The following is a 72,089-nucleotide window of genomic DNA, read 5'->3' on the forward strand; positions in this document are numbered from 1 at the left end:
AGAGTGCACTATTGTACATTAAAAAAAAATTATCAAATATTAGTATTAAAGGTGCAGGGTGGCATTTTAAAAATCTTTTTTCCTTAATCTATAATAACTATACGTTTTTAAGGGTACCTGGAAGAACTGCGATTATTGCAGTGCAGTAAAACTTCACAGCTTCTTTATTTCAGGCTTCTGTGTCGACGATTTCCGGCCCGTAAACGAGTTCCACGAAGGCGAAACTGTGCTGGGTTTTTTTTCCGAAAAATTCATGGGCAGCTAATGGGGCAAATGTGTTGTCAGAGGAAGGGGCGGAGTCTGTTGTGTGGAGGCTAAGACTTGACATTGTAATAATACCCAGTGGTAGTTCACCTTTCAGGCAGTAGAGGGCTCTAAAAATTACAAACCGCCCCTTTAAACCTCGCCACAGCGGTTTATAACGGTTTCTGGGCGAAGATGGATTTCTGGGCAGATATTTTACAGTAAAGACTGCACCAAAGCTCAGGAAATTAGCTGAATTTCGGGAACATTAACAGGATTAAAAACTAGACACAAAGTGTCAGGACAAACACCGAAAATAAAGATGCGATTTACGCAACAAGGCAGCAGAATTGAACGGTCACGTTTTGTCCGGAAAATACGGTACTCATCAGGACGTTCGATTTCCCTGCGTGCATGACTCGTGTGTTTGTAATTCTGAACACGAAAAAATTGCCGTTATTTTTTATTTTATTTGATACATTTTCGGCAAACCAGGAAACGGAAGAAATCACACGAGAGCAAGGATGCACTCATTGTTCTCTCCTGAGGAAATACCACATCTGTATCTTTCCTTCATCTCACAGCAGGAGGAAAAACGCTTGTACGATTTATTGGTCTTGTCTTCTCTCATCATCACTTTTTAAATCTAAATGCACAGGTGATGTTATTGTAATGATTCATGTAAATGACCCCCCCCCCCCCCCCCCCCCTTCTTGTTGGTGTTGCTGACTAATAAATTAAAGCTCTATATTTTATAGTAATCCAATGTTTACTTTATTTTTCACTGAGATTCTTAAGTACATGCAGCTACGAGACGGATGAGTAATTAACAGACTGGTAACTGTGACTCAGCATTTTTGCTATGCGATAGCGCACTGTAGCTCCACTGAAAGGGTTAACCATTTGTTTAGTGAAACTGTGTATGTATATATATATATATATATATATATATATATATATATATATATTTAAACAGACTTGTTAAAATGTCATTTTCTCATTCGTATCATGATGTATACCAGTATGGCACAAGATTAACAGTAATCCTGCCATACGGTTACAGTATACAGTCGCCCTTTAACCTGGAACCATCTGAAAGCATCTGATTTAAGGCTAGCATTAGCCTTATCTGAGCCCAGGAAATTTGAGATCAGATAATTAACCCAGGAACTGAGCCCGGAAACTTTAGCAGAGGACTTTTGAGTCGAGGAACTTTAGCCGAAATATCAGACGCTAAGCTAAGCAGAACTTCCCGTAATAGTTTACTTTATCCCGAGAACTTCAAATCAAGTGGATTCAAGTAGTTTTAATTTACATTTAGATATATATATTTTTTAAGTTAATGCCATAAAAACTCAGCACCTTTTGAGCTGGTACTTTGAGTCTAGGAACTTTAGCCCGAAGATCAGACTCACATTTTTTTAACTTTAGCCCGAGAACTTTGTGTCCAGAAACCTTGAGCTGGGAAATTTATCCCAAAACCCAGGAGCTTTGATTCCAAGAACTTTAACCCAAATATCAAACTCTAAGCACTGGAATGTTTACTCAGGAGCTTCAGACCATAAAAGCTCAGGAAGTTCAGCCTTGGAATTTTAGCTCAGGAACTTTAGCCATAGAATATTGAGTCCCGGAACTTTAGCTCAAAGACCAGGGACCTCATGTCCAGGAACCTTATCCCAGGAACATTAAATCCAGGGAGTAAAAGCCCCCAAAACTTTAGACCAAAAAAACCCAGGTACATTTAGAGCAGCAACTTACACCCAGTAATTTAAGACTAGGAACTAAAGGCCAGGAACTCTGAACTCAGAAACCTTGAGCCCACATACCTAAGCCCGCAATTTGAACAAAACATAGTTAAGACCAACCTGGAACTTTGAGCCCCGGGAACTCCAGCATTTTCAACACAGAAACTCAAAACATTACAAGTCGAGCTATTCAAACAGCAGTGTTTTCCCTGCTGACTGTTACTATGGAAACCGCAAAGCTACCAGGAACCCTGAAGCCAAGTTCAAGCATCAAAACTGGCCCACACTCGGGCTTTTCAGAATTTATTCTGAGTAGATGTTGAGCACTGTAGTGATCCAAACAGCTACTTTTCAGAGACGCGGTGATGCATCAGAGGAAACCCACGTCATGTCTCCTCGCTACAAAACACCTTTGTGCCTTTTAGAAGAGACTCCATTCTTTCATTATCTGATCTGATCTGACGCATGGGTCTCATTCTGGAGCCACACTCTGACCTAACCATTTTACCCAGAATGCCAGTCTGTCCATGAAGGAACGCTACCGGTTGTTAGCCCACTCAGGACGCTTATCTCTGCGAGCCATCGATTTCTCCGACAGGCCGCCATTCTCCAGTCACGCCTCCAGTCTTTATCTGGAAGAGACGCTCATTGTGAAGTCTTCTTCTGTTCTTGTGTCGTGGTGCCGTTTGCGTGTTCCTTCATTCAGACCATCCGGCTCTCCTGTTGGAGGAAAAGCTCCACGACATCGACCCAGGAAAGGTGAGAGTTCTCAGGTGCTAAATATGTTACCCAGGTTACTGTAAACGCTGCTGGTTTGTCTTTATCGTCATGTCAGATCTCACATAGTGACTCGCCTACAATGGAGCGATAAGCGGGGCGTGATCAGACCAAAATCAGACCAGAGGGGTTCAGAGAATGAGGTCGAGTTGGCGTCTGGTCAAGCCGCATCATGACCTGCGGAGGCACGGGACCTTCATGTGAAAGGTCATGATCGGACGATGACGTCTTCTGAGAGCTGGTGATTGGATATACAGACTTGAATGTAAAGTTTCATGGCGGTGAGTCATTTTCAAAACCACAGAGTGTAACGTGCTGTATAAACCACTAGAGGGCAGTCTTTACCAAACATTTAATCGCACTATTCACACGCTTGCTTCAATCTGAGACAGCAGTAAGTGTTTTTATTTCTGAAATTCATTTCTGTTCCTCTGATTATACAGCACTGTTTTATTATGGTGGGTTTACGCCACTGGTCACATGACCAAAGATGTTTACGTCATACACCTGAAAGAAAAATGTGCATTATAAGGTACTTTATTGATATTTTGATCAAACTCATGATTCACTGTACAGGCGACTGAACTCATTTCTAAATGGTTCATACTTTAAGAGTAAGAAAAATTCAAATTATACAAGGTTCAAATGTAAAAAATGTTAGTTTAAAAAAAAAAAAAAAAGATAATAAATTTGTCAACTAAGATCAACTGAATCAAATTGTTGGCAATTAAAAAAAAAGATTTTCAGTGACTTTTCAGTGATTTTAACAAAATTTCGTGTAATTTGATCATTTGATATATTCTCTATTTATAAATTTATATATATATATATATTTACAATTCTATTTGACATTAGTCAGGCTTCAGTGCTGCTGCTACTACTGCTAATGCTATTATTATTATTATTATTATTATTATTATTATTATTATTATTATCCCCATGACTTGTGCCCATTGTGCCCATGCATATTCTCATAAATAAATAACAACAGAAACAAACAAACAAACAAACAAATAAATAAACACACTGTTGCTTTATAAGTGTTTTTAATCTTTTATTCAAAAAGTATTTTGAGGATTATTATAAGATATATAAATATTATTATTTTATACTTGATATAATAAGTGTCTCAAGTTTTACCACCGTGTTTGGACGGTGCGAGTGTTAGAGGGAAACGACTCATCCTTCAGTCGCATCGTTCCTCCTGAATAATAAAACACCACATTCATTCAGTCAATACGTACGACTGATTATCGACACGTGGACCTCCCGGGATATAAAGTGTCAGTAAACAGTAAATAGTAGCCGTTTGTAATGTCGTCACTGACGTGTGTAAGACTGCAAGCGTCACCACCATCAACCCAGAAATAAACAGCTGCAGGGAACACACACACACACACACACACATTTACACAGTGAGCTGTGAAGGTGATGAAACTATGCTGAGTCTCTGCGTGAGAGCTTTTATTCATTTAAAACAGATTATCTTCTACATATGCACACACACACACACACACACACACACACACACACACACACACACACACATATTAGAGCAGTGTCAATTAAACAAGCAGAGCTTCAAATTCAATTCGATTTGATCTGTGTGGCGCTTTTAACAGTGGACGTTGTCTCAAAGCAGCTTTACAGAAACATATAAACTCAGGATGGAGATTTTAAGTGTGTGAAATTATCCCTGTTGAGGGAGCCGGTGGCGACGGTGGCGAGGGAAAAACTCCCTGAGATGATACGAGGAAGAAACCTTGAGAGGAAGCGGACTCAGAAGGGAACCCGTCCTCATCTGGGTCACATCGGATAGTGTGAGAGTAAAAGAAAGTTCATTGTGGTGTTTATATGAAGTCTGTGTGTTGAACTAGTCCACTGTTCACTAAAGGAGACCTGAGTGTAAAACCGCATGTGGTAATCGCAGTCCCAAGGCCATCGCAGCAACCGTAACCACAGCAACCACAGCGAGAACGTCCATGTGGAATTGAGGTCCGAAACCATTTCCATGGTACTTCAAGCGGCACCGTCCTCAGCGATCTCCAGGCTGAACCGCTTGGGGTCGTCCTCAGCGGCAGAACGTAGCCTCCAGTCGATGAGAGCCTCGTTTCCTCATGTAAGACGTGTAAGAAGAATCTTTTGGGAATCTTCACCGTAATTCTAACAATAATGATCATAATGATGATGATTCATACACAGTGAAGATGCTCAGGAGCAAAGCGGATCATCGTCTCGTCTGTTTATTTATTTTTTCGTTCTCTCTTGCTTGCAGATATTTCGAATCTGACCTTCTCTAATCTGATCTTCTCCGGCGTTTTGTTTTGGTGTTTCTCTTCCTGTTTCATTATCCTGATTTTATTACTGCTCCTGCATCCTGAGTCATCCATGCATCCATGAAATTAACACACCTGTGCAGGGATGAACGCAGGATGAAGAACAGCCAGATCACCAGTACACGGTTTAGACCTGACACTCTTCATGCAGATCTTTCTAAATCCCTTCGCGCGGTCAGATTTGTGTTTGCTACACTATATGTCTACGATGTCGTCTTCTGCACGTGTCTCAAATAGAAGGAAAGTACTAGCATTTTAATGTGAGAGAGGAGAACATCGCATCTGGGAGATTTCATGCCGGTTCCACTGAAAGACGTCGTACCTCCTTCCGAATCGACCAATGGGGGGCAAATATGAAAGAATCGTGTACTGCTTTATCTGCTTTTCCTCTTCGCTACACAAGCGCTATCCATCACGATTAGTTTTCCCAATATTGTATACGTCCCTCTCCTTCAGCCCCAACTTTTCATCTTTTATCCGTGTCCTCTGAACGGTCTGTTCTCCCACCAGCTCCTAATCCCACACGTCTCCCTGTGCTACTGCGCTAACTACCCGGCTAACGTTAAGCTAGCTAGATAAAACAGCAGCGGTGTGGTCAAAGGTCATTTCACGGAGGGATGAGGAAATATACACCAAATAAAAATCGACATGAATGTGAATGACGTCGGAAATAAGAACAGACTGATCAGTTCCGCGTACCCCTGAGCTCACAGTCTAGCTAGCTGCCTAGTTTAAATTTCGAAATGAGGAAAATGCACGATCCTGATTGGCTAATCCCGTTTCTCCAGTTAGTCGCCAATAAAACGTCGACGTGATAAGCGGCGAGTTTTGTTTGACGTCCGTTAAATACTGTGGAATCGCACTAATGACTCCGTCCAACATCCGTATATTATTTATTATATCATGACACAAAACAATGCCATTTTAAACATCTATAGTGATCCGTGTGGCGTTAAAACACCTACGGATAAGCATCCGGAGCCGCTGTCTATAACATCACAGCTCGTCTATAAGATTTCCGTCGGGTCACTAGCACTGAGACGAACCTACAGCGAGAGCTCTGACCGTCACAGGGTTGTCGGGGCAACTCACAGCAACATCATTTTATTATTATTATTATTTATTACATTTTTTTTTTTTAAATATTAGGCACTGCAGCTTTAAAATATTAAGTTTCTTTAAGGCTGCGTCCCTTTGTACTACAGGAGACTGTTTACTGTACTGTGGTCCATGTAGCACTCCAGACACCGCGGACTATCCTTAGTTTATTTTTGTTTTTTAAATGGATTTTTTTTAAAAATCGTGAAGGCTCGAATCGTGTCGTCTCAGTGAGGAAGTTAGGAAATAACAATAATACAAATCCACACAACCTTGACTCCTTTTATACTTTATTAATTTTTTATTTTTTTAGTATTATTGTGGTTATTTTTAATTTCTTACCATCAAATGGATAAAATTGAGAAGAATGCAGAGGATGAAGATGAGAGAGAGAGAGAGAGAGAGAGAGAGAGAATGAGCTCCAGGTGAGCAGAGCTCGCACACCCATGAACAACCACAGTATCGACTGCAACAAGAAAAAAAAAAAATCAACAACTCAACAACCCGACGCACGATGACGTGAATGTTCTGCGTTTAAAAAAAAAAATAAAATAAATCATTGCTTTGAATCGTATTAACACAGTATTTGATCGCGGTCTAAGTGTGTACATGTATTCTGTCAGAATGATTTAACCCAACACGTAACGTAGAAAGTTTTACTCGAACCCTCCTGGTTATCGCTTTCAAATCAAATCAAATCAAATAAAAACAGAAACAAGAAGAATTGATTAGTTTGATAGAATCTCATATAATGCACAACAACAGGAAAGATACATGAAGACAAATAAATGTAAAAAAAAAAAAACAATAAACAAACACAGCAGAGAGATATATATATAAATATGTATATGTGTATATACACACACACACACACACACACACACACACACACACACACACACATAGTTCCCTTTTTGTGTAGAAATGGATGTAAAATACATGAAAACCAGATTTCAGCACAAACACACACTTTCTGGATGAAATCCATGAATACAGCCTTCACAAAACACAACCTTTGAAGCCTCTTCCATCGATTTTGCTACGTTTCTGTTCAGCTGGCCGCTGTGCTAGCCCGAAAAGGACCTGGGTGCTTGTACTGTACGTGGCGAACTGATTTAGCCTGATTTAGCCTTCAGATCGGGGATAAAACAAATCTACCACGTAATTTCAAACCTGCCGAAGAAACACTTCGCTCGTGAACATGCTAGGTTAACCGTCTTTAGCCTCATTAGCACGGAACTACAGCGGTTAGAGCTTGGGACGTGTTTGAAGTTGCTTGAGAGGTAGAATATATTTTATGGCGATTCTTTGATTGATTTGAGCGTTGTGTTTTTAAAATTAATTAGCAGGCGGTTTTAGTCAATCGGATCAGTTTAGTTCCTATTTAAAACTTAAGTATGCGACTAAATTAGCGTCTAAGGATCCTAACAAAATAATTAATAAACTGGCTGTGCGTAATCTGTTGTAGGAAATGGTTGCTCAGAAGTGGCTGTTAGCATCGACTGCAGTTACTTCCTGTTTCTAAGTTAGCTAGCTAACTATACGACCTAGCACAAGCGCCAAGGCCCTTAACATTCCCTAAAGCGACGACACGGGAAGTTCGGCTGACGGATACGCAATTTTAAGCCACGTTCCAGAACCGTTTTCAGCTCGCCCTCACCGAGCTGTGTCAAAACGAGCGCGAACGTGTAGCGGCATTAGCACGGACGCACTCGATTTCCACGGCGGTAGCTAAAGAGTTCTTCGGCCACACGAATCCGTTTCCTGTGTACGGTACATCCGGTAGCTATATTAGCTAGCTAGCTCCCTGGCATGCTAAAGAAAACTAGCAAGATAACAGAATATATGAGTGAACTAGCAGGATAAAGGTCCGTCCACTGTTAGGTCGGCTACATAGTAATTAGTCTGAGCACAGCATCGGATGTTAGCTTGTATTTCTTGACACTTTATTGCTTCTTTTCACGTTTCCTGTTGGAACTTTATTGTGAGGAATTCTACAGAAAATCTACAGTGTCGAGGCTACACTGCATTCACGCTAGCAAGCGACAAAACAGCGAGGCGACCGGTCGTTGTTTACGTGCGTGCAACGTGTAACGTGTGGCAGTCCAGTTGAGATTTTGAAAAGAAATTCTATGCAAATTAGGTACGACGCTGTAAAGACGCGACAAATCCAAACTGTCGGCTAGAACGATTCCTCGGACCGGTCCTATGGCGCTCTGATGTTTCTTCGGTTTTTCTGTTTGACACGACAAAATGGAAGCAGATCACAAGTCTTATTGCAAGCTTTCGTTAAATGTCGATAAACATTTAAACACGAAGAGAGAAAAAAAAGTGCGTAAGGAAGTAGCAGAGCCAGTCTGTGGCTCCGGTGAGTGTACGTCGCTAGCGCTTATCGGCCAACGAAGCCGAGAACATAACGTAAATCAAACCACTAAGAGTCACGCGGATTAGTGAGTCATTTCATTTGTGTTTACCTAGTTTAATAGCTATATATAGGCTACTACAGCTTCTGTAGGCCACGCCCACAAACGACTATAGTAGCGCCTACAAGAGACACGAGTGCCACTTGTCATTAGCTAGTCTTAACGTAGCTTTTGGCTCTAATGGGTGGTCTGACATACTTCGTAAACATAATACCGTAACGTAACATAAACGTAACGACGTGTCACGGTTGACGAGGGCTCGCTAAAACAGTACTGGAACGCAGCCACGGTGAACCTCCCGGTATTCCGACACTAACACGAGCACATTTAGGCCGTCCGAACAGCGCAAGAGCGAACAGCAGGAACACGCGTCACAGTATCGCAGTAGGTCGACTATTGCTCTGGTTTATGCTGGACATACTCTCACTCCTGTCACGTTACCACACACACACACACACACACACACGTCCGTCTCCCCGGTCACACCGGCTGAACCGGAGCAGGACACGGAGTCCGTGAGTTTTCCCGTGTACTTCATGCTAAAATGCATGGAAATGTCCAAATAAATACGGAAAATATATTAAACACGTGTTCAAATAAGTCGAACGGATTATACCGTACAATGGATTAATAAATATATTTGTAGGTTATAGTGTTTTAATACAGAACTTATGCACACATATAAAGAATGTTATTTTGTGTCCTTTAAACGAACGATGAAAATGTGATTTCTTTTTTAAACAATTCTTCCATATATTATATACGTGTTAGAATTTCGGCGCGTAGACAGTAAAGGAATTACAAACCGAGCACGTCCTAAGCGTGGGTTGAGAGATTAAATGAATAGTTTTAAATAAATAAATAAATAAATAAATAAATTTCCCCAACATAGTTGCTCAGCCAAGACATTCTTGGAGCTACTGGCTACGACGCTGATGTTGCTAACAAGTAATATATCACTTATCTCCGAATCCAAAACTTCTTCAGTAGGTTCAATCTATAAACGTGGACCTCGGCGTGAGGACCTCACCGTGTAGATGAACCCTGGAACGATATTTGGGCGGCCATCTTGGACAACCCGAATATTTTTTTTTTTAGAATTTTTCCTAAATGCTATTTGATATCAACACCAAACCCCACTCAGGCTCCGCCTCTCAAAGTGGAACGTGGAGCTACTAACTTACAAAATAATTTCTTTAAAAGTGAGATTACGGAGCTTAATGACGTTTGAAGCGTAAAAAAAAAACAAAAACATTTCCACTATCTTAGCTTCGTAGCTAAAAAAAAAAAAAAAAAAAAAGCAAGCATAAGCCACCGAACATGTCTTGTCTGAAACGTTCGGTGAAAGTTTTCTTATAGTAAATATTTAACGCAGCTGCGTGTCTGACATCGCACTCGGTTTAACGAACATAGACTTCCGACTTCTGACATTCTTCGAATGCATAGTAGCTAAAACACCGAACACGTTACGTTTAACCAACAAACAGAATAGCGTTCTTAGCGGAGCCTGGCTTAACGCGACCTAGCCGAAACAAATTAACCACGGATGTGTAGCTCTCGTGTGGCGTTTAATATGTAGAAAATGTCATTTACAAAAAATAAATAAATGAATAAAATCACTTTCTATGCATACAATGCCATGACGTCCGATTTGTGAATGCCGTTTTTTATCGTTTGCCGAGCTACCATGCGGATCTAAAGCTAGCTGTGCATTTTGTTCCCACTGCATACTTCAAACCCTTTAACTATCAAACGAACTGCAGCCTAGACAGCTAAAGTGTAGCATGTAGCACGTTGTCCGTATGAATCTCCTGTTATTTAATGTGTAAATATTTAAATATGTAAATAGGACGTATAGAAATGGCGGAACCAGGAGGGACAAAACTCTCCGTGTAAGGCCGATAGTCAGACATCTTTGTCGACGCACAGGTTGGCAGGACTTGTATGAAATAAACGGTAGTTGTAAAACGCATGCTGTTTTTGGCTACGTCTCTATGGAGTTTGGTATTTACAGAAATCTTTACAAACGAGCCACGACGTGCTTTCCTGAGCACAGGAGCCAAGCTGTACCCAGAGGTGCCGACATCGCTGAAAACATGCGAGATAAACGTTTGACGGGATTGCTAGTTAATAATAAGCAGCTCCTCGATCATTTTCTTTAACTAACCAAAGAGACCACAGTTCTATCCACTTCCTTTCTACTGTACCACAAGACCGAGGCTCGTAAATTCAACTGAAGTATTCTGACCTCTACTCTAACAGAAGCGAATCCGTCCTTTCCCCTTCAGTGACTTTCGTTTGCATTTGGTCTAGCGTGAGAAAGTAGAAAAGCGGCGTTTTTTTAAAGAATTTTAACAAGGTATCGGCGGAGTCAGAAATTGTAAATACTACAGGTATCGTAACAACTAATACTAATGTTGGCACCTCTGAGTAGCGACAAATATTGTAAGGCGTACATCAAAGTTTGTTACTATACTAAAATAATCCCACGAAAGTTTCCCAATATTAGCAAAGTAATACCCTTTTCTGTTTATTTCTTTCTTTAGTTTTCTTAAATCTATATATGTATGACAATTAACGCGAAGCAAAGCCTCGTGTTTTTGTAGAGCGTGTGACAGTATGGCTTGTAGGATTAGCAAATACAGCTGTCGTAACAAGAAAAGACAGGGAAGCTCAGGAAAAGACATCGACAAGGTTCTGCAAGACGACGCTGGCACTGCTAATGTTACCGTGGGAGCGAAGCAGGCTCAGGGTGACCATGCTAGATGCTAATTTACAGAGCTGAGGGTTTGCTGCGAGAGATGTGGCTGGGTAGAGGGACAGACTTTAACCGTTCTGCTCGTCTCCGGTCGGTGTGGCGAAAGGCGGAGGAGCTGGAGATTCACCATTGCACCGTGATGAAGAAGCTTCTGCGTTTGGTGCCTCCAGACCAGCAGGGGGCTCTGTGCCTGCGGGGGACGTGGAGGCCTGAGCTGGAGCCTGGGGATTTTCCTGTGCTCCTCCTGCAGGGTTTGCGGCTCCCTCGCTGGGCTGAGCTGCAGCGGCAGTTTGGTGGTGCTCCGGAGCTCTCAGCCTCTTCATGATGGTCGTGACTCGTACAGCTTTCTGAAGAAGAGCGATCCAAGCAAAGAGGAAGAAAGTTTCAACGTTTACGGTGAGAGGATTGATCTTTTTATGTTGGATGATAGATCTCAAGTTTCCCGCTACGTATAATCGTAACACAACGTTTTATTCCTTTTATACAAACGATCATTATTTCCATCTACACCAGTGCTCACCAACCCTGTTCCAGCAGACCTACCTGCAGGTTTCCTCTCCAACCGAAATCTAACACACCCATTTTAGGTGAACAAAGACTTCCTAAGGAAATGATTAGATGGTAAGGTGGGCACCTTGATGGTTGGAGCTAAAGTCTTCAGGAAGGTAAAGCTCCAGGAACAGGGCTGGTGACCGCTGAGCTACAGCATTAGCAAGTCATTAGCTAAAAGTAAACAATATCACAGTATCGCATCCCAAACTGCAAAAACGACGTCCAATCAGATCGTCCCTTCTCGCCGTATTCCTCAGTGAAAGCAAAAACGATCCACTCCTCGGACGTGCAATAATAAAAGATGACGAACAAACAAAACAAGTCCGTGACTTGAAGAAAGTCGATCGTAATACAAATTGAGCATGAATAATTACCTTCCACTTGGCTCGTGCGAAATTCTTCTCCATCTGTGCGCACACGTTTTCCTTGATGTTTTTATCTGAGGCAGCGTTTCCGGATATCCTACAGAACACAAAGCAAATTCAGATACGGAGGAGAAAACTTTCAATCGTATTAATTACCCGCAATAAAATGCGACAGCACACGCCTCGGCGAAACATGCTGCAGAGACCACGGCTAGGGGAAAATGAAAAAAGATCGAAACATCAGTACCATTCATGGTTGATGGCTTCCTGCGCTGTGAGTCTCTGATCCTGGTCGACCTCCATGAGACGCGCGACTAAACTTTTAGCTGCAAGCAGATGAGATGTTGCACGTTGCTTTAACTAACGGCAGTACAAATGTAAAATAAATAAATAAATTTGAACGTAAAGTAGTTTTTCCTCGGTCTTCGTAAATCACCTGAGTCAGAGATTTCGTCCCAGTACGGCGAATCAAACTCGTAATCTCCTGCCAGAATCTTGCGGAACAGGTTCTTGTCGTGGTTTTCGTAATCGTCATCGTCGGCTTCGTCGTAGAACGGAGGGTTCCCAGAAAGCCTGCAGTGAGAAAATGAAAGGTGGCTATTATCCGGTCCGGACGGGATTTCGTGGATAGTTCCGGCTAAAAATGCTTGCTTTTTTTCCCCTACGGCTTTTTTCAAAACTTGCAGAGATTTCGTGCTTATTTCGCGTAAAAACGACTTGAATCTGCGAAATCGCAGTCGCACGGAATTGTCTTTCACACGTGGTGCTGTTTGCTGGTAAACGAGATTTTTTTAGCTGTACTCGTGATGACGTCACATGGCGCGCCTCGGCCCGAATCTGCAGAAAATCTGCGGTCGTTTTTGAAAAATCGCACACTCCTCCGAATATCGCCGAGTTTGCTCGATTCTGCATTCATTCTGCGATCGCGAAATCCCGGAGGGACCGATTAAATAGGGAAAACGTTTCCAGATTATGTTCCGTTCGCGGTATTTTCACGTCCGTTTTGAGCCTCCACCCGCCCTTTTCCCTCCTCGACATTCCTTATATGGTTAAAGCTTCCTGTTCTTGTTGATTCTCTTCAGTGATTGGTTCTCTCTGCTTCTCATTTCCATATTAAGCCCTTTGGTTTCTACTCAGTACGCATAAAGATCTGCAACTCTGGTCTAGTCTCTTGCAGTGCTTTTCTGATTCCTTCTTTCTTATGTTCTCCTGTTTGTTTGGGTTTTTTTTTTTTGTGCATTTCCTCCTACTGAGTGTTTTTGCCAAGTTTTCTTGGCCTGGTATCCGATCGTTACTGGAATTAACCAAATAAGCACTTCTCGAGTATGCACGAGTGTGGATTTGCGATTAGATACTCACAGTATGTACATGATCACTCCAAGAGCCCAGCAGTCCACGGGTCGGCCATATCTCTGTCTCCCAACAACTTCTGGAGCTAAACGAGGCACAAAAAAAGGCACCAGGTAACTCCAACCTTCTCAGTCGAGCAGGATTCCTACGCTCCAGTCCCGCAAAGAGATCTGGGTAATTATCTGATGGACACGTGAACAGTCCCAGTAAGCCTGCGGCCCTCGGGACTGGAGCTGAGAAACGCCATCAAACAATGGATCGAAACTCTTAATAGATACCAGTTGGTGTTCTCTCGATGTAAATCTATAGAGTATACCACTAGTAGTGTCCGATCAAAACCTATTCAAATCTAAACACTCTTAGAAAAGCCGGACCTTCAAGCATTCTTTAAGGGTTAAATGAATATTCTTTCTGATATGGAAACACTGAAACGTCCCCCAGAGGGACCTAAGAAGCCTTAACGGTTGTACGTTTTCTACGAGTGTACTTTCATGACACGTTCAAAGCATCGTACCTAGGTACTCTGGAGTCCCACATGGTTCTTTAATGAGCCCGTTCTCAAGCTTGGCCAGGTGGAAATCGCTGATAACTATTTTGGAGTGCTTCAGGCGGTTGTAATACACCAGATTCTCCAACTGAAACAAGAACCCAGTGTTATTAAAATAAACCAAATGAAGTTTGGTTTTCAAATCATAAAACGTATGATGACAATTCATGTTTGTCACTTTTGTACGTTAAAATCTACCAGTTGCAAATGTTTCACCCACGTGACCACCAGGGGGAACAGTGCCGTGTACCTTCAGGTTGCGATGGACGATATTGAGGGAGTGCAGGTACGCCACAGCCTCCAACACCTGCCGAATCACGTTGCTGGTGTCTTTCTCAGAGTAGTATCCTTGGTCCAGGATCCAGTCAAACACCTCTCTACCTGTAGCACTGAAACGCAGTCAGAAACAAGAAACATCCACGTTGTCATCCGCGATGGACTCCTGAGCAGGAAGGTGTAGCTTTTCCTACAGTCCTACAGTTATAAATCCCTTCTAATTTTCACATTCTAACTCTAGCGTGCATTCCTTTGCTTTTAGCATTAGCAAGGACACGGCGTTGAACACGACGCGGCAAAACTGAGGCCCGGAATCGGGGCCACGGTTATTAAGCCGGCCTTGCGTTTCTAGATCATGCAATAAGGATTACCTTCAACACTTGATCAGTGAGGTGAGGGATAACATTCAGGAAATATAGTGGCCAGGCAGGAAAAAAAACACACCCTTGAAGTAGTTTTGCTGCAGAAATCTAACAAATGCAAATCCGAACCCAAACAGATAGAAAGAACATGGCGGCAGTGTCTCGTTAGATGAGCGTTGTTGAGAAAGCGAGAGAGAGAGAGAGATGTCGGTACAGTGTTTCTATCTGACATATCCTCAGGCTATATGTGCTCAGGTTCCTGGTGATCTGCCTCAGCGCTGCAGGCTCAGCTGGAGAAAAGGAGAGCAGCATCTTACAGTTGGCAGGAACAGGGATTAATGTGGAAATACATCCTCATGATGGAACGCTTTCTACCTTCGCGTAGCAAGCGCTCATTTGCATACCCATGAGTCCGTGTGGCTGTATGCTATTCTAGTGTTTATGAGCATAAGTGTTTGCTGTTATACGTTCATGGCTTGTCCATCGCTTTGTGTATGTTTTGTTTTACCATCCAGTGCAAGTCCGTTGGGTTTTGATGGCTTTGTTTCCCACTGTTTTTTTTATGATATAAAACATAACTGCTAAGAAATACGCCGTCAAAACCCAATCCTTATCCGGCGGAAACGAGCCTCGCTTCTTTTCCGTTGCTATTAGGTATGTAAAATTTTGCTGACACAAGAAGAAACATAAAGATATCAACACTGGCGTCTGCTTTCCTTTTGATCGAGCATTGCTTGGAGAGTGACAGGCAATTTGAAAAACTTTCAAATGTATCCGTCCCCATGAGAGGACATGGGGTTTTATTGAGGGGACATGAGAGGACATGGGGTTTGTTGAGGGGAACTGAGAGGACATGGGGTTTGGAGAGGGCACATGAGAGGACATGGGGTTTGTTGAGGGGACATGAGAGGACATGGGGTTTGTTGAGGGGACCTGAGAGGACATGGGGTTTGTTGACGGGACCTGAGAGAACATGGGGTTTGTTGAGGGGACCTGAGAGGACATGGGGTTTGGAGAGGGCACATGAGAGGACATGGGGTTTGTTGAGGGGACATGAGAGGACATGGGGTTTGTTGAGGGGACCTGAGAGGACATGGGGTTTGTTGAGGGGACCTGAGAGGACATGGGGTTTGTTGACGGGACCTGAGAGAACATGGGGTTTGTTGACGGGACCTGAGAGAACATGGGGTTTGTTGAGGGGACCTGAGAGGACATGGGGTTTGTTGAGGGGACCTGAGAGGACATGGGGTTTGGAGAGGGCACATGAGAGGACATGGGGTTTGTTGAGGGGACATGACAGGACATGGGGTTTGTTGAGGGGACCTGAGAGGACATGGGGTTTGTTGAGGGGACCTGAGAGGACATGGGGTTTGTTGACGGGACCTGAGAGAACATGGGGTTTGTTGAGGGGACATGAGAGGACATGGGGTTTGTTGAGGGGACATGAGAGGACATGGGGTTTGTTGAGGGGACCTGAGAGGACATGGGGTTTGGAGAGGGGACCAGAGAGGACATGGGGTTTGTTGAGGGGACATGAGGGGACATGGGGTTTGTTGAGGGGACCTGAGAGGACATGGGGTTTGTTGAGGGGACCTGAGAGGACATGGGGTTTGGAGAGGGGACCAGAGAGGACATGGGGTTTGTTGAGGGGACATGAGGGGACATGGGGTTTGTTGAGGGGACCTGAGAGGACATGGGGTTTGGAGAGGGGACCAGAGAGGACATGGGGTTTGTTGAGGGGACATGAGGGGACATGGGGTTTGTTGAGGGGACCTGAGAGGACATGGGGTTTGTTGACGGGACCAGAGAGGACATGGGGTTTGTTGAGGGGACATGAGAGGACGTGGGGTTTGTTGGTCACTGAATTCAGGAAAAAAATAATCCCGTTAAAGGTATAAACCATTTGCGTAGGGATTAACCTCAAACCTAACATGTTTTGCAGGTGCATGTTGATGCCGAAGTTGTCCTCTATTAGACTGATATGAAGCAAATCTGTTGTGTTAATGTAGAACTTTCCATGCACGACTTACAGCTCCAAGAAGAGGAAATATTCTTTTCTTGTCTCATAGACGTCCACCAGCTGGAGAATGTTAGGATGCTTCACCCTGAAATGAAAACATGAAACCCGGCAAATGAGACAAAAAGGAGAGGCATTACTGCAGAAAGGGAAAGTATCTATCTATCTATCTATCTATCTATCTATCTATCTATCTATTTATTTCTATTTTCATAAGTAGCTGTTGTGTGTTTTAGGGGATAAAGCAAATAGACAGCTGGTGTATGGCAGATTAAGATGATTTACTGCTGTTGGGACTCAAATGGATTTGAAAAAACAGGACTGACAGCCTATGTGTCTGTCAGTCACAGTGAAGGAGGTGTGGCCTCTGTATCTGTCAGTCACAGTGAAGGAGGTGTGGCCTCTGTATCTGTCAATCACAGTGAAGGAGGTGTGGCCTCTGTATCTGTCAGTCACAGTGAAGGAGGTGTGGCCTCTGTATCTGTCAGTCACAGTGAAGGAGGTGTGGCCTCTGAATCTGTCAGTCACAGTGAAGGAGGTGTGGCCTCTGTATGTCAGTCACAGTGAAGGAGGTGTGGCCTCTGTATCTGTCAGTCCCAGTGAAGGAGGTGTGGCCTCTGTATCTGTCAGTCACAGTGAAGGAGGTGTGGCCTCTGTATCTGTCAGTCACAGTGAAGGAGGTGTGTCTTATGTATCTGTCAGTCACAGTGAAGTAGGTGTGGCCTCTCTATCTGTCAGTCACAGTGAAGGAGGTGTGGCTTATGTATCTGTCATTCACAGTAAAGGAGGTGTGGCCTTTATATCTGTCAGTCCCAGTGAAGGAGGTGTGGCCTCTGTATCTGTCAGTCACAGTAAAGGAGGTGTGGCTTATGTATCTATCAGTCACAGTGAAGGAGGTGTGGCCTCTGTATCTGTCAGTCCCAGTGAAGGAGGTGTGACTTATGTATCTGTCAGTCACAGTAAAGGAGGTGTGGCCTTTATATCTGTCTGTCCCAGTGAAGGAGGTGTGGCCTCTGTATCTGTCAGTCACAGTAAAGGAGGTGTGGCTTATGTATCTGTCAGTCACAGTGAAGGAGGTGTGGCCTCTGTATCTGTCAGTCCCAGTGAAGGAGGTGTGGCTTCTGTTAATGTCACTCCCAGCGAAATGGGTGAGGAATTTTCTGTCTCAATCCCAGTGACAGAGGTGTGACCTTCAACTCCTTTCTATTACCATTAAACTGTTTATAGTTGAACTGAACCGAATTGTATTCCGTCATATCGCATCGTAACAGCTCTGATCATATTGTCGGAGAAACAGAGACACTCCCACCTAGATGCTTTCTAACTCTTCTCATCATTATGGAATTAGTGTATAAATATAATGTCGTTCAGTAAAAGCAGTGTTAAGTCTTCTGCCAACCCTGTTGTTTATTTCATAATGCTTTGCTGCAGATGCTCATTAATGTGCTATTATTAATCCCGAAGAGTAAAGCTTTTAGGAGATTGCAAATGATGCTACACAAATCACGCATTACAGAGCAGGGGGACCGGCTATGAAGAAACTCAGCCTGGCAGTTTGTAGTGCGATGACGTCATTGTGCTTCTTCACAGAAATAGTTTGAGAACATCTGCCTCATCTCCTCTTTTCTCGCCACTCTATCTAGTCGAAACTGCTGCATCGGCACGAAAGCATCTCGAGAAAGCACCTCAGACTCTCACTGCCTTTCCATAAAGCTGTCCAACAAATGTCATTGTAAATTTCTTCTTCAGGAATATAAATGCTCTTTAAAAATCATAATAAAACCCTCTCTCGAGGTGCTCTCCGAACTCACATCTTCAGAATGAAAATCTCATTCTTGGCAGCCTTGCGCACTTTCCTCCCGTCCTTCTTCATGAACTTTTTGCAGGTGTACATTTTCGATGTCGTCTTGTCCTTGGCTCGGAAGATCTCGCAGAACTCTTCCCTTTGAAAAGAGCAAACAAAAGAACACTGAAGGGAAAATGGTAATAAGTGGATCTTTGTTGAGTTTGGACGTTTGTGATGGCACAGCAGGTTTCTTGTATCTTACAGCCTCAGTATAATGGTTCTACGTATAAAGCATAAGGAACTTGCTTTACAGTGGAACCTTTGCATTTTGCTGTAAGATTTTTTTTGGCACTTTTGCAAACAAAACAAAAACAAGCTTCCATTTGGGAATGTTCTTCCGTTTGTTCCAATTGGATAAACCTTCAATGTTCTCTCTAGGTCTCTTTAACAGATGGTTTCCCAAGGAGAATCCCCTCTAAATAAAAAGGTAAAACACGTTAATTGTCTGAAGAGTTCTAGAGGAACTCAGGTTTTCTCATAGTGCACTTTCGATGGTGTCTTTTACATCGTGTGTAATCTGGCATTTGGGAACCTAAATGCGAACTAAAATGGAGTAGTGCACTTTATTTAAGAAAAAAGCAAATGGGCACAACAGTGACACAGATTTGTACTCGCAATCTACCCACAATGTCATAGCCAGCAACAACAACAACAAAAATTCAGCCCTAGTGTCTGAATGGGAGGGATTGCGTTACTCTCTCCTGTCAATCAGAGCAACGCTAGCCAATCATGGGCATGTGTGATTTAATGCGTGCATATAAAGAGAGTTAGCGATTTTCTCCAAGCAGCTTTCTGTGTTGTACAGGAAGCACATGCTGACCTTCACTCTCCATGATTGGGAGCTGTTGAGAGAGATGGCTGGGGGGCGGGAATTGGGAAATGACCAAATTGGGAGTAAAATGGAGTAAATGTTCAAAGTGAAAAATCGAAGATAACTGAGTCACTAGTATGTAATGGACACATCACATACTAATCCTCTACGGCCAACATGATATTTACATCTTTATCCTTTCCGCATGTCCCTGCCTTTACGAATATAATCATATCTCCATGGGTTTTCACTTGGGCGATATAATGGGTTCAGTGGTGCTTACGATTTCACAATCTGCCCCAGGTCATATCTGTCGGTGATATCCGTGGGACTGTTGTAGTCCTTCTTCTCTCCGAGCGTTAAACAGCCAAACGGCATGGCCCTCCTGGGGAGAGAAGAGAGAAAGACACACGCGTAAAGAGTATAATTGAGAGGTTCATGAAGAAATACTGGACGTAGTAGGACACGGAGAAGAAAGGTGGAGAAAAAGAAAAGACATCCCTCTTCTATTCGAATGTAAATTCAGGACCGGCCGCATTCGAGACAAACTCGACTCTAATATCACACGCGGACCCTGAATAAATCAATCAACCAATCAAATACAAATGATTTCTACCACAATACCCATCACCGTGCGCGATATCAGACACTCGGCTCGTCTCCAGGCCCGTCCGATCCCATCGGGGGAAATCGACGCTGTGCCTGAATAGCGTGACGAGTCACAGCTTCCAAATTCAGCAGCCAGAGAAATAGCATGCGGTACCGTGGGACTTGAACCCGCCAGCGAAATTAATTTACTTCAAAACGCCCAGAGCTGGGCACGGCGATGGTGCAAGCGTGTCTCGCGGAGAAAGACTGACTCGGGACTCGGGGGAGAGGAAGGACAATCATGAATTCCTGAAATGCATGCTGAAAGGAACTGCACTTTTCAAAACCCAAAAGAATGACGAAATAGCCAAAAGGGGGGGGAAAAGGGACACTGCAAATGCAACATGTAGGACATTTCAAACGAGAAAAACTAAAAAAAAACCAAAAAAAAAAACAACAACTGTTAAGAACTCCTTGACAAGACATGAGGACAAAACCTTGACGCAAAAGAGTCAGAAGGTGTCGATTAATTTTCTATAACGGGTTTATATTAACGCGCTCGGTCTGATATGTACGTTATTGTTTCTATAGCAACAGCTCGTTCACAGGGACTTGTACGGCGGCGCGACATAAACGCATTAAAAGAACACGTGTAACGCTCGACGATTTCTCTAAGGAGACGTTCATGATTCATTAATGGAGACGTTAAGCGTTAAGCAGACGTCTTCGGGACAGAGTTGTTTACGCTTCTTTGCGGTTTCTCGGGAACGTGACAATCTGCTCTTACAGACGTTCCGCGGCATTATATATAAGTATAGATGGGTAGAAAAGTAAGGTGCGTTGCTGTTTGATCGATGAATAAAAATGAACTGTTGGCAAATTGTGATATAAGACAGTTTTTCGCCACTTTGGGCCACGCTGTTGTAGGAAAATAATCAGCTTCGGGGTGAACGCGGTGACTTTTCTATAACAGCGTGACACAGATTCCTCACGTCTATCTCGTAATCCTCTGCAGTGACAAGGACGATGCTTGTAAAGAACCTCAGGATGGTTGGCTTTGATAGTGATGGCACTATACAGTAGTGTGTGTGTGTGATAGGGGTATCGGGTGTATAATGGACTGTCTGGCACACGCTCAGCTGCATAACTACGTTATTATCATCTCACGCTGACCCCGAGGCCTCTGAATCCCCAGGAGGACAAGAGAAACGGCGATCGATGTTGCAGGATTTGCAGATAAGCTTCAGAAAAAAAAAGAGATGAAGAGAGCGAGAGAGAGAAGCTTAAAGGCACTAGAAGACCGTTTCTGTCTCCGGCCCGAGCCCTCGCCGCTGACAAATTGAAGTTTCCCTCCAGATCAATGAGCTTGCGCGTCATGTAAAAAAGCATGGGCTGAGATAAAAGCGTGTTTGGCCAGACAAAAAAAAAAAAAACAATCGATCTGCGTAGTTAAAATGGTCAATTTTTCTCTCCACTCGGATAAATGAATTTAAAAAATAACTACTTAGACAGTTCTGTAATAAATGGGGTTTTAAATGACCGCCATGGCTCTGTAGGTCCTCCTTTCTCCCGGTCCAGAACGAAGGAACGCTTTTTTTCTTCTTTCCTCCCTAACAGCATCCTTCTCCGTTTCCTTATCCTCCTGATCATCACCATATTCAAACCGGCCGCGACCGGCCTTCAGACACGCACGCAAGAACTCAACCTTTTCTTTCTGTATTCTTCACGTTTGACGCCTGAATATTAAAACCGTCGTCCGGAATGAGACACGATATGACCTGCTGTTCTATTTATTTTACTTTTGCTTGGCATTAACCCGGCGTTCACGCTGGCGAGCGTGTCGCAAGATCCCGACGGAAGAGCGGCATGTGAGACGTGAAGGCATGACTGCGCAACGAAGAGACAGGGGGACAAATTGTCCATGAAGTGACGAAGAGACAAATCTTGAAGCAATCGTATAACGCAGGCTGTCCTCTGTGGCCTGACACCTCGACTCACACGACTTTTATTTCCTGTCTGGGTCGTTTAATCGCGTTTTCCATTTAGAAATGTAAGAAAGGGGTGTGGTCTCTTTTTTACATTGGGTTTAACTGCAAAATAAAATTAATTGAGAGAGAGAGAGAGAGAGAGAGAGAGAGAGACGGGGTGTAACACCATGATCTCTATCTATGTCTGTTTAGACGTGTTTTTAAAAATCGAATTATGTCCAGGTCTGTGACTTTTAGTTGGTTCTGTGTCCTGAAACTGAGACCCTGACCACTAAGGTACTAAGGATGAATGAAAGACGAACGTTCACGTCATCGAACGTGGTCTTCGTTCGTCCCGCGAGCTTCGTGTCAGACCGCTCGCTTAAAAAAAAATACTCTCACTCGTGTCCTTCTTTTTTCTTTTCTTTTTTTGTTAATTTTTCTTTTCTTTTCTTTTTTTTTTTTTTTTAAAGAAGAGTGAATGGTTTCATTCATCAAAAAAAGAGAAAGAGACGGAGAGCGCCACAGAAAGAATGGAAGGTGCCAGAAAGGGGAAGAAAAAGCGAGTGAGAAACAGAAATGGAGAGACAGGCAGAGAGAAAAAGAAAATGCGAGAGAGAGAGAGAGAGAGAGAGAAAGATGTGATGTGCGTGACGGTACAAAAACATCCCGTCTCCTTATCGCCTCCTGAGCTAAAGAGTCAGAGAAGAGAACGAGAGGAAACCGATGCCGAACTTCCCGAGGGCTCTGTTAGGAACGGTCGCCTCTTCAGAGCTTCAGTGCTTTAGGATCTCAGTCCCAGCTGAGCAGAGCGACAGAATCAGAACTCAGACTGAAAGAGAAGAGAACTCGAGGCAGAACTTGGCTGAGAAAGAAATCCGATGAATTAAATCGGATCACCAGCCATCTGTATGTTCTGTGTAGAAAGCTGTTTGGTTTCGCTCCTGGTGACGGAGGACCCTTTACATGCGCTCAACCTCAAACCGAGCCCGAACCCAGTAGAGACTTACTGAGGGGGAAAGAATAAAATAAAAAAAAAAAATAAAAAAAAAAGATTTTCTTTAGTGTTGAATTTTGAATGATTTGGGATCGAACAGAGTCGTTTCTCCAATTGTTTTCGTGTGCAACAATTCCACCCAGTTCGTTGGAAGGGTGCCAAAACTTTTCCCCTATTGCATGCACGTGTACGGCGTGGCGTTTAGTGTCGAAATGATGAGCATGTTGAGAAATGAATCGGACCTATCGACTTTTACACTGTGATTCTGCTCATTGTGATGTGAACGATTCACCCTGTCCGGGTCATTTTCATTCATTCCGGATCGCGTGGTTTTGTTTTTCCGCGTGAAGGATTTTCATTCCCAGTGTTCCATCAGTCCGATTACGAGCGGCTCGTTTTCCTTCACGTGAGGCTGAGAGAAAGGAACGAGGTGAGGATGTAACAGTGCTGAGAGTGATGTGAGATGCAGAAAGCAGGGAGAGGAAGTTTTACAGCGCAAGTTATTATGCATTCTCTCTCTCTCTCTCTCTCTCTCGCTCTCTCTTTTTCTCTTCTCAGTCTCTCTTTCTCTGTCATTCTCTCTGTCTCTCTCTTTTTCTCTCTCCTGCCTTCTCCTCTCTCTCTCTTTCTCTCTCTCCTTCTCCTCTCTCTCTCTCTATTTTTCTCTCTCAGTCTCTCTTTGTCTGTCATTCTCTGTCTCTCTCTTTTTCTCTCTCCTGCCTTCTCCTCTCTCTCTCTCTCTCTTTCTCTCTCTCTTTCTCTCTGTCTTTCTCTCCTTCTCTCTCTCTCTCTCTCTCTCTCTATTTTTCTCTCTCAGTCTCTCTTTCTCTGTCATTCTCTGTCTCTCTCTTTTTCTCTCTCCTGCCTTCTCCTCTCTCTCTCTTTCTCTCTTTCTCTGTCTCTCTCTCCTTCTCCTCTCTCTCTCTCTCTCTCTTTCTCTCTGTCTCTCTCTCCTCCTCTCTCTCTCTCTCTCTCTCTCTCTCTCTCTCTATTTTTCTCTCTCAGTCTCTCTTTCTCTGTCATTCTCTCTGTCTCTCTCTTTTTCTCTCTCCTGCCTTCTCTCTCAGTCTCTCTCTCTCTCTCTCTCTCTCTCTCTCTTTCTTTCTCTCTCTCTCTCTCTCTCTCTCTCTCTCTCTCTCTCTCTCTCTCTCTCTCTCTCTGGGGTTCTCTGCTCTCACCCCCGCTGTCTGAGATTCTCTCCTGCAGCACTTCATTCCTCATCCTAATCAAAGTGCACACTCCTGACTCGTTATTGTGACTCTACCCCCTTTGCACACACACACACACACACACACACACACACACACACACACACACACACACACACACACAGTATCTTCAGGTACTTTGTGCAGGTTGTTAGTTGGACCCGTGACTTGTTCCATCGTCGTGTGTTCATGTGTAGCATGGCGTAGCCGCTGACGTGTCTCGCGTCTCTGGTCTGTTCTGTGTTCTCCTGTGTTCTGGCATTACTTTTTCTCTCGAACCTTGTTATTCTCCTCTCCGGCTGTCTCGGCTCGGCGGGTCTTAGAAGTTTAGCGCGCTCACCCTGCATCACCTAGGAGTTACATCATGGAGGCGCAACACTTCAGTGCGGAGTCCAGTAGATTTTCTCTCAACTCCATCTCACAGTCTCTTTCATCTCCTCTCTTATTTTCTCTCAGACGTTACGTAAAGACTCTGTGCCACAGCACCTCTGTGTAAACTCCCGGCCTGCCAGACTGCACTAATCACCCTGTGCCCATGTCACCGGGGCCCGGAAGATTCCGGCATGAAAGAGATATTATTGTGCAGCAGTTCCTCTCCAAACCAGCACCCTTATACATTCAACACAGACGATCCTCACACTCAGACCATGCTGAGCTGAATCCTGTGTTAGGAGTGTGTGTTAGGAGTGCGTTAGGAGCGCGTTAGGAGCGCATCTCTGTCTGCTTCTGGCAACCAAAGATTCGGTGTAGATTCAGGAATGTCCAAAAAGTTAGATTTCAATCCACTCAAAGTGTAAAAGTGCCTTAGAGAGTCGGACGACGCCTCCTTTACTGTCGCTCACAGATACAGAGGCCCCGCCTCCTTTATTCTCGTTTACAGATACAGAGGCCCCGCCTCCTTTACTCTCGCTTACAGATACAGAGGCCCCGCCTCCTTTACTCTCGCTTACCAATAGAGACCCCGCCTCCTTTACTCTTGCTTACAGATACAGAGGCCCCGCCTCCTTTATTCTCGTTTACACATACAGAGGCCCCGCCTCCTTTACTCTCGCTTACAGATACAAAGACCACGCCTCCTTTACTCTCGCTCACAGATACAGAGGCCACGCCTTCTTTATTCTCGCTTACAGATAGAGGCCCCGCCTCCTTTCCTGTCGCTCACAGATACGTGACACATATAAGCCCTGCCTCCTCCTTCCTCCTTCACAGACTCAGAAGCCACACCTCCTATTTCCAGAGCAGTTGATATTTGTGAAATTTTATTCATGTAAATAAGCTAGTTAAGTTTTTTTTTTTTTTTTATGTTACACGAATAAACATTGCAACGTATATAATACATTTACTTTTGTATCACACCTGATTAGTGAATGAATCCCTTTTCCGGGTTGAGTAAGTGATGTGCGTTAGCAAGCAGAGCGGCACATCTCCAACACAGAGAGCTGGTCCAGGGGTATTTAATAATACATAAGAACTACAGATGAGAGAGAGAGAGAGAGAGAGAGAGAGAGAGAGAGAGAGAGAGAGAGAGAGAGAGAGAGAGAATGTGAGTCTTCTCCATGCTGCAGAGACATTCTGCTGCAGCGATCTTTTTTGTGTGTGTTGCTTTCTATCCCTTTTCTCCTTTCATTAGCCATGAAACCGTATTAGCATGACTCCTCCAGAAGCGCTTTAAAGCAGATCTGCTGGAACAGGAAATAATGGGCGCAACCATAATCTGCATTCCCTTTGGTTTGGTTTGGAGTGTTGGGTATGTGTACACACACACACACACACACACACACACACACACACACACACACACACACACATACACACACACACAGAAAGTGAGCATAATGGAGGCTATTTTAAAAAGGCAATAAAAGAGTTTGGCATGGAAATGAAGTGTGTTAAGATTTTGCAGCACTTCATTTGTAAAAGTGCAAGAGGCATTGATCCTCTTGTTTCATTAGCTTAGCTTCACAAGGCGCGCACACACACACACACACACACACACACACACACACACACACACACACACACACAAACAAACAAACAAAAAACTACATCTTTGTATGAGAATGCAGCAGAAAATTCCTCTTCTGCTGTAACCTCATGGCAGAGGTACACTCTTACCCTCTTACACACTGATGGTACAACTCCATCATTGAATTCCGAGCAACTTATAATTGTCTGAAGATGCATCAGAAGATGTCTCTGCTCTTCATCACACTAGTGATCCGTTTAAAAAAAAAAACCGATCCCAGTCAACTGTGATAGGAATATGCTTCTGGTATTCTATAAACCCAGAGTTTAGCACAGAAACACTAGCGCTCTACACTAGAAACGGGAAGTCTGAACAGGAAATTACGCCGTTCTCGGGCTACAAAGTGGTACACAAGCACGGACGCCTCCATGACGGCATGCGTTCTGACGGCATCCATGACGGCATGCGTTCTGTTAGCAACAAGCTAGCCAGCGGACTGTAACGATGGGGAGTTTACGGTCCCTGTATGTTCAGCGTTATAGATTTAATCGACTAGTTTGTCTGTGCTGGTTGATCTGAAGTCAATTAATCCTACTGCTAAACTCATCTGAAGTGCAGAAATGATATTTTGTTTCCTGCTGATGGTCTGAGTGGCATGACGACATGGGTCGAAGACGTCTTCGGAGCTTCCCCGAGGACGAATTCCAAATCGGGCAGTCTTTTTCTTTCCGAGTTATGAGCTACAGTAGTATAGAAGGCCGCGTTAATTCCGGTCACTGCAGACGTGCCTACAACCGTTGTTGCCTAATCTCTTTTCAAATCGTGCAGGGATTGTGCTAAGCCGTGCTAAGGACGGTGCACAGCGTCATGGTGTTAGACTACACGACGTCGGTGCTTTCGCGACTCTCATCTCATCGTGTGCGTTTTGCCGCCTCAGCAATTGCGTGCAATAAAATCGCCGTCGAGATGAATTACCCGAAGCCGTGCAAGAGGATAACTAATGGCGGTGCCGGGCGTTAGCGTGGCCCGAGCGCTAATTGAAGGCCCTGTTAGACTGCTGACTCGGAGATGGAGCCGGGACGGCCGATTACTGACTGTAAATTCCATCAGGTGTCACGGGGAACGGGCATTGATATTGACTTCAAATCAGAAAGATGGATTTTATTTATTTCTGCAAGGATGCAGAGTTCTGAAATCTTCCTGAAACCACACACACACACACACACACGAGGAAGAAGAACTTCAATATACTGTCGTATCAGCTAGGAAATGCGTTCTGTCAGTCGGATTGAAATGCAGGACGTGCGAGTGCGATATTTTACAGCCGTCCGAGCGGAGCAGGGAGCGATAAATTTGTTGTTTTTTTTTCCGCGTGCATGTCATATTTTTTTATAGTCCTTTATATAACCACTTTATATAGAGTATAAAAATAGATCACAGCTTGGTCATCATGGACTCCGGCCAGGTCGTGGCATGAAAAATGGATTCGCTGTCAGCCAAGGTGTTAAAAGTGTGATGATTTTGAGATACCGCAGCCTCTTCTCCTCCGCCCACGCTGCACTGATGCCGTTCCTCATGTTCCGTACTGTCCATAAATCTATGGCTGCGGAACGCCGATCGTACACACGCTCTCGGGTCAGGAAAACTCCGGGGTCTCGTTAAAAACTCTGCAACAGAAAGCTCTGTAACGGTTCAGCTGGATTCTGATCGGACTCTATACCCTGTGGGCTTGAGAGATGACGTTGAGTTTGAGCTAATCAACTCTAAACGTGTGCTAGTAAATATTTGTGTCGACAACGAAGAGTTCACTACTTCTAGTGGAGGCTTGCAGTTCTGTATTTTTCTAGTTTTATGTGAGTGTTAAAGCACTAGCTAGCCTGGTCGAGTCCTGTTAGCTACGTATGTATACAGACAAGTGGAAATGTTTCCTCTGGGTAGCTGGGAAGCCGGTTTCCTCCCCCAGTCCAAAGACATGCATGGTAGGCTGATTGGCGTGTCTAAAGTGTCCGTAGTGTGTATGTGATTGTGCCCTGTGATGGATTAGCACCCTGTCCAGGGTGTACCCTGCCTTGTGCCCCATGCTCCCTGGGATAGGCTCCGTGACTCCTCAAAAGGAGTAAGTGGTAGAAGATGGATGGATAATTCATTAAGATTAAATTTCTTCTCAGTTTGGTAAAGTGGTTGATCTCACCCTTATCCTCTCTCTTTCTCCAGGCCTACTTCACTGCCTGCCCCCTCACTGGCCATTCCGCATCCTCAGACCACCCCACTCAGTGTGATCCCTCATTGGCTACTCCACCCCACTCAGCATGACCCCTCATTGGCCAAACTGCATTCTCAGATCTCCACTGACCACCCCCTTCAGTGTGCATCTGTTATCTGGCCCACAGCACCATCTGACTCACTGACTGCCCCACTCTCTCAGTGAGCCATCTTAGACCTGGGCTTTGATCCACCGACCTCTAACGCAAGAGTTGTCCCTTAACCAACCGAGCCACAGATCTCATACAAAAAAAAAAAGACCTTTTTGACTAACATTTCTCTTTTAGATTCAGATTTTTAATAGGAAATTTGACAAAAACCACATGATCCCACAACGTACATCACCACAGAGGATTACTCTAACCACTGTGCTATGGAGGAGGTAAGCGATGTTTGGCACGTTGGACGTTTGTCTTGTGCCAACACAAAAACTTTTCTCCTTTAGGGTCTGACTTTTAATTGGAACTTGAATAAGAGCAGATTTGAACCTATGATATCCACCACAAGAGAGCTTCACTCTAACCACCGTACTCTGGATGGGGTGTGTCGGTGGTGGCTTGTTGGGCTTTGGTTCGGCATCAGAAAACAAAATACTAAAACAAAAACTTCACAGAAGAACACCTTTTCTTTAAAAAAAAAAAAACCATTTCATTTCAGCTTGAGGTTATTAGTAGGAAACTGACTAAAAGCAGATTCGAACCTATGACATGCACCACCAAAGAGCGTTACTTTAATCACTGTGCTATGGAAGAGCGGCGCTGGCGCTGAAATGTTGGACTTTTGTCCTTCCTCAACCAAAAAACTAGAACAAAGACTTTCAGAAAGATTATGAGGACAAGTTGGTCTTTAACTTTGAGTTGGTTCTTTAACTTCAGCCCCTTCCCTGTAGTCTCAGCACAGTTTCAGTAACAGGAAGCTGCCGGTGAAGCCACACCCACACCAGTCCAAACCGAAACGATAGATCGAGTCTGCTGTATTAATGTGATTCTGCTGGGGACTTTTGGAATGTTCTCTGGAATGTTATTTTGGTTGCTTCTTCTTTTCTTCCCGAAACGACAGAATGCACGTTTCGAGACCTTACCGATTACGGATAATTATTAACACACCCTCACTGCCGTTCCCCTAACCATCACGATACACACAATTCCACTCTAGTGAAGATGTGAATGGAGTACAGAATAACTCGTAAGAGCAGCATTTACCCACAATGCATTTTAGTTTGACACAATTCTCTAATTTTATAATGTTGTTATCGGTAATGGTGAGTTTCAGGAGGAACGAAATGCTTTCGATCTTTCAGGAACATAATGTTATAGTGGATGTGTTAAACTTGGATAGAACATAATTTCTCCCCTCATTAGAAGGAAATTGAAGGGGTTGTGGGATGAAAACAAAGGGTGGGAGGAGAGCGGAACAAAGGAGAGGAAGTGTCATTCAAGACCCAAAAACACTCTCTTACAGCCCCACTCAGAGCTACTGTAGCCTGGAGACCTGGATGGGCTTTGATCCAACAATCTCCACAACCAGATACAAAACTCAAACAACTGAGCCACAGCTCTCATAACAGAACCTTCTCTTTTACATCCAGGTTATTAGTAGGAACTTGTCTTAAACCTGCACCAAACACCACCAGAAAGTAGCACTCTAACCACTACACTACTTCAGAACAGGCGCATTGGTATTTTGTCTTAAATATTTCCTTTACTCGTTTAAATCATTTGAGAAAGTGTAAGTTTACTTCAGCCTGTAGTTTCAGTCAGTAAGAGAAACTTCAGGTGAAGCAACACCATTCCAAACTATAGCCAAACCTCTTTTTTGGGTGTCTCCAAACCTCTCTAGCTGCTGGAATTTGGGAAATTTGGATGAAATTGTACATCCTGTTTGGTTGGTGTGTTGAAGTTTCATAAAAGCATCACAAAATGCTGGGATTTGAACTGACGACCTTCTAATCAATAGGCTAACGTCTTAACCGCCACGCTAGCACCACCACGACGTGTCGGTGTCCATCCATCAATTTTATGTACTTATCCTACACAGGGTTGAAGGCGAGCCTATGCACGGGAATTCAGGGTACACGTGAGGGGACATCCTGGATGGGGTGCCAATTTTGGAAACGCCAATCATGCCACAACACATATCTTTGGACTCTCGTGCAAGCAAACTGTATAATTCAAACCCCTAATCTGGGGCTACATCTCAAAGATTTAAAAAAAAATCAACAAAAATACAGCTACGTAACCAATTGCACTGGGATTCTCCAAGATCGTAGGGCCTTCTTTTCATTTCCCATAAACCCCTTGGACTACGCCCATGATGTCACCTCTGATCGGACGCCACTCACAAGTTTAGCCAATCCAATGCTACAACATGAACATATCTCACTTCTCAGCTACACCCCCCCCCCCACACACACACACACACACACCATAACACTGAAACGTTCCATACTCTTACAGAAAATGCCACCAGAGGCTTCAATTCAAAACTTCGAACTTCACTTCAGTTTGAAAGTGGACACAACTGCCATACCGGACAAACGCTGAAGCAGTTCGACCAAACGTATGATATGGGATACATCTTTCTGGATATTTCTGTAGAACAGGGTCTCAAATCAAACGCGCTGTTTCGTATTTAGGAAATGAAGCATAGCCTCATTCATTCTCCAAGCCATTTTCCAAGGCATCGGTGGAAGTAATTTGAGAAGAAAATCAATAGCGTAACCAATTAATGGCCGCTCTAAAGATCCTTCCTAGCTAACTGCTCACCAATCGCAGACGGTAATATGCTCCGGTAATATCGTATCTCAGAGCTCACGGAGCCGAAAAGGCCGATTATTAGAAGAACATGACATCCATTAAGATACGTTCAAAAAAGTGTCGTATTGAGTAATAGGATGTGTGGTGATGGATGTACAGAGGCTGTGAAAATCTAGAAGTTGGAGAAGGAGTGTGAGTCAGAGGTCGGCAGGCCTGCTGTGGAGGCGTCTACCTGCTCTTTTGCTGTTTCCAGAGGGCTTCGAGCTGCTTTATTTACTGCCAGAACGAAGGTGTACGATGACCTGCAGCTCAGAACACCTGCACAGACGTCACGTTCACTTCGCTTACACAAGTCCAGGACAAACCCCCCGCCTCGCAAATTCCTGTAGGAGATTGTTCTACATGAAACAGATAATTGTTCTACACGAGCACGACAATTTATATGAAACCGATAAGCCATGAGAGGGCGTGTCTTACAGTGTAATTTATCATTGCTAAGGGTGTTCTTAGGGGCGGGGGAACACGCTGGACTGGGTGCCAACCCATCGAAGGGCACAATCACACACCCATTCACACACATCTGGAAATGTCAGTTAAACTACAGCACACGTCTTTGGACTGGGGAGGACACCGGAGTACCCGGAGGAAACCCAGAGTTTTCTCCGACTAAGATGAGATTAAAATGCCCAGACTTTTAGTCAACTAAACCTTGATTAAAAAAAAAAAAAAAAAAAAAAAAAAACTAGGATAAGCTTGACTAAACACGATTAAAAACTATCAAGGACATTTTATACAGAACTAAGACTAAATAACAAAATTGTTATATATTTAACTATATATTCTCGCCATAGCACACTGTAACCATAACAACATGACACGCCCACTGTAATCGCAATAATGAAAAAAATCGGGGTGCGGTGCTGCTGTACAGAAACGTCGTGAGAATCGTCATCACATATCGCCTAGCTCAGCGTGACGGACAAAGACCGGCGTGTTCCGTGGGCAGGACAAAGGAACCAAGTGTAGCGAGGTTTTTAACATCGGTTTCGTTCGGAATCAGATTTCCGAACTGAAGCTGTCTGCTTTATAATAACATCTTCCCCACAGCCATAACGTTTTTATTTACCGAAACAGCTTCTACGCGGAAGGAAATGGATTGCAGGCGGTGTAATTTAATCCAGAGTAAAACCGGACAAACTGTCAGAGCTAGAAATTCTTTCGAGTCATTAATGTCTTGTGAATGGATTCAGCTAGCCTGCAGACACGATTAGACAAAAAGCACAGCAGCAGTTACTTACGTTCAAATCAATGGCTCCAGCTGTGTGATAAACACCGACTTCTTTCGGTCTTAAAGAGGAATCAATCTTCCCGTTGGTAATTATTGGGCTGAACTGCCGTGCCCTATGGGTAGTGATGAATTATCTCTATTGGACCTGCCGGTGGAAGCGAGCGCTCCTCAGATCCGAACCTGGAGGCTCGTGCTTGTGTAATGAAGGCTTTAACCGAAAAGGAATTGTACAGCGCAGGAAGCCACGGTCCTGTAGAGTTCCACTACTGGATGTAGTTTACACACACGTAGGACGTACAAACTTCATAGCCGGTGATGGATCGCGATGGATCCTGCTCTCGCGTCCTTTTAAACCTGGGCGTATTTTAATAATAAACCGATTTTTTTTTAGACAGAGTGGAAAACATGGCAGAGCGTGAACTCCTCTGTCCTGAACATGTCATAGAACCTAAAGTTACAGCTTCACTTCTGACTGTTACAAAGCGCCGACACCGGAGACTCCTTCCTTAGACGGTTTATAAACGTCTCCGCACAGAAAACTTCACCGTTTTTCAGGGTTAAATAACAATTTGTCGCGAGCATCGCTCGGCTGTAAACGGCCGTTCCCTCGGCAGTCCCTCTGTTTTTCCATCTCTCGTAGTTTATAAGACTGGAACAGGAAAAAAATAATAAACTCATCATGTTTATCACGGCCATTATTTCACTAAATATCCCCTGATATGGCAGGTTTGTTTTATTTTTATTACCTAGTTCGAATTTCATTCCAGAAAAAAACACACACACACACACACACACACACACAAAAAAAAATCTTCTGACGCTCTCCTTAACTTCCCGAAGTAAACCAGGCCGGATCTGTAAAGTGCTCAGTTTATGGATGGCGTACAAGATCCGGGAGCTGCTGTAATTAGATTGGACGTAGCTTCCAAACACATTAGTCCGCGCCGAGGCGGCCAAAGTCGTAAATTTTCACAAGACTTGAAATATATCCTTGGCCCATGGTGCCACTGCGGTGCCAACAGAAAAGAAGCAAGCCAAAGCGCTCGCTCATCTCGGCAGTCCCCTTCAAAAGCCACCATCCTTTTAACCTTCAGATATCAAAGCTTAAGCAGCGCTAATTAATTAGACTTTTGACAAGAGTTCGGAAATTTCCGGATAAAGGTTTTCTTTTTGATGCTCGGTCTTATCTAACCATCAGCGAACATCATAACTTCAAACAGGGACGAAGTCAAACTGAAATAAGTAAACTCTAACGCTGTGATAACATTCTCATTTATATATAGATATAGATATATATATATATTAAGAGGGTCTGAAGTATAATTTCATGACTTTTGCGCTGAAGTTGCTCTACATGTTGAGTTAGAAAAGAGTAGGGATGTGAATTTTGGAGAAAGCAAGTGCGTACCGTACGCAGTCGCAACCAGGAACCGATCGCAATATTTAACGCAACAATGACAGCTCGGACTTGCAAACGTTATCACAATTTCACTGTGCTGTTACGATCAATATTTTGGAATACACCTCACACTGGCTTCTAGTCTGAAGGTATTACTTTCATTCTCTCTTTGGGTTTCAGTTCCTGTCTGTTTTCACGTGAACGTTTTTAGATTTTGTCTCATCCGCAAAAAGAGACATCGTTACTCAGAGAAGAAAGGATCGCAGTAATTTATTTATTTTTTTTTTGGGGGGGGGGGGGGGGGGGGCAACAATAAACAAACCAAAACAGGACCTATTGTACTAAAGCGAGTCATTAAAATAGGCATGAATTCTCTGTAAAAGGAATTTCATATAACAGTCTGTACGGTACACACTGTATGCGTGATTGTGAAATAATGGGATTGCGTTCGTCACTCATATTTTTCTCCCTTTCCTTAAAGCACATCTATTATGGATTTGAAACGCGCCTAATTTTGTTTTAAAGGTCTCATACGATAGATTTACACGCATCCGAGTTTAAAAAAAATCAACACTCTAACGTGCTCAGAATTGAAACTCCAGCGTTACCGTTTTTCCCCCAGTGTCACAAACGACTCGTTCAATGATCCGATCTAAACTCCTCCTTTCAGAGAGCATACTCTGCTCCGATTGGTCAGATGTCCCGGTCTGTTGTGATTGGTCTACCGCTGTCAGCGTGCGTCGGAAAGGAAACGCCCACTACCGTAACGAGTTTCAGCTCCCGTCTGTCCGTGATCAGGCGATGAAGACCAGAGGCGGGGCTTTCTGTTACAAACCTACGTAGGTTAGACCAGGAAGTAAAGTGTGGAATCACTAACGAGTCGATTCAGCTGTTCAGAATCGATTCCTCCTTTTGGGAGTCGATAACTCCGTTTGTCCTGCGCTTTGATTTGTGAAACTTTGCAGACGTTTTACGTTCACAAACAGCTACGTGTATAACAGGGTGCGTGAAAGGTAATATTTGAAAAACACATAATAGGTGCGCTTTAATGAAGTCTGCTCTAATCTTAGTTTACGATCTTGGCAGATCGAAGCGGATCTATCCCGGGAACGCTCGGCATGTGGTGGGAATACACCGTGGATGAAATACCAGTCGTCCTCCCTCCTAAGGGCGGAAGGAAACCAGAGAAGCCCGAGGAAACCCACACAGACATAGGGAGCGCGAAGGATCGAACCCGGGACCCTGGAGCTGTGAGGTGGCAATGCTCCCTGTGAAATACAGCATGAAATCCCCACACACTACTGTATGTAAAGAGTGAGATACAACAATAAAGGTTCATCAGATCAAAGGTGTAAGATTGTAAAACTTATCACTGTGTTTAGCAAAAAAAAAGTTATCTTTTGGAAAATCGTCCTTACAGTGAAGCCGAGAGCTGGAATCAGGTGCGCTGGAGGTGGAAAACCGTTAAAGCCGGGTCTGTGGAGCTGATGTCCGAGTGAATGAGCATGAATCCCTGCTTGCGTAGGTCTAACAGCACCAGCTCTTTTCGCTAGCACTCGTGCCCTCTGGTGCACAAGATTAATAAGAGCCATAGCAGTTCCTCTGCTCTAAGAAACCCCAACACATTAAGCATCTGCGCTCCCGGTGTGTGTGTGTGTGTGTGTGTGTGAGAGAGAGAGAGAGAGAGAGAGGGGGAGAGAGAGAAGGCTCTTTAGAGCAAACATGACACTCTCTGGGCTTTCTGCTCTGGAGCTGTGTTCTGATTAATCAGTGTTATTGTGTCATTTCCTAGGACGGAAATGAGACAGAGTGAAACATAAAGTAAATAAGCAGAGAGACGGGGAGGGGAGCAGCATTAGAGTGGGTGAATGTGAGGAGAAAGAGAGCGAGAGAGCAAAAGAGAGAAATAAAAAGAGAAAGAGAGAGAGACAGAAATAGATAGAGAGGCATGAGTCACCAAGTGGACGGGGTCGAAGGGCAGCGAGGTGGGATGTGAAGAGCACTAAGTGAGAAAGGTGTGAAGCTGCTTCGGTAATAAAGGGGAACGCCCACGCTCCATCCTCTATGCTAAATCACTGAACCAGGCACCTCTTTGCGTGTGTGTGTGTGTGTGTGTGTGTGAACGCAAGCAGGACAGAAAGAGAACAGCTATTTACATCTGTGATGTACAGATGTACAGACATTCACCTCACCTCGGGTTAATCAAAAGATGGCGGTGGTGAAACCTGAGCTAGCTTTTCTCCGGGTTCCTGCGAATCACACCGAAGCACGACGTCAGCCATGTTCCTGGAAATATATCACCTCACGGGTTCTAAAGACGTTCCTGCAGCATCACAACGCACTGATCCCAACCATACTGCCTCCAAGATTAGTTCTAATCCCATGATTAGTGATCATGGGGTAGTGGAGAAAAGCTCAGGGGGGTATCAGTCACTCCATGCCGTCAAAAGGGTTCGACTATTATCTCAAAATTATACGGTAGGTCCATTCCAGATCTTCCATCATCTCTTTATTCCAGAATACCGTAGAGAAACTCAACACATCCTGGAGTCAGGATGCGTTCTGTTAGTCCCCGCGGTCCGGGGTTAAACGGCGCTCGGGTAAAGGGTTGGACAAAGCGCCAGGTGTGATCTCGAGGGCAGTTAAAGCGATACAGTTTGTCTCCCACCTCACCATTTTAGCAGAGGTGTGAATCTCGAGCTCTGCATTCTTCACATGCTAATCAGACCATCCTGCTTTAAGACCTGTTGTGTTTCTGGATTTTTTTTTTTTGTGTGCGTTGCCTTGGATACGGCCCTTCGCTGGTGCATTAGCTGTACAGTTCCAGTAACGCAGAGCGTGAGAATAAATCACATGCGCTTCTTCTTTTTTTTTCTTCCGGGCGGGCGGGGGGGTGTACGCCGTGTTATGCGTGGCTAAATTTAGGTGCCTCCTGCTCTTGCGATGGTCTCTAAGAATTTGTAAAGGGAAAAAACAGCATCTTTTTTTGTTTTTGTTTTTTTTGTTTGTTTGTTTTTTTATCTGGAACATTGGAAATAGTGCACGGAGAAGCACATGGATCTCACGCAGTGTGGGCAGAATGAAGGAATTAGAGCAGGCATTGTTGCATGAACTTACACACTCACACACACAGTTAATCGTACGCCTCAGCCATCTGCTCTATGTGTCGTAATAGATTCGCAGCGTTTTTAAATATTCGGCCACGTCAGACGGATTGATTGCATCGTCGGCTGGTTCTCTCAGGCGTACCGAATATCGTAATCGCATTAAAGCTTCAGTTATCGATGTCGAGGAAGGTGCGCGGTATCGTCCGGGCATGAAGTGAGGGAATCTCTGTCAGAAATAAAGCACCTTCGAGGACGTTCACAGCGAGCGGTGACCTGAGAAGACCTGGTCGGGTTCTGACGTGATTCTACTGCGTACTGAACAGAACTACGAGCTGAACTTCCACATATCTCCATATAGGTTCTAGCATTTTAGAACCTGGTGAAAAGGAAGAAAAGAGCTGTATTTAAAGGAGCCGGTGTCCGATTACAAACTGAATCCGTCGGGCTTGTGGCCTTTTTCCGCTACAGCACATAGATATCAAACAACCTGATCAAATCGTGACGTTCACTGGGAAAGGAAATCACACCGGCAAGGTTTTCGGCGTCTTTAGGTAGACTGTTTGTTCATTAAATCGGATCCTTACGCGAGACCTTTGCAGGAAGATCGTGAAATGGATTTATGTTACATTTACGTTACATTACATTTACAGTATTTGGCAGACACGCTTATCCAGAGCGACTTACATTTATCTCATTCATACATCTGAGCGATTGAGGGTTAAGGGCCTTGCTCAAGGGTCCAACGTTGGTAGCTTGGTGGTGCTGGGGTTTGAACTCATTTCCTTCTGAGCAGTAGACCAACACCTTAACCACTGAGCTACCACCGCCCATCACTGGGCTTCCACCGCCCATCACTGAGCTTCAACCGCCCATCACTGAGCTACCACCGGCCATCACTGAGCTACCACCGGCCATCACTGAGCTTCCACCGGCCATCACTGAGCTACCACCGGCCATCACTGGGCTACCACCGCCCATCACTGGGCTTCCACCGCCCATCACTGAGCTTCCACCGGCCATCACTGAGCTACCACCGCCCATCACTGGGCTACCACTGCCCATCACTGGGCTTCCACCGCCCATCACTGAGCTACCACCGGGCATCACTGGGCTTCCACCGCCCATCACTGGGCTACCACTGCCCATCACTGGGCTTCCACCAGCCATCACTGAGCTACCACCACCCATCACTGGGCTTCCACCGCCTGTGGTACTGCCGTGCCCCTGTTAAAGTATGTTTAAGTATATTTCCACGTGAATGCTTATGAGGAGAGTAACAATGTGCCGGTGTTCACTACATCGATACAGTATCGTATTAAAGTCACTACAAAATACCCCGCAACGCAGAATTTCTCCATGAAGATTTCTAAAACTGTGAGAAATAACGAGTGCTACATCCTCATTAGCGTACGGTCGTGCTGTTTCACCTACGCCTATGCGTATGACCGCAGTCCTGAGAGATTAAACCCTCGAGGTCGAAACCAGCATCACGGCGTATAAAAAGCGAGTGACTCAGACGTGGTGGAAGAGGACGGCTCCGGGCTGCATCGACTGGAGCGCGGGAGCTTTCAAGGCTGGTGATGCAAGTTTAATGAAAATAGATTTCTACCTGCCGGTTACCTGAGATTGAGAAAGATAAAGAGAGAGACTCTTCAGGTTCTGAATGATGATCTACTGCTGCGACTCGAATGAAATTAGATCTGTCGACAGGAATTCGAACCGTTTTAGGATAAGGAGGAACAATAGCTTGTGTAAATAAGAATCGATCCAGAAAGTAGACGAGAAAGGGAACGCCGGTCAGATGATCGGGTCTTAACAAATGGATTTACGACGACGACGACGACGACGACAACTGACGGTCCTGAGACACACACACCGAATGGTCCTGACGTCAGGTCATTACACATCACTTGGGCTGATATTTGTCACTGACATAAACCACACCGTCAGCAGTGATGGAGCTGGAGCACGTGAAATGCAATCGTACACAAGATGGATTATTTACTGTTTGACAAAACTCTGTTTAAGGAGGAACTGGAAGTAGGGACACTACGGAAGTAGGGACACTACGGAAGTAGGGACACTACGCACACATTCTTGAATTAAAGTACAAATTACACAAAAGGACACGCAACAGAACCGCGCTTTGAACAGGAAAAAAAAACAACAATTGCGTTTATCGTGTTTGGTATTCGGAGAAAATGCGGTATGAACCCTGTCGGCCGTGTGTGTGTGTGTGTGTGTGTGTGTGACACATGATGATGAGCATTAATGCACAGCTCACCACTAGCAGTTTGTCGATCCCTGACAGACATTACACTCGTACTGCTCGTCTGTGTTATTCTGGGAGGCTTTCGGACGGGAAGAGAAAGACGCACATGAGGTAACTTGTGCGAGACGAATGCCTTCTCCTAACAGACCGTGAAATGGAGAAACATCATACGGTCGAGAAGTAACGAGGGAAATAACAGACGAAACTGCAACAGATTGCATTATGAAGCCTGAGTCATGAGCCTCCGTGACTAGTAAAAAAAAAAAAACAACAACAAAACAAAACATTTTTAGATTTTTGTTCTACGGCTACAGACGGCTATGAACTAGAACCGTGCGTCAGGTTACTGCAGATTTGTTACAGACATCTCTCTTTCGCTCTCGTTCTGCTTTCCTGCTTCCTGCCAGCTAACCCACACAAAGCTTACAAACTTAAGCGGTGTTGCACCGAAGAGTCCACGTGTCTCGTCTGACTCGGGGCCTTCTCTCATAAGGAAATCCACTACTGCCGCTTAACGAGCTGTTAAGCGGCAGCGCTGCTGAGGCGTTATTAATTAAGATGTTATATGCTGCTGGTCGATAAGTCATTCAGGGTTAATAATGAACGCCGCAGCTGGTTTATTTTCAGGAATTACTCGTAAAGTTCCACCGTCGAGAGCTTGCCGGGACGACAGCGTGAGAACCCTGCTCCTCCAGCGAGGGCTTAATGACCGGACCTGGTGTCGCACCCCTGCGACGGGTGATGTAACGTGTTCAGGATTAAAACGCAAGACTCTATAAAACATCACTCCATATTCAACATGACCCGCACGTAGGGCCGGGACAATATAACACCGATACTGTGTTAAAACTAGGTCGCAGTACGCTTTTCTGAGGAATTGTGGGTATCGTGAGAGCTCTTAATACACATCCATTCGTTTTCCGTAATGCTTATCCTACACAGGGTTTTTTGGGGGGGGGCCTGGAGACTGTTCCCCGGAGGGGGGGGCACCCTCATCACATACCTACGTGCACACTATGGACAATTTAGAGATGTACGGGGGAGAACATGCAAGCTCTACACACACACACGGGGCGGAGGTGGGATTCAAACCCACAACCCCGGAGGTGCGAGGCAAATGCGTGCCCCGCCTACGCCACCGTGCCCCGCCTACGCCACCGTGCCCCGCCTCCTTTTAATAAATGTGTTTTTCTTAATCAGTATTACATGATCCTTTTCCACACTGCCATTTCTGTTTCATATATTTGAGTAGATCAAGTTAAACTGTCATCGAACTCACAGGATTATTTATTTATTTATTTATTTATTTACTTACTTACTTACTTACTGTGATTGGCTGATGTGCTAACGTGCTGTAAGCTACAATAACAGGATTGTGAAGGAAAATATATATATATATATCAGAATGCAACACATGAAAACGTAAAAATAAGCGCGCACACAAACGATACGTCAGGCTAACCGTCGTGTTTATGTGTCACATCGTAGGCTATATTAAAGGACAGGGTTTTTATTTAATATCTGTGTGTAACTCTTGAACGGTCGTCTTATGAGGCCCGAGACTAACTCTGGAAAAAAAGACAAAAGACGACCGTAGGACGGCGTGCGGTGTAGAGAACCGACTGCCGTGTACGCCGCAGCCGCAGCGACGCCGCATTACCGCGCCGGTTTGCGCAGGCAAGACGCAGGAGGTTAAAACCTTTGCTCTCTAGTGGCATTGCTTTAATTCTACAATCACGGCAGAACACACACAGCTGAGATCATAGCTTTTTTTTGTTTTTGTTGTTTTTTTTTGTTTTTTTTTTAAAAAACACCTTTTACCCGGACACATTCGTTTTCCTCGTCCTTTTCCATACTTCAGGTTATAACAAACGATTAAAAAAAAAAAAAAAAAAAAACACGTTCAATTTGAATAGAAAATACAGTGATTATGAAGGACGGGCAGGAATAAAATATGACGAGTGGTAAAGAGAGGATTCAGCAACATGAAGTCTGGGGAATTCAAATCATTTTAAAAATCCCTGAATTCATACCATCACCGATTCAGAGAAAGACACGAAAACGCCTGCAGTGGTGGCGTGCGTCAATGCGTAAGTGAAATATTAATAAATTTTTGATTTAAAATTCCCCTTCAAACCCGCTATGGAGCGAGGCTTTGAAGTCCCCTCTACGCTACCAGTGACCCTCTGAGTGGTCTCTCTCTCTCTCTCTCTCTCTCTCTCGCTCTCTCTCTCTCTGTCTCTCTCTCTCTCTCGCTCTCTCTCTCTCTCTCAAAGCTTCCTTCAGTCTGTTTTTATTTTCAGGCTGGAGCATATCTGCTGACAGTGTTATACAGGAATCAGTGTCACAGTAAGTGACAGATTGAACTCTTTCAGTCACTATGACAAGTGCCTGAGTGACGAGTCACGCCCGATATGAGGTGTAAATTGAGGCTTATCTCTACCTCTCTCTCTCTGAAGCTGGGCACTGCAGCTTTTTTTCCCAGCCCTTCTACGGCTCTCTATCTCTCTTTTGATCTCCCGTTCCCTCTCTCTTTCTCTCTCTTTTGCTCGACGTCCTTCAATCTATGTCTCATTTTCTGTAAAGCTCGTCTTTTCTTTCACTTGATCTTGAGAATCAATGGCACTGTAAGTCGCAGACTGAACTCTTTCAGTCACTCTGGCGCACGCCGCAGCCTTTCACAGCTCGGGTTTGTCAAGAACAGCCTTTGGCAGAACGAGTGGCGTGTCACGACTGATCCATGACATAAATTGAGGCTTATTGTCACCTCTTGTCCTGAAGCTATGCTCTGAGTGCCGCAGTCCTCTCTCTAAATCTCTCTCTCTCTCTCTCTCTCTCTCTCTCTCTACCACTCTCTCTATCTCTCTCTCTATCCCTCTATCTCTCTCTCTCTCTCTATCCCTCTATCTCTCTCTATCCCTCTCTCTCTCTCTATCCCTCTCTCTATCTCTATCTCTCTCTGTCTCTCTCTATATCTATCTCTCTCTCTGTCTCTCTATCTCTATCTATCTCTCTCCATCTCTCTCTATCCCTCTCTATATCTATCTCTCTCTCTCTGTGTCTCTCTGTCTGTCTCTCTCTATCTATCCATCTCTATATCTCTCTCTGTCTCTCTCTCTCTCTCTCTCTCTCTCTCTCTATCTATCTCTCTCTCTCTCTCTCCCTCTCTCTCTGTCTCTCTAACTACCTCTCTCTCTGTCTCTCTCTCTCTCTCTGTCTCTCTGTCTCTCTATCTATCTCTATCTCTGTCTCTCTATCGCTCTCTCTGTGTCTCTCTCTCTCTATCTCTCTCTCTGTCTCTCTAACTACCTCTCTCTCTGTCTCTCTCTCTATCTCTATCTCTCTCTCTCCATCTCTCTGTCTCTCTATCTCTCTCTATCTCTCTCTATCCCTCTCTCTCTCTCTCTATCCCTCTCTCTCTGTCTCTCTCTATATCTATCTCTCTCTCTCACTGTCTCTCTATCTCTCTCTCTGTCTCACTGTCTCTCTATCTCTATATATATATATCTCTCTCTGTCTCTAGCTACCTCTCTCTCTGTCTCTCTCTATCTCTCTCTGTCTCTCTATCTCTCTCTGTCTCTCTCTCACTGTCTCTCTATCTCTCTCTATATATATCTCTCTCTGTCTCTAGCTACCTCTCTCTCTGTCTCTCTCTCTCTGTCTCTCTCTCTCTCGGTGTCTCTCTGTGATGTAGCAACATTCTGTCTGTGATTTAACAATGTGATCTGTCTGTGATTTGAGAATTAAATTTCAAATCTCCAACAAATTTGAGAGAAAATGATTTCCACTAAAACAATCACAGTGATAGCCCCATGACGCAAAGATCATTCTGCCAAGCGGAATGTTGTGGCTTCCACCGCATTTTGCTGACGGTTTGACATTTCAGCTCAGCTGGGGGTTTCTCTTTTTTTCCACCACATTTCCTTTTTTTTTTTTGCCATGCTGCCAAATCGATATGGACCCTCCGAGAGGAGGTTAAAGAGCGGGAGAAAATGATTAACCTCTGTTGTTGTCTCTTGAGGACCATCAAAGGGCATAAACAGAGAGAGCTGCTAGTCAGTAACGGATTGACTGAGACCTTCAGGAGCAAATGAGCCGTACAATGGAAACAGGTCAAAAGCCTCTCCTCGGGCCGTTAGGATGCTGACTATTTAAAGCCGACGTCCGAGAGACGTACCCCGTATGTTTATTCCGAAAGGAGAAAGTGCAGAGATTGCATGATCCTATTCTTAGACCCGATCGCAGTATGTGGCCTATGGGGATGATAATAAACCTTTATTACTAAAAACAGGAAGTTAAAAAAAACAACAGGGAGTCAAAGGAGCGATATATTTTGGCAGTATGCAGTAAAAGGAAGTGCTTCTACATGGCATGGTGCGTTTGCCAGATGCCACTTAGTCCAGCAGCAGACAGAGAAATCAGCATGCAACAAATGAAAGCACAACAAACTGGCGGCCAACAACTTAATGAATGAGTAGAACTCGGTTCCTCAAAACACACCCAGCGTCGGATGGAACAGAGACATAGAGACCACAAGAAAGGAAAAGAGTCACAAAACAAAACACACTGACGAGCGCAAGTATATCTGCATGTGTAAGTGCGGGTTTGCTAAAATGCAAGTACGTTAATAAACAAGACTGCCCTTTATCGATTGGCAAGCAGTGCTACACACACACACACACACACACACACACACACACACACACACACACACACACAGGATTCATGTGTTATAAACATCTCATCGCTCCACTGTATCTGGTGCCTCAGTGCTGCAGCTTGTCTACACATTTTGAATGAGTCTGTTCATTCAGGTTTGTTGTGTGAGTTACAACATGTTCTCTCTGGGATGGAACAACGTAACATTCTGTTAATGATTTAACATTGTGATGTTCTTTCTGCGATGTAACAGCATAATAATGTGTCTGTGATGTAACGCCGTGATTTAAGAATGTGATGTTCTTTCTGCGATGTAACTATGTAACATTCTGTCTGTGACGTAACAACGTGATGTAACAACATGATGTATCAACGTGATGTATCAATGTGATGTGACAACGATGTATCAACGTGATGTGACAACGTGATGTATCAACATGATGTAAGAACGTGATGTTCTTTCTGCGATGTAACAATGTAACATTCTGTCTGTGACGTGACAACGTGATGTAACAACATGATGTAACAACGTGATGTAACAATGTGATATTCTTTCTGCGATGTTACAATGTAACATTCTGTCTATGATGTAACAAGTGATGTAACAAGTGATGTAACAATGTGATGTAACAACGTGATGTAGCAATGTGATGTAACAACATGATGTGACAATGTGATGTAACAATGTGATGTAACAACGTGATGTAACAATGTGATGTAACAACGTGATGTAGCAATGTGATGTAACAATGTGATGTAACAATGTGATGTAACAATGTGATGTAACAACATGATGTAACAATGTGATGTAACAATGTGATGTAACAATGTGATGTAACAATGTGATGTAACAACGTGATGTAACAAGGTGATGTTCTTTCTGCGATGTAACAATGTAACATTCTGTCTGTGACGTAACAACGTGATGTAACAACATGATGTAGCAACGTGATGTATCAATGTGATGTGACAACGATGTATCAACGTGATGTGACAACGTGATGTATCAACGTGATGTAACAACATGATGTAACAACGTGATGTAAGAACGTGATGTTCTTTCTGCGATGTAACAATGTAACATTCTGTCTGTGACGTGACAACGTGATGTAACAACATGATGTAACAACGTGATGTAACAATGTGATATTCTTTCTGCGATGTTACAATGTAACATTCTGTCTATGATGTAACAAGTGATGTAACAATGTGATGTAACAATGTGATGTAACAACGTGATGTAACAACGTGATGTAACAATGTGATGTAAGAATGTGATGTAACAACATGATGTAACAAGGTGATGTTCTTTCTGTGATGTAACTATGTAACATTCTGTCTATGATGTAACAACGTGATGTAACAACATGATGTAACAATGTGATGTAACAACGTGATGTTCTGTCTGCGATGTAACAATGTAACATTCTGTCTGTGACATCAGTTTGGCTACTTGTCACACTGTCACATCACGGACAGAACATCCCATTGTTACATCACGCTTTTACGCAAACGCAAATCTTAGAAAGTATGACAGCGTGCACATAAGCTAGTATACAAATTTCAATACACAAAGAATTTCCAAATCCTTTTAAACCTACGATGAAAATGGTGCAGAAGTTTTATTTTGTTTTACCTGCGCTGAACCAAATTGGATTTTTTTTTTCCTCAACCGTCAGCAGCACTGCTCTCATTTACTCAATTTCAAACAATCTCGAAAAGGGTTTTCTGTCTAAGTGTGTTCTGGGAAAAACAATTACACCAACAATTTCTGATAACCTCATTATATGGCTTGTGTAGACAGTTACTGGGAAATAGGATTTTATTCATTATGATACTTCAGCCTGATTTGGAAAGTCATTTGGAGACATTTGGAAAGTTATTGTTTATGAGCCAGACATATGCTGATATATGATGATATATTGTAGAGGTCTACAAGCTGAAGAACCCTTAAGCATTCTAGATTTCCCCCCTAACCGTGCAAGAGCCTTAAATCTAGTGATGATTGTAAATGTAAATGTAAACGTGACTAATGAGTTATATTACGCAAGGTATCATTAAACTAAGATTTACAGTAGAAGTGTAACAGAGTAAATTACATTGTTATGAAGTGGCCCATCCGTCTGGCAGACTTTACTGTGGCCTCTGAGCGGTCGATGACGCCCACGTCCACTCTCTCACTCACTCTCTCTCGCGCTCTCTCTCACTCTCTCTCGCGCTCTCTCCCTCAAGATGATAAACTGTGTGTTTAGCTGCCCGGTGTAAACACTCGAAGACTAAGAGCGGTGAGCGCAGAGCTGGCACGCAGCTACAATACGAGAGCCTCATTCTCAGGATTTAAGTCTGGCTGTGAGTGTTGTTTAACGTTGTTAGAGTGAAGTATTCTCATGCTGTGGATGTAGACTAGGCCGTGCGATGCAGGTTTATATATATGTATATGTATATATATATATATGGCTTTTGGACCCTGTGGAAATGAAAACAGTCTCTGCTGTGCCTGGCTGTCATTTCATTAACATTGTCCGTGTCTGCTTCACGTCCTACCGTTCCTGCTGTTCCTGTCACTCGCTTTCGGAAGAAATCAGGCCTTTTAATTGAAAACCATGACATGATTAGCAAGCATACAGTATATAATAAACACAATACACACTTATTATACAGTCTACTGAACTCGGGTGAAACCGGGACAGTTTAAATTAGCAGCGTTTATCGTCTAGACCGTCGAGTCAAAATTTATGTTACCAGTGTTACTTCGAATTGGTAGACACAACACGACTTCGTTCGTGTGACATCATAAAAGTGGGTGTGGCCATCGTTAAACGGGAATTTTGTGGTTGGAGAAATGACACATTTATATTACACAAATAAATCTGATGCATATATACACACACACACACACACACACACACACACACACACACACACACACACACATAACATGCCCTACTGTAACAATATAAGCATAAAGCAAGGTCAGATCATGTATATATGTATATAGTTTAATAATGATAATTTCCCAAGGTGTTCCATATGACCAAGCACGATTCTCAAGATACAGTAAAGTGGTGAGAGTAAACGTGAATATAATAATAATAATAATAATAATAATAATAATAATAATAATAATAATAATAATAATAATATCTGGTTAAATGACACATTGTTTGGATTTCATGCGCATTAAATTATGTTTTAGAAACATGGTAAAATGATCAGAGGATTCAAGGTTGTGTAGACTGGGGAATATAAAATATTCATAATATGCTGAAGATATTTTGCTGGAGACTTTTAATTAGCGTTCTGTGTTGAAATCATTTTAGAGATTGATGTAGATGGGTCCTTTTTTTTTCTTTTTCTTTTTTTTTTTTTTTTTGAAATCCTAAAATCCTGTATTATGCTCCTACTGAAATAAATACATTACAAAATATCACTTACCTTTCAGCTGTGTTTATCTACTGTGATTAATTCTTCATTTGGAAAATATCAGGTTTCCTACGGAAGTGCGCGTGCCTACGAGGTGCACTGTTGAGTAATATATTAATATATAATATAGTACGCTTTCCTAATGGTGAAGTAATTCACGCGGCAATCATCGGCACATCAGGAAATAATGAAGCGTGTACATTAACAGCCTCTGAGTCACGCGTGAAGAGACGTTAATGACAGTAACGATTAAGTTTTAACGTCTCGAGACAATTGGACTCATTTTGGTTACAGTTTAAATGCACGGCGCTCGCTGAAGAGATGGATAAACCTGCAGGATGTGTGTGTGTGTGTGTGTGTGTGTGTGTGTGTGTGTGTGTGTGGAACCTGCTGCTTTACCGTTTCATCATGAAGATACAGACACTTTAGAAGTTCACATGAACATACGTGAATATAACGTTCGTTTTGTAGGAGTTTGTTCAGAGTTTGTAAGATGATCTAGTTTATGTAAATCAGTAGTGTGCAACATACAGTGCAGAACAACAAACATCTCAGGTACAATTGATTCGAGCGCACAACCACCGCCAACACACCTTTATACTCATCTCACGTATCCTTCCTGCTCTCTGTCGGTTATATTTATTAACTCACGTGGCACTTTACTCCGCGCGCGCGTCTAGCTTACAGTCTGTCGTGCCGTGTGGCGTGTCTGTAAGTGTCTGCTGCGGTGACAGAACAGTTCAATAAAGTACTCGATCTATCTATCTATCTATCTATCTATCTATCTATCTATCAGTCAATCATAACCAGACGATGTAGTGATGGTAAACAGATTTCTGCCCTGTTGATGGAGTCACTTCACTGAAAATGATGCAAGTCTTCCACATAGACATGTCTTCAGTTCTGAGGCTGATAAAAAGCTTTACTTCATATTTAATAACGGATCTGCAGAGCTGCAGGTTTCTCCCCCCTGAGTGTGTGGTGGTTTCTATAAAACCCTCTATTCACACACACACACGCACACGCACACACACCAGGTTGGGTTTGGGGGGTATGGGGCACAACACAAATATCACGCCTTATTAATATGCGGCTGCACTTAATTATCTTGTGCCTTTGCGTTGCTAAGTTGTGGCCACGACTTAATTATCTCGATCAGTCGACTTAATGATCTTGTTCTCATGTATCACTACACCGAGGCCATGCATTTATTTAACCCGGACTCAACTTTAACTCAAACCACTCTACTAATGTAGCTCTCCCCTATATCTCCCTGCATTTGCACCCTCTCTCTCTCTCTCTCTCTCTCTCTCTCTCTCTCTCTCTCTCTCTCTCTATTTCTGTGTGTGTTTGTGTGTGTGTGAGTGACATTGAGTCAGAGTGCAGATGGTTTTATACAGCACTTTGGCCCAGGAACTGCCTGCAGCTCGTCTCCTGTATTTCAGCTCCCATTTGCATGATAAGAATATAACCAGTGCGGGTTATAACGCGTTATAACGCTTCATATCCGTCCTTAAGAAAAGAAAACTCCCGGTTAGGAAATCATTACACTTGTGCGCGAATGGGATTATGAGCGCGCGCTGCCGGGTTGCTCAGGGTGATGATGATGATGATGATGATCATCATCATCATCATCATCATGTGCGCGCGCACGCTTAAAGGTTTGCTTCCCAACAGGTCCATCGATCAATCAATGAAATCAATAACCGCGTGCGCGCACATTAAACTGATCCCACTGAGCGCGCGCTCGGTAGCGCGAGCTCGTTCCAGACGTTGCGACGCGCTCTATAACTTATATAAAGCACGACGCTGATCGTGACACGCGAGACCCATCTGCAGCTGCTACATCATCACTGGACCTCAGCCTCGCGCTACAGTTCCTCCAGCCTGTCCATGCGTCGCATCTGAAGCTCTTCTGAGCGACTCTCCGTTTACACCTATTCAGTTTATCCTATATTCATGACGTCATATTTAGACCCGTTCAGCTGCACCTAGCCTACTTTAAGCCGCATTTTCAACCACGAGGCTTTGCAGAAATTTGGGTTAAACTTTTTTTTTTTCTATTTATATTTATTTATTTCAAAGAAAGTCCAGTAAGATATTTAACTCTTGTACATACCTTGCGCGTGAACGCGCTCCAAAGACCGCAACCGCAAACGTGGATCTCCAAAATTACGCAAGACTGTGTCACACGACACTACTATATCATGTATGAGAACTATGGTGCCACGCGATGCTGCACTGTTATACCTTCCTCACCGTCTCACAACAGCACAGTTCGCGTCTTAATAAAACTCAGATAACTGCACGCGTGGACATTTATCCGCATCACAAAACTTACTTCTTTTTGCGGTGGTGCGCGCTTTGAAAGCTTTCCGGTGACCCCCCTGAGTTCTCCGTCCGAAAGGCCGGGACGTTCCGGTGATGGGTTTTGATGGTTTGGGTGGTTTGGGTGGTTAAATCTCGATACAGATGCGCGCACGAGTTGCGCTCTCGGTCGCTCTTCACCCATCCGCTGTGCGCCGCGCGGTGCAGGGAAAAAAAGAGGAGGGAACTCAGAGACTGAGAGAGAGAGAGAGAGAGAGAGAGAGAGAGAGAGACGCCTCACTCGGTAAATTTAATAAAATTCGGGGAATTATCCACTGTAATTCTTGCGCATTAAAGATCAGGACTGGAATCTCGTGGGACCTAACCGAAATAAAGTTACCTCCAATTTTAGTACCATGGTTCTGTATTTTATAGATACATTATATCAGCGTTTCCAGGTGAAAGATACACATTAAAGGTACAATAGTAAATTTAAGGCTACCACCCCAGCAACACTCAGAGAGTGTAGATCAGGGGAGTCCGATCTTATCCGGATAGGGCCGGTGTGGTGTGGGTGCAGGTTTTCATTCCAACCGAGCACGAGCCAAAACCTGATTCCACCTGTTTAGTCAGTTGATCTTGGCTTTCAATAAACTCAGGTGTGGCTTCTTCTTGGTTGGAATAAAACCTGAACCCACACCGGCCCTTTCCGGATAAGATCGGACACCCCCGGTGTAGAGCCTCTGAAGATGCTGATGGAACCAGACCAGAAAAGACAAACGTGTGGGAGCATGGAGATGCTAGAGACGCAAGTTACAGAGCGAAGGATACGGGACTTTGTAGTGAATTCTTGCATCGTGTTAAAAATAAAACTTCTTTTGCTGGGTAACATGCAGACAAACAGCTGTGATGGTGTGTGTGTGTGTGTGTGTGTGTGTGTGTGTTGGGCGTGCTTTACTCCTCCAAACACCTCCTGAAGGTGACCGGTGGGGCGCGGGTCATGGCGAGGACACGGGAGAGGTCCAAACCTGGAAAAAATTCACAAAAGGAAGTTTAGTCTCAAAACCTCAGGCGTTAAACAAGAGCAGTCTTTCTGCACAGAGGTCACAGCGTTCGTTCATTTCCAGTAAGCATTTCATCCTGGTCAGAGTTGTGGTGACGGGAGAACACTGGACGTGAGGTGAGAGTACAGGCATGTTTTTGGGAGGAGGAGCAGCTTGAGGAACTCGACGCAGACACGACGAGAACAACCCGAGCTCAGGATCGAATCCCGGAGCTGCTAATCACTTCACCGCTAAATTTCACACAACCAATTCAACTCGTTAGCTAATCACCAAGATGTTCCAGATCTATCTAGAACTGTGACGCAAGTCTGACGCTCTTGCCGTAGTTCCTTTAAATATAGCTACAAAACATAGATAGCTTTGGGTTCTCCATCTCACTGACTAGCACCGTGGTATCTTGAAAGGTACAGTTCGATCCAGGTTTTTTTTTTTTCTGACAGCGCTGAAAAACTGTAGAATAAATAAGGAGGTATTTGTATAATTATTGGCCTGACTTTTCCTGACGCTGCTCAAGAACATGGTGTTCTCATCTGAGAAATAGATTGCTCACACTCGTTTGTAGAATCCTTTTGGAGTCGCTTCTTTAGCCTCAGCACTGTTTGAGATACTGGGTGGACCCTGGAAGGAACCATATCCCTCCACACACACCGCTACATTACATTGTCCATAACAGCTGCGTCACTGCTTCTAATTCCCACTTTTTGTTGCTTGCTGTTTCTGTGTTTTTTTTTGTTGTTTTTTTTCCATTAGCATCTTCTACATGCTCTACACCGGGGGTGTCCGATCTTATCCGGAAAGGGCCGGTGTGGTGTGGGTGCAGGTTTTCATTCCAACCAAGCAGAAGCCACACCTGAGTTTATTGAAAGCCAAGATCAACTGATTAAACATGTGGAAACGTGTGGCTCCTGCTCGGTTGGAATGAAAACCTGCACCCACTCCACACCGGCCCTTCCCGGATAAGATCGGACGCCCTTTCTCTAGAGGCTCTTGGTTCCCCAAACTCCTGTCAAAGTACGTCTTCAGCCACAGCAGAAATCTAAAAATCCTGCAATCCAGGGGAAGAAAGTATGATAAGCCACGTGAAGTACTAGGATGCGATCTGGGGGAGGAGCTTCCATACTCCATCATGTTGGCCACAAATGGCTCCCTGTCTTTTTTTTTTTTTTTGTCTATGACTGCCCATGAGGATGTCCCATACTCATGAAGGCTCCATACTCTTCCGATCCCTCTCATTTTGTAGCCAAGAAGAATCTTATGCAAGTGATAATGACTCCTCTAATCTGCGAGAACAACCATTAATGACTCAATGTTCTTATCATATACCCACCCCTCTCTGGGCACCAGCTGCTCCATCTGGAGGTGCTTGGAGAAACTGATTTCCTCCACACCGCCACAGCGCTCTGCGGCTCAATGTCTCGACGGGATCGTTGACTGTAGCCTTCCTACTGACACGTGAAGTTCTTAAACTGAGCCTGGAACCATGTGAAAGATGATAGATGGTTTGTCATGCTGCTTTCGGTTACAGCTATCGCGACTAGGTGGCGCAGCCTGTCGAGTCCTTCGCCAGACTCGCCTAGATCGGATACACGTGCGAGATGTGGCCGCGTGACACGAACGAGAAAGGTCGGATCGGAACTTGCGTAGCTTTCCCCCCACTGCACGTGTACACACCGCTGTCGTCATCCAGCGTCAGCAGTGTAGCAGAACAACTATGATACATATACAGCAACAGCGGTGACTTTGTTCAGAGGAAGGATGGCGAACCTGGTGATTTACTGGATATTCCGCGGTCCTCCTGACAGCCGAGAGGACGTTCGCGTCAAAGCAGTGTCACGCCACGCTCCCGACGCTTCAACAGAGACGGATGGTGACGTCACGGCGATCTCCGATGCACCGAAATATCACGCTATTACGCAAGTCATCGTTACTATGGTTACAAATTATTACCGGAAAATATGCACAGCTCGGATCTCTGTCAGTGAAACACAAGGAGCATGAGAGGAGAATAAAATTATTCAGGATTGTACGCCAGCTAAAGATGGCGGGCGTAATTGTCTCGGCTGTTGACGTCAATATACCGTATGGTATATCATCAGTGTTATATACCCGACTCTACTGCACACACAAGCGGAGAAATACAAATACACGCACGCATACTCGCAAATTGTGTGCAATCAGAGAGTAATAAGACATGAGCAGTATGAAGAGGAATGATATTTATTTCATTCATGGGGTTGTGCGCGTGAAACCTAGCTGTGCAGCGTGCCACCCGGGGTTCCGTACACTCGGCGTGTCCTCGATCGGGAATTTCCCGAAATCAGCGTCATAATTCCAAGCAGGAGTAAGAGTACGGGAGGGAAAGGAACGAAATGGGAAATGATCAGCGGGAAAGACGGGCTTAGATGATATATGTGAGTTGACACAAAATGGCAAACTAATCGATAAGGGCTGAGCTGCGAACAGGCGCACACGTTAGGGAACGGACCAATGATATTACGGGGGCGGAGACAGGACCGGAAAATGAAAGAAAATATATAAATGGCACATTTTAGTGCTGGAGGGATTCGTGACACTGTGGGTCCTTACGTACCGTTCTCCACTCTCGCAATTCCACGCGTTCCTTTTTCGCTTTTTTAGACCTGGTCTTTTACTAACAACATTATATTTCTATCTGAAGCACCATTTCAACCACCAAAAACATCATTAGCAGCTTCTCCATTATTTCTGTCCTTTTTTTCCAGAAAGAACAGACCACAGAGCGCTCTCTAGCTTTCCACTGGCTCACGTCTCTAATTTATGATTTAAAGTGTGAAGGAAAATGAACTGGAGTTAAATTACTTTTTTTTTTTTCTTTTTTTACATCCTTGTGCCCTTTTTGATTAAAGTAATAATGCTTCTTCTTCTTTCTTTTTTTTTCCCCGGCAGGTAGATTTTAGCCATATTTACTCTGATTGCTTCTTCACTCCTTAAAGGGTTCTCATAATGCGTTGTAATATAATACTGCTGCATGAGCGATCATATTTATATTAAAAGTTTATATTTATGCACAGACCCACAACTACAATCCTGTAAATATCAGCGTCGCGGCCGAGTGCTCGGTCAGCTTATCCTTCAAACCGCTGGTTTTCTTTACGCCGTGAATAAACAACAATCACTGGCGGCGTTTTAGTACTTCAACCATTTTTAACATGGCAGACTAAAGGTGCGATGAAATAGCCTACGTCCTCGTGTGCACATTATTTAGTGTCTCCCGTAAGACCCGCACACGCTAAGCTATCAGAGCATGATATGAGGATGCATTTTTTTAAAAATAAGACGTGCTGGATCCAGTGCTATTTTATTTTTTATTTTAGAATGATAAGTGTGGAAGCCATGTTGTTCGAGCAGAATTTGCAGTGATAGATGTGATGATTAGAAGTGTAGGACTGTTCGAGGACTACGCTAAACCCCTGTTAGATTTATTTCAGCGCTTCCTTTTCTCCGTATCTGGCCGTATCAGGAAGTGAACGACCTTTTCACATTCCTGTGCTCTTTTCTCCTTCAAGTCATTTTTTTTTCCAGGTGGATTTTATTCACGTTTGGTCCGAGTGCTTCTTTACCCCGTACTGTTTTCATGCTACTGACACCAGATCCACAATCCAGCCCATAATCCTTTGCTGGTCCTGTGAATCAGGAGTCGTATTGATATTGAATTTGATTCGAATTTGCGTGTCTGTGGTTTGTCTTTCCAGCAACTGTGCAAGGCCTGCTTTTCCTAGAACACGGTCGTCGTGCTTTTCCGTAAGCCTCCGGTTAGACCGCCGTCATCTCTCACTGCTGTGATCGTTCAGGTTTGAAAATCCTATTCCGGTGAAAACACACTCCCTCGACGTGTCTCTGTAATCCGGCCTGATGTGATTGAGTTCCCCGTGGCGGTCCCTCTCGGCAAAACCTCCTCCAGTCAGTGGCCTCATTTTTCTCCCTGCTGTAGGAATAATCCGATCGGACCGTCGTTATCGTGACTTCCTTCCTCTCGTCTGGTGGGGGTTCACGCGGCTCCGTGCGGTCCGCGGCTCGCTCGAACCGCCAACATTCCTTTAGATTTCATAACGACAAGGCCGCGACCGCGGTAAGATGTGGTTCAGAAAAGCTGCTGAATCACGTGCGGTTCAATGAAATATGATTTTCAGTGCACTTCGGAGTTCCAGAGATATTTGCGGAGCCATGAGGTACTCCGAATGAAAGGAAATATTTATTATTGATTTATACGTCATTTTACCTCCAGTAATGACGGGAATTTCACTTTGAAGCCATAAAAGAGCTTCAGTTTGGGCTGTAAAGAAGACAATTCCCTAAAACACTTTAAAACCAACAATAACAACAACAAAAAAAAAAAAACCCAACCCTTGTATTTTTTCTTTTCAGCAGAATGGGACTTTCCTTTTACTGATTTAAAAAAAAAAAAAAAAGAAATAGCAGGTTTTTTTGTAATGTAAAAACCTTTTTTTTTTTTTTTTTTTAATAATAGGGTGCTCAGAATGAACCAATCACATTCAAGCTCATGTTCGAAAGTAATTATCATACATGCACTTGTCATCAGTTACAGTAAGTGATTCTGATTAACCGCAGATAAAGACCGGCTGTTTCTGTACGATGTTCTTCACATCTCCTCGGTTTCGTCTGGTTGCTTGATCTCCGCAAAGAGCTTACGAAGCACGTACGGGATCCAATCAGGAGCGGGTACAGACACATTTCCAGAACATTAGATCTACCATGGAACACCGAGAAGGCCACCATCAAGGAGTGGATAAAATGGGGCACCACAGTGAGTTCACCAAGAACAGGACAGACCTCCTAAACTGACAGAAGGACAAGGTGAAAATTTACCGAGGAGGCTGCCAAGAGACCTACAGCAACATTAAAGGAGCTGCAGGAAGATCTGATTACTCTGCATGCGATAACAATCTCTTTTTTTGGTCCGATGAGACGAGGGGAGAACTTTTCAGGCATAATTCTAAAAGAAATGTTTGGTGCATCACCCAGAGAACACCATACCCATGGTGAAGCATGGTGGTGGCAGTATCATGCTGTGGGGCAGCTTCTCTTCAGCTGGGACTGGGGCTCTAGTCAAGAAGGAATCACGGGTATCTCCAAAAACTGAACGGTTTTAACACAAATCCTGCAGGTCTCTGTGAGACAGCAGAATATGAAGAACAATCTCACGATCCCCTCACAGTTTAATAGATCTCCAGCACGGCTTCAAGACTGGAATGAAATGTCCAAATCAAGATACTCAAAATGGCCGAGTGCTGTATGACGAGCAAGAACCTGCTTCAAGAAAGTATTAGTTAAGGGGATTGTGCACACTCATGCAACCAGGTTATTAAAAGTTATTTCTAATGTTTGTTTGTTTGTTTGTTTGTTTTCTTGTGTGTTTTGTTGGTTGCTATCTCCCATAATAAATGGAAAAAGTTCTGCCGTGATTTATATTCAGATTATGGTTTCATTTTTTTACATCACAAAATCCTGCCATTGTCACAAGGGTGTGTAGACTTTTTATATCCACTGTATCTTTTTATATTAGCGTTTAACTAGTTTTTATTATTCTACTACTGCATTACGTTTATATGAATTCAATTACTGTACTTTTATTTGATTTTTTTTTGTTACACATTTTTCTTATAAAAAATACTTGAAAATAATATACTAAATATAAATTTAAAAATATATTGCATATACAATTAAAAAAAAAAATCATATTGTTATTATTTTATTTATTTCAGCCATTGGTGTTATTTGTTGCATTTTTATTATTGGCCTATTTTTCTTTCTTTCTTCCTTTTCTTTTTTTTTTTTTTTTTTTACTATTTCATGTTTGACTACTCATCTTTTTTTTCTCTCATGTTCTTCTTTCTTTGCCTGTTTTTTACACTTTGCACTCCAATTTATATGAATGAAAGCTGTGATATAAATGAACTATTATTATTATTATTGTTGTTGTTGTTGGTATTATTATTATTATTATTATTATTACTATTATTATTATTATTATTATTATTATTATTATTATCATTATTATTAGTATTATTATTATTGTTGTTGTTGGTATTATTATTATTATTATTACTATTATTGCTATTATTATTATTATTATTACTATTATTATTATTATTATTATTATTATTGCTATTATTATTATTATTATTGTTGTTGTTGTTGGTATTATTATTCTTGTTACTATTATTATTATTATTACCATTATTAATAATAGCCGTAGTAGTTTAGTTTAGTAGTACTCCTTGTGCCCTGCGATGGATTGGCGCCCTGTCCAGGGTGTACCCCGCCTTGTGCCCGACGCTCCCGGGATAGGCTCCAGGTTTCCCCGTGACCCTGAAAAGGATAAGCGGTATAGAAGATGGATGGATGGATGGAGTAATACTCCTTACTTTTATTATATGTATTATATGTCTAAACATACTGAAGATACAATAGATGCACACTTGAGGTTTCTAGAGTTATATCAGAATCCCAGCCTCACTGTCTACAAAATCTAAATAGAACTGGCACTGATTCAGTTTACAGTATTTGTAAATAAATAAATAAATAAATAAATAAATGACTCGTGCACCATTAAAATCCATTAGATCCCGATGGGCTCTGATGCCTAAAGTGAACCGCACATCCGGTTTCCAGTTAGTCGTCATGGTGTTCGTGGAATTTATCCCCAGTCTCGCTGCGCTTTTTTTTTTTTGGAGTCGTCCCTGTTCTGATACTTCTCCTGATTAGCTCCGTTGAACAATTCAGCGAAAAACATTTCGTTTAAGTGAAGGACTCCATAATTAGCGGTTCCCGCAGGATTCGTTATCTCGCAGTGATTGTTTCATACCAGATCACTTGAGTGGGCTTTCAGCTGGAGGACAGGGAATTAAAACCTCCCCCCTATTTCCCCCTCTGCTCTTTAACTGACCGAGCTCTGGGCCAGAAACCCGTCCATCGTAACGGCTCCGGCGTGTTCATGAATGCGGCTTTTATTTATTTCATTTTCCTCTGGCAGGGTCTGTCGCATCCGCAGATTAATCAGATGTAAATTAAAAGGACGTTCAGCCAACATTCTGTTATCGCTCTGCGCACAAGATGGATGATTAAAAATAAAATCCACTCTAAATCAGCTGCTACCGGTGCAAAGCGACAATAATTTAGGCCCTCGCTCGCTGCTATCCAGGAGCTAATATAATTCCTGCGCTGGTAAACAGAGCATTCAGAGTCGAGAGACTCGCATTTATTCGTGCTCAGTGCCACGGGCCTTCGCAGGACAGCCATTAGCATTTACAGAAGCGCTAATGACGCACAGGCTTTCATTTAATGTCGCACGTTTGTTTCCCTGATCTATTCGGAGCCATGGAGATGGCGTGATTTACCGCGTATTATCCCGAGTGTCTCTGAATAAGAAAGCGTGTGGATGACGTGTCCGAACGTGCCATATACAGTGTCTTGCGTTGTATTAACCACCCCCATTTTCCCCATCTGAATTTTAGATGGTATGTTCGAAGGATATCATGACGCAGAAGATACTTATGCATAAAAAAACTGACGTATTCCTTGGATTAGCCCCTCGGTAGAACCACCTTGGGGTCTAATTACAGCTGGTATATGTCTCCATCAGTCTTAGACATTTGGATCCCATATGTTTTCCCATTCTCAAGCTCAAGCTCTGTCGGATTTGACGGAGAACAGTTAGAGTCGAGCAATTTTCAAGCCTTGGCTTGTTTATATATACCGTTACACGCCACGTTCTGGATTTTTACTGGGTTGTTCTAACACTCGTCGGTAACTTCGCCGCTGCGCTTGGAGCTGTTGTCCCGTTCGGAGGTATTCTCGTGCAGACCGGCATAGGTTTTATATTTTCGAAGTATGCTAGTGCTTTCGGCTTCGGCCATCTCCTGACAAGGCCCTGCTGATGCAATCTCACGTTAGAAGGTCATGCTACGACCAGCATGCTTCACCCTGCAGATCTTTCAGATGTTTTATTTGTAAGACCAGACAACGCTGTAGTATTTACTTGGCCACATAAATACCACGACAACGAATCGAGTATCGCGTTCGCCGTGTCCACGATGACGATATCGTCCACAGTTTATCAGCGCACACTGTACCAGAACCTTAAGCATGCACATGTCCCTGCAGGGATTTTCTTCTCGTTTTTTCCCACCCTTGCCCTTTGGTGCTATCTTGAGAAACTCCCCTTCCCTTCAGTCACTCCGTCGGTGGCCTAAAAGACGAGGTTCAGGTGAAGATGGAGCTGTGGTCAGATCTGCTTTGACAGGAAGCCTGAAGGCGATGATTAATTTACCAGACACGGCAGCGCTCCAGCGGGTTACCTGCTGCGCCCCTACAACAGCCTTCAGGGAATAAAGAAGAGAAGAATGTGAGCGGTGAGGTTTGAAATGAACCCCCAACAATCCAAGTACATTAGATGAGCTGCAACATCACGATGGTTTCTTGATGAAGATGTACAGAATAAAAACTCCTGATTACAGAAATGCAATTAGTACAAAGCTGACATTTCGACAGGTTACAGTGTGTGGATTATGAGATAATGAAGTGCTGGTGCTGCTTCACATTAAGGTTCCTGTAACTAACATTGTTTACTGCATTCATTAACATTAACGCGCGAGTCTTCACACGAAACACGTAATACAGCAACAGAAGATGCGTGATGAAGCAGAGGGGCTGCGAACACGCCGAGCTGATTATCTTCCTTTAACAGCACACGCGGAGGTGATTTATTCCTCTCATACCTCAACACTTTACCAACAGATACAATGTTTCACTGATTAAAGAATGACGCGTCACGTTTTATCCTTTTATAGCTACACTTTTAATGTCGCGGGACATCCGCAAAAAGTTCTCACTTACATTATAGCAGGTATAAACAGTCGTTTCCTCACCAGCCTTCCTCTCTCTCTCTCTCTCTCTCTCTCTCTCCCTCTCTCTCTCAATCTCTCTCACTCTCTCTCTCACTCTCTCGCTCACTCTCTCTCTCTCTCTCTCTCTCTCACACTCACACTCACTCTCTCTCTCTCTCTCTCTCTCTCTCTCACACTCACACTCTCTCTCTCTCTCCCTCTCTCTCTCTCTCTCTCTCTCTCTCTCTCTCACACTCACTCTCTCTCTCTCTCTCTCTCTCTCTCTCTCTCTCTCTCTCCCTCTCTCTCTCCCTCTCGCAATCTCTCACTCACTCAATCTCTCACTCACACTCTCTCTGTCTCTCTCTCTGTCTCTCTCTCTCACACTCACTCTCTCTCTCTCTCTCTCTCTCTCTCCCTCACTCAATCTCTCACTCACACTCTCTCTCACTCACACTCACTCACTCTCTCTCACTCTCTCACTCACTCTCTCACACTCTCACACTCACTCACTCTCTCTCACTCTCTCACTCACTCTCTCACACTCTCACACTCTCACACTCTCACTCTCTCTCACTCACTCACTCTCTCTCACTTACTCTCTCACTCAATCTCTCTCTCTCTCTCTCGTTCGCTCTCTCTCACTCAATCTCTCTCTCTCACTCACTCACTCTCTCTCTCTCTCTCGTTCGCGCTCTCTCTCACTCACTCACTCTCACTCAATCTCCCTCTCACTCACTCACTCTCTCTCGTTCGCGCTCTCACTCAATCTCTCTCACTCACTCTCGTTCACTCACTCTCACTCAATCTCTCTCTCACTCACTCTCTCTCACTCTCTCTCATTCGCTCTCTCTCTCACTCAATCTCTCTCTCACTCACTCTCTCTCGCTCTCTCATTCAATCTCTCTCACTCAATCTCTCTCTCTCGCTTGCTCTCTCTCTCACTCTCTCTCACACTCACTCTCTCTCTCTCTCTCTTACTCTCTCTCACGCTCACTCTCTCTCTCTCTCTCTTACTCTCTCTCACTCTCGCTCACTCTCTCTCTCACTCTCTCTCTCTCTCTTACTTTCTCTTTACTTTCTGGAAGTTAGTAAGACAAAAAAACTAAACGCAGCTCGTCATGTCCTCTGTCCTGAAGGCGTTGGAGAAGTTGATGTTACAGCTTTACGATTTGACTGACACTGGAGACTCCTTCCATAAATGTCATGTAAAAAACCTCCTTACAGAAAACCATATAAATGATAAAACATGTTTTTTTTTTATTCTTCTGACCAATCAGATTCAACACACGTGTTAATTGACATTGGTTTTAAATATGAATGAAGTGCATGGGTGTTGAGTAACGCGTATTTATCCCCTGACTAAACAAAACGTTTAACATTCAATCTTGCATTTTATAAACTACATCACTGCAAATTTAGGACTTGAAGTAATAACGTATCTCAACAACGTTCACTTAATAACTTCCATTTTAAAAGAAATGTGTCTCTTATCCAGAGGCTGCTGCGTTTATGGGCTGAAGTTGAATGCTGACGTTCTCACACGTAACACTCTATTGCTATGAGGCTGGCGGTGATCAAGTCTCTCAGCGCACCGTCTGTAGCACAAGTCTCTCAGCTGAAAGTTCTGCCACCCTTTTCACACAGCTCTCAGAGGGCCAACCCGTCTCTCACTCACTCACTCTCATTCGCTCACTCTCATTCGCTCACTCTCACTCTCTCACTCAATCTCTCACTCACTCACTCAATCTCTCTCTCTCTCTCACTCTCTCACTCAATCTCTCACTCACTCACTCTCTCTCGCTCTCTCTCACTCTCTCACTCACTCACTCACTCACTCACTCTCATTCGCTCACTCTCACTCTCTCACTCAATCTCTCACTCACTCACTCAATCTCTCTCTCTCTCTCACTCTCTCACTCAATCTCTCTCTCACTCACTCACTCTCGCTCTCTCTCACTCTCTCACTCACTCACTCACTCACTCACTCTCATTCGCTCACTCTCACTCTCTCACTCAATCTCTCTCTCACTCACTCAATCTCTCTCTCTCTCTCACTCAATCTCTCTCACTCACTCAATCTCTCTCTCTCTCACTCTCTCACTCAATCTCTCACTCACTCACTCAATCTCTCTCTCTCTCTCACTCTCTCACTCAATCTCTCTCTCACTCACTCAATCTCACTCACTCACTCACTCACTCACTCAATCTCTCACTCACTCACTCAATCTCTCTCTCTCTCTCACTCAATCTCTCTCACTCACTCTCTCTTGCTCTCTCGTTCACTCTCCCTCACTCTCTTACTCTCTCTCTCGCTCTCTCGCGCTCTCTCTCGCTCTCTCACTCAATCTCTCTCTCACTCACTCACTCACTCTCTCACTCACTCACTCTCTCTCGCTCTCTCTCGTTCGCTCTCTCTCTCTCTCACTCTCTCTCTCACTCACTCACTCTCACTCAATCTCTCTCACTCACTCTCTCGCTCTCTCTCTCTCTCACTCACTCACTCTCTCACTCACTCACTCACTCTCTCTCGCTCTCTCTCTCTCTCCCTCTCTCTCACTCACTCACTCACTCTCACTCAATCTCTATCTCTCACTCACTCACTCAATCTCTCTCTCTCTCTCACTCACTCACTCAATCTCTCTCTCTCTCTCACTCTCTCACTCAATCTCTCTCTCACTCACTCAATCTCACTCAATCTCTCTCTCACTCACTCTCTCACACGACCCTTTTCCGGCCGGTCTTCCCGTTTTCATTTAAACACGTGATCCTGAAATCTGGTCCAGGAGCTCCTCCGGGTCCCTAAAGAGACCTTCAGCCTGCAAAACAAGTGCAAATGGAAACTCGCGGCAGGCGCTCTGGCGACGACAAAACACTCGGCTCTAACAGGCCGGCAGAGCACACCGGCAGGAAGGGAGTTTTCACGGTCCGTATCGTTACCCTGTGTCTCGGAGACGAGATCGTTGTTGTCGTGCTGTATATAAATTCTGCTTGCGTTTATAAGGAGGCGTTCTCATCGTTCATGGAGGGAAATAAATGGAGCTGCTCAGACTGGGACCGAAACTCTCCATCGCGCTGACCCGCTGAGACAGGCTCTTTCTTTGGAACCGGTACAGATCTGAAGAAGCGTCCGAGATAAACTTGAGCCGGTTTTATGCTGTATGATTTTCAGCCTGATATCTGGCAAAGAAATCGCACGGAACAATTTGTGGTGGTCTTACAATGCGTGACGTGACCGATTCGGCACCAAAGACAGGCGTCGAGGAAGTCCTGAAAGTGTCCGAATTTTTTTTGGATTATATCTCAGAGTGTGAAGGTTGCTACGATGCTCCTCTAAAAGCCTCCAATAGGAGCACAGGACAGGACGACGCCGAACTCACCGGACAGCTGCAAATACGGTAGCGGCGACGACAGAACGGACACCGGACGTTTCCTTTAATCGTAGGTCTTCTGTCGTATAATGTATCAGGAGAACTCACGATGTTACGGAACGCAGTCCGTTATAGACTTTGGACAAGATCCTTTGGACAACATCTCGTACAGTGTGACAAGTAATAATCTTAAAAGAGTCTTAAACCCGGCTCTACTTCATACCTTGGAAGGACGATATAGTGAATTAAACAAATTGGACTTCTACAGAGTCGAGCCCCCGAGTCGCCGGAAGCACGAGTGGTCCATCTCGCTGCCAAGCGGAAGCTTTTAGCGTGAGTCTGTGCTCTCGGCGGGACTCCAGAACGCCGGCGAGCGTGCCAGCGACACCGTGCTGCGCCGCAGAGATGACATCCGGCGCTCTCTCCGCTGAGCTCTACGCCAGAAAAAAAACACATCAGTGTCGGAACAACGCGCCAGCTCTCGGGTCGTGCGTGTCAGAGGGCAAACAGAGTCATCTGCTGAAGCACCCAGGCCGGCTTCACGTGCCAGGACCGGCGCTGACATCATCGTCCGAACGTCTATTTTGGTAGGGCAAAGGAAATGAACCTGATTCGCGGAGGGCTCACAGCCGGCATTCGTTCAACACACCTGGAGTTCAAATTTCAGAACGCTCCTGAAAACATGAACATTCAGGAGCGGTCACTACGCTCCGGGTAATTTCGCATGAGACTGCACAAACGCTCAATCAAAGCCAACCGTGATCTCAGAATACAGAAGTACAGATCAATTAAACTGATGACATTTGGAGGTTGGAACGAAGAGCTAGCGACGCTCCACACGTGCTTCCGTCAACACGTCCTGTACGCGGCCTCCGTCCACGACTAGTCATCGGAAACAGGAAACGGTCTCAGTCTGTACATCTTTAACTTACTTTTTTAAGCACGGAAATCGCAAGTACAGAAAGATGTGGTTAACTAGCATCCATGCTAACAACACGAGGACGTTAAGGAGCTTTGAACAACTTCCTTAGAATTTCTTGTACTTACAAAGTGATCGCATCCGTCGGTATCACTGAAAATAAAGACTTCCTTTCCTTCTTCCCATGATCTTCCAGAATTCCAGATGATGCAACTTCCGGTTGAACACGTGACTCGTGGAACGTTCCGAATATTTTCTAGGGGTGAATGAGTCCAGGTAAGAGGATTCAGGAGGGGACGGGACTTTTCTGTAATATTTGAATATTGGGCGTGTGGACGTTTTCCAAAGTGGAAAAAGAAGTTCTGTGAGTTGTGGATGAGAGAGGTCAGAGGAGGTCGGGCTAGACGGCTTCGAGCTAACAGGAAGACTACAGTGACCCGTATAACCGCTCTTTACGACCGTGCCGAGCAGAAAAGCGTCTCACGACACGTCGAGCCTCGAGGAGGGCGCGCTACAGCGGCGGAAGATCACGTCGGGTTCCTCTCCTGTCAGCCGAGAACAGGAACCCGACGATCCAATCTAATGACACGTTCTGCCGCATTCGAGTAAATCTCAAACGGGATTTCAAGGCACGAACTAAACCGGATTCGTGGAGACGCTCAGGACCCGCGGAGAGCGTGCTTCAACTCGGCGAGTTTGAAAAGAGGCCGCGTTATTCTGCGCGCGCCGCTCGTCTACAGCCGACGCGTCGTTAATCCCGCTCCGAGCGCTCCACCCCGGTGCCCCCGTGGGCCGAGGCGTACGGTACGGTGCGGCTCGGCTTTTTGATGCGGCGAACAAAAGCGAGCCTCCGCGCTCGGGAGGTTTCTCCGCTCCGTACCTCTGAGGTGCTGTGGGTTCTGCTTTCTACGAGGGCTTTGATAAAGTGCTCCTGAAGTTCTGCACACGCAGGCGCCGCGCTTAGAGGGGAAAATCACACGCGCCGATGTTCGCTTTACAGCTCACACACACACACACACACACACACACGCATCGCAGATGAGTTAGGCGTGATGGAGTAAAGAGCAATCAGCTGTGGAGCTCGAGTGCTGGAGATTCAAAACGCCGTTATACGGTAAGACGTAAAGAACGTACACCAAGACACTGAACAGATTCCCGCTTCTTTCATGAAAAACAACAACAACAACAACAACAACAACAACATCCTGGTGTAGCCCATCCACCTCGAGGTTCGATGCGAGATGCTTTCCTGCTCAGCACTTGTGAAGAGCGCTTGTTTGAGTTTCTACACTGAGTAGAAACCTTCTAGTACCTTCTAGTTATCGGACTCAGCGATGTTTTAAGTCTAATTACTTTCGGCTAATACATTTATCATTTACTCCTTGACGTTTTAAACAGCTCCTAATGAGCCAAGCTGACCCGAGGTGAATATGCTGCTCGTATCCGTACGCGCAGTTCCCTGCGTGCTAAAGAACACAGAGGAAAAGCCAAAGAATTGGAAAAAAAAAAGAATAATAATAATAAGTGTAGGGTTATTAAAATGCACAGGACAATTTTCATGCCGGTTTTACTGAGCGCAAAAGGAAGCAGAGTTGGAGAACTGTCCTCTCTGTGTACAGCGATGTACACAGATCCATACGGACTGCCGACTCCACCTGATCGGCACCAGCAGAACCCAGGGCTCCACACCAGTTCGTTTGCTCCTCTCTATGGTTTTTTTTTTCCCCCTTCACAAGATCTGCCCAGTACCAGCGTCCAGGGGGGAAAAAAAATCGCTTAAAGCTGCGATTAAAAAAAACTGTCCTCGCCCCTGAGATCTGTCCTCATAAGTAGAGAAAAGAAGGAATGAATGGAAAGAGAAAGACAACAAGCTGACCAGAGAATTACACTCCTGGCCGTCACCTTAATTAGCCGGCCTGTTCTCTGAGAGAGTGAGAGAGAGAGCGAGAGAGAGAGAGAGAGAGAGAGCGAGAGAGAGAGAGAGAGAGCATGCGGAGTGGGAGAAAGATCGTTTATCGCTCGTCTTTTGTTCGCCCATTAATGGAGCCGTGTACAAAGAAATCAGACAATAAGCCTCCACCTTTTCATCAGATATGATTGCTATTGAGGTGGGAGAGAGAGAGAGAGGGAGAGAGGGAGAGAGAGACGGATGGAAAGAAAAGAAGCCATCACCTCGTTTGATGCTCGTTAATGGAGCGATTTGAAAGCGTACGCCCTTTTTTTCGGTTTAAAGAGAATACACGATACAGAGGTGGGAAAAAGAGAGAGAGAAAGAGGGAGAGAGAGAGAGAGAGATAGTTAGTCCCACTTCAGAATAACCATTTATGTAATTTTGTAAAAAAAAAAAAAAAAAGGAAAGCTAATAATAATGACTGGAACGGAGTGAGATAATGAATGGGGTGAGATCGGGTTGTGATTTGTGTTTAAATGTTTTTCAGCTATTGAGTTTATGTTAAGTCTGTTGACAGCCTGGAGCGAGTACTGAAGAGCAGACAATATCAAGCAATTAGCATTAAAGTATATATATATAGAGAGAGAGCGAGAGAGAGCGAGAGAGAGAGAGAGAGAGAGAGAGAGCGAGAGAGAGAGAGAGGAAAAAGTTGAATTCTGCTCCATGGAAACGTTGAGATGCTGCAATGCCCTGGCAAACGTGTGAAATCTGACATGAATCTCAAAAATCCGAAGGTGCCGGAGCCGTAACGATGCCCATCGTATCAATAAATCACAGCAGAACGTTCGATAGGACTCTCAGGAAGGCATGCAGAGGCGAAAAAAAACGAGAGAAGAGAGAGCGGCGGCGTCCCTCAGGGTTCGAGTCTTTACTTTATACCGGACAGGAGAAAAGGGGCAGGGAGATGTTTTCCAACTGGTTATTGCACATATCCCCGATCACTTCGTATCAGGACTGTCCGCGTTTCGGGTCTGTTTTTCCTTCTCAGAAAGAGCTGCTTCGGCTGGGGATCTAAAGCACGTAAAGAACCGAAGAGGCAGGAAAACAGCGTGCGGCTTCTCTTTTCCTTCGTCCGCATCGTAAGTCGAACAGAAAGCAGAACGAGAAACACACACACACACACACTCACACGGACATGGGGAGAACATGGCGAGCAAATACGTTGGTTCTATCAGAAAGCGTTCCAAGCAGAACCACCTTTAGGAGTTCTAAAATTGAGAACCCCTCTCATAACACCATTGAGTTTATCTTAACCTCTGAAAGCCCTCCGACGATCACGCAGGAACCGTCTTCCCAGGCTAGCCGGCCGATGCTAACCAGGCGGGGGCGGAGCGGCTACAATCTCCGTGGCTCATGGGGGTACTTCTGTTCAAATGGCAGAAGGGTCTGGCCGATAGAAATAGGTTTTGCTTAGCAAGAAACAAATTTGAGGGTATATCGGACGGCGCCCCTGCAGCCTTACCAAAAAAAAAAAAAGAGTCTTTTTCACTGTTTCTTAAATTCTAAAACTCTTTTCAGATAGAGTGCCTTCTCAGTCGAGCGCCTTTAACCGTTTCCCAACAGGCGCAAACTTTACGAGCGCAGGAGCGTTTAGGTATTAATCCAACTCCGACGTACGCGTAGATGAATGAAGCACTGTCTTTTAAAACCCCTGTACGCTGACATGCAAAGAAAGAAAGAAAAAACACGTTACGTTTTAGAGAATATTGCTTTCCTGCCTGCTATATACATATACGTTTATATATTCGCTGACTCGGCACGGCTTCGGAAGCGGCGGCACGGGTAAACGAGCGAGCCGTAAAAACACCGCGCGGAAACATTCATAACGCAACAGCGCTCGGATCAGAGAGAGGACGTTAACTCACACACTCGAGTGTGACAACATCCATCATGAGGAGCTGGGTTCTCTCCGACACTGTCTCTCTCTCTCACACACACACACACACTTCCTCATCGTATCCCAGGCTCACGGTTTGTCTCCATCATTCTTCGTCTTCCTGTCACCTGTCAGGAATGATTATTATCGATGATTATTTATTCCTAAGTTAGTATTATTATTATTTATCATCCACGTTCTGTACCGCGTATCCCGCACAGGCTCGCGGGAAGCCTGCAGACTCTCCCGGGGAACTCGGGGCACAAGACGCCAGGGGGACACCCCGGACCGAGCGCCGAGCCGTCGCAGGGCACGTTCACACACTACGGACGACTCAGAGATGCCGGTCGGCCCACAGAGCGTGTCTTTGGACTGTGGGAGGAAAGCGGAGTACCCGGAGGAAACCCCCGATCTCCGTGCACACAGGGTGAAGGCGGGAATCAAACCCCCGACCCTGGAGGCGTGACGCGAACATGTTAACCACTAATCCATCAGGATGTGCTCTTACGGGAAAATAACCCCCTCTGGTGTAGTAACGGTAACTTCGCTTCATCACACCGGTGCACCGTTGATTAATTTTCGATTGCAGCATGACGGGACAGTGTTTTATCCCTTGCTAACCGTACCGAAGGCCGAAAGCGGAGCTGCGTGTATGGACTGGTGTTTCGTGTTGTATTGTATCGGACTGAAATGGCATTTTAAGCCTCCGTGTGACATTTTTACATCTCACACTGCTGACTGTGAAACCCAACACCTTATACTGCTGCCTTTTATAGCTCTTCACTGCAAAGCCTTTCTCTGAGTATCACACACTCTCTCACACACACACACACACACACACACACACACACACACACACACACACTCGACTGTTGACGCCTCAGGCACCTTGGCTGCTTGTGCGGTACAGCTTTACAGAACCGCGAGCTCAGATTGGGACTTTGCTTCTCCACAGTTTTTTGTTGTTGTTGTTGTTTTTCCGCCGAGATTCTCCCGGAGAGTTCGTCAGACGTGGATTTTGACGACGGAGGAGAAAGCGAGACGTGAGACGCGGGCTTTTATTAGAAGAGAAGCTGCTAATTTCTGCTCCATGAAGGGAGGGAGTGAGACGGCGCCGTGCACATTTTCATTGATTTACATTTACGAGTGATGCAACGTTACGCGTGGTTAACGACCGCACGCCGCTTACCCGCGTCATCCCGAACGTACAGTGATTCGACGCGGCCTCGTGACGTGTTTGGAGATTTAATTCGAAACAGACCGGTAACGCGAGAGAGCCAACGCCAAGGAGATCCGAGTAACGATTACGTTTCTCCGAGATTAAACAGGAAACAGACATGTATGATGACGTCATACAGCAGAGGAAAAAGAAATGGCGCACTGTTGTAATGGAGAAATACGATTAAAAAAATAAATAAATAATGTCTCCCTTATCAGGAATAAAATACTCCAGGTTATGCTGTTAAAGGAAAATAACAAGAGAGAGCAACACCAGAGCATTCGACGTATTACGGAATGACACGTCAAATCTTTTATCCATTTATAGTTACAGGGTCCTGTCCTCACTCACGTTGTAGCAGCTATAACCAGTCGTAACCTCCCCGGCGTCTCTTTCGCTCTCTCGTGACGTTAATAAGGGAATAAAAAACGCAGCTTGTCACGTTACTGAGAAACGGCGACTGTCCTGAGAAGTTACAACTTTACTTCCGACTGTTACAAAGCACTGGCACTGGAGTCTCCTTCCATAACGGTTAAATAAACATCTCCTCACAAAATAAATCAAATCTTCTCCAGATCGACGATTACGTACAGGGCTTTGCTGATTCATAATGAGCCGTTACTATAGAAACGGTAACCTCTCAGACCGAGCGCATTCATATACACCTGGGACTTGCAGCTGCACTACCGCCGGGGCTGCTGGTATAGAAAATTCATCAACACCCACATCGCGAGCAACCCGAATCCGGATTTCACCAGCGCTGTGCTTCCGTATCGTTATAATCATGGAAAAGTATGTACAATTCCGATTAAGTGTGTGTGTGTGTGTGTGTGTGTGTGTGTGTGTGTGTGTGCGCGGGCGATCTGAATAGCTGACAGGTCGATTTTATGCACTTCACTGCACACACGCGTCACTTTTATTACCCACACACCTCACATGTACGTTGGAAGAGTAACATTGACCCAGAAAGAAGCGAGCGGTTATCCACGCTGCTGCGGCGATTACACGCGGCAGAGAAAAGAGACGTCGCTGATTCCTGGCGGATCGATGACCACACACCCCTGTGCGCGCTTTCTGAAACAGGCTCAAGAGCTCGTTAATATGACGATGCCTGCAGAGAGGGGTGTGTGTATATGAGATTAAACATGACACACACACACACACAGCCATTCGTCTTTATTATTTAACGAGGGTGAAGGAAACCGCACGGGTGACACACACGCGCAACTCCACAGCGTAACCTGACCGCAAACAAAACACGGTGGCTCAGGACTGGAGCTACAGTTCTATTAGTGCTGCTTACATGAAGCACACACACTCCGTCCGCCTGTGCAGAATCCTTTCCATAAACACAACTGCACACATTAATAAACCTGCGCTGAACCACGACTTCAGCGCTGTCGCTTCACTTATTAACACTGACGTTTTTTACATTATCATTCACCTTCTTATATTCGTACACTGTTCGTCTGTTAAACCGCTACAAAGTTTGTTACATCGTTGTCTTGTTACTTCGTTAAGCTCGTTTACGTTGTTACTTTGTTAAACTTGTTTACGTTGTTACATTGTTAAGCTTGTTTACATTGTTACTTCATTAAGCTTGTTTACGTTGTTACCTCGTTAAGCTTGTTTACGTTGTTACTTTAAGCTTGTTTACGTTGTTACTTCATTAAGCTTGTTTACGTTGTTACTTCGTTAAGCTTGTTTACGTTGTTACATCGTTAAGCTTGTTTACGTTGTTACTTTAAGCTTGTTTACGTTGTTACTTTAAGCTTGTTTACGTTGTTACATCGTTAAGCTTGTTTACGTTGTTACATCGTTAAGCTTGTTTACGTTGTTACTTTAAGCTTGTTTACGTTGTTACATTGTTAAGCTTGTTTACGTTGTTACATTGTTAAGCTTGTTTACATTGTTACTTTAAGCTTGTTTACATTGTTACATCGTTAAGCTTGTTTATGTTGTTACTTCATTAAGCTTGTTTACGTTGTTACATTGTTAAGCTTGTTTACGTTGTTACTTCGTTAAGCTTGTTTACGTTGTTACTTTAAGCTTGTTTACGTTGTTACATTGTTAAGCTTGTTTACGTTGTTACTTTAAGCTTGTTTACGTTGTTACATCGTTAAGCTCGTTTACGTTGTTACTTTAAGCTTGTTTACGTTGTTACTTCATTAAGCTTGTTTACGTTGTTACTTCGTTAAGCTTGTTTACGTTGTTACTTCGTTAAGCTTGTTTACGTTGTTACTTTAAGCTTGTTTACGTTGTTACATTGTTAAGCTTGTTTACGTTGTTACTTTAAGCTTGTTTACGTTGTTACATCGTTAAGCTCGTTTACGTTGTTACTTTAAGCTTGTTTACGTTGTTACTTCATTAAGCTTGTTTACGTTGTTACTTCGTTAAGCTTGTTTACGTTGTTACTTCGTTAAGCTTGTTTACGTTGTTACTTCGTTAAGCTTGTTTACGTTGTTACTTCGTTAAGCTTGTTTACGTTGTTACTTCGTTAAGCTTGTTTACATTGTAACCTTAAGCTTGTTTACGTTGTTACTTCGTTAAGCTTGTTTACGTTGTTACTTCGTTAAGCTTGTCGACGTGCAGCTGCTCCTAAGGCACAGAAGAAACGATCTTTGCTCTGATCTGGATTGTCCTTTGTGTGTACGACGTGATGAGACATGCGGAGAGAGAACAGAATTGTGTGTGGCAGCACAGTGGTCAATAACGATTGTCTCCTGTTCCCACGAGTGTGCAAATCAGTCGGAGAAATCTGTGCAGGGAGCGCTTAACGATGAAGATGTGCTGATCGTGTGCGTGCTCTCTGACGGTGGGCGACAGCGTGCGGGTCCTGAGGGATTCCGGTTATGGGAACAGGAGGAGGGATGGTAACGTTTCCTCCTGCTTTACTCTCTGAGGAGATGGATGTCAGTGGGAAGCCGGTATTCTGCACCTGCTGGTGATGTAAATGGAGGAGATGGAAGAAAAGGAAAAGTCACTGCAAGACAGTGAGAGATATCGATTTGTTTCTACTCTGCGCCCTGCGCTGTCAGCTGGGTGAAGATACGGATACAAATCCCTAACAATTCACACAAGCCAACTTGCATTAAAAAA

The 72,089-nt window shown here is 44.2% G+C and overlaps 2 protein-coding genes across 3 annotated transcripts in view; one reads left to right on the top strand and one right to left on the bottom strand.

Moving 5' to 3' along the window:
* sema3fb (sema domain, immunoglobulin domain (Ig), short basic domain, secreted, (semaphorin) 3Fb) overlaps window positions 1-1,004 on the top strand; it is a 64,997-nt gene extending 63,993 nt beyond the window's left edge. For both annotated transcript variants that reach the window (XM_017450716.3, XM_053674028.1), the window contains exon 19: window positions 1-1,004. This exon is cut by the window's left edge and continues 2,014 nt beyond it. The gene's annotated coding sequence lies outside the window, so the exon portion shown is untranslated.
* Window positions 1,005-6,063: 5,059 nt separating this feature from the next.
* On the bottom strand, window positions 6,064-49,953 carry camkvb (CaM kinase-like vesicle-associated b). The gene is made up of 11 exons (XM_017450717.3): window positions 49,740-49,953; window positions 19,790-19,891; window positions 18,661-18,792; window positions 16,863-16,937; window positions 14,445-14,583; window positions 14,162-14,282; window positions 13,657-13,732; window positions 12,734-12,870; window positions 12,545-12,623; window positions 12,307-12,394; window positions 6,064-11,727 (listed from the first exon to the last, which is right to left on the bottom strand). Exons 2-11 carry the CDS (start codon window positions 19,882-19,884, stop codon window positions 11,449-11,451), a joined length of 1,221 nt encoding a protein of 406 aa, XP_017306206.1. The 5' UTR covers window positions 19,885-19,891; window positions 49,740-49,953; the 3' UTR covers window positions 6,064-11,448.
* Window positions 49,954-72,089: the final 22,136 nt, after the last annotated feature.

Source organism: Ictalurus punctatus, chromosome 21, assembly GCF_001660625.3.
Source record: "Ictalurus punctatus breed USDA103 chromosome 21, Coco_2.0, whole genome shotgun sequence".
Classification (NCBI taxonomy): domain Eukaryota; kingdom Metazoa; phylum Chordata; class Actinopteri; order Siluriformes; family Ictaluridae; genus Ictalurus; species Ictalurus punctatus.

Bases quoted from the DNA above. Each gene is read 5' to 3' on its own strand.
- camkvb (XM_017450717.3), bottom strand. From the start codon at position 19,884: ATGCCGTTTGGCTGTTTAACGCTCGGAGAGAAGAAGGACTACAACAGT. The intron at 14,584-16,862 runs GTAAGTCGTGCA...ACTGCGTTTCAG, and splicing joins TATTTCCTCTTCTTGGAGCT to TGCTACAGGTAGAGAGGTGT. The intron at 12,871-13,656 runs GTGAGTATCTAA...TTCTCACTGCAG, and splicing joins GGAGTGATCATGTACATACT to GCTTTCTGGGAACCCTCCGT.